This window comes from Equus asinus, chromosome 22 (genome assembly GCF_041296235.1).
Source record: "Equus asinus isolate D_3611 breed Donkey chromosome 22, EquAss-T2T_v2, whole genome shotgun sequence".
Classification (NCBI taxonomy): domain Eukaryota; kingdom Metazoa; phylum Chordata; class Mammalia; order Perissodactyla; family Equidae; genus Equus; species Equus asinus.
Window position 1 is genome coordinate 57,158,311 of NC_091811.1, and position 72,089 is coordinate 57,230,399.

Below are 72,089 nucleotides of genomic sequence, written 5' to 3' on the forward strand. Positions count from 1 at the left end.
TTTCTGACCTTTCAGAGCTATGAGCACGTTTACTATATCTACTTGACTCATGTTTGTTTGATAAAAATGCAACTAAGTGAATAAAGAAAGAGTCCCTGGTGACCCAAGCACAGAGTCACTAATGAATCTTCCGAGTAATAAAATTTGAGGTAAAAAAAGTACGCCAACTGTGGATTCTTTGGAGATAGTGTCCTTGGAGACAAGAGGACGCAGCAGATAAAGCCCAGTGGGACAACAGAAGAATCTGGTCATAAAAGACGAGTTTTTTTGATCAACTGCACCCATTGCCCACCCCCACCACCTGCCTCTGGCAGCCACCAACTTGTTTTCTGTATCGGCGAGTGTATGTTTTGTTTGTTTGTTTTACATTCCACATATAAATGAGACCATATAGAATTTGTCTTTCACTTGTCTGACATTTCACTCAGCATAATGCCCTCAAGGCCCATCCATGTTGTCACAAATGGCAGGATTTCCTTCTTTTAATGGTTGAGTAATAATTCATTGTACATATTCACCATATTTTCTTTCTCCGCTCATCCACCGATGCATACTTAGGTTGTTTCCGTGTCTTGGCTATTGTAAATAATGCTGCAGTGAATATGCTGGCACATATACCTTTTCAAGTTAGTGTTTTTATTTTCTTCAGATAAATACCGAGAGGTGGAATTGCTGGATCATATGGCAATTCTATTTTTAATGTTTTGAGGGAGCTCCATAGTGTTTTCCATGGTAGATGCACCAGTTTACATTCCCACCAACAGTGCACAAGTGTTACCCTTTCTCCAAATCCTTGCCAACATTTGCTATCTCGTCTTTTCAACAATAGCCGTTATAACAGATGTGAGATGATATCTCAGTGTGGTTTTGATTGGCACTTCCCTGATGACAGTGATGTTGAGCACCTTTGCACGTGCCTCTTGGCCATTTGTGTGTCTTCTTTGGTAAAATGTTGATTCAGGTGTTCCATCCATTTTTCAACTGATTGATTTTTCACTTTTGAGTTGTATGAGTTCTTTATATATTTTGGATATTAACCTTTTTTAGAGATGTGATTGGCAAATATTTTCTCCCATTCAGCAAGTTGTCTTTTCATCTAGTTGATGGTTTCCTTTCCTGTGCAGAAGCTTTTTAGTTTGATGTAGTCCTACTAGTTTTTTCTTTTTCTTTTTTTTTTTTTTTTTTTGCTTCTGTTGCCTTTGGTTTTGTTGCCAAGTCCAAAAAATCATCACTAAGACTGATATCAAGGAGCTTAGAGCCCTTTTTCTTCCAAGAGTTTTATGGTTTCAGTCTTACATTCAAGTCTTTACTTAATTTGAATTAATTTTGGTGTGTGGTGGAAGGTGGTGGGCCAGTTTCGTTCTTTTGCATATGGCTGTCCAGTTTTCCCAACTTTGATAGAGACTGTTCTTTCCCCATTGTATATTCTTGTTCCCTTCATCTTAAATTAATTGACCGTATTTGTGGGTTTATTTCTGGGCTCTCTATTCTGTTCCATTGAGCTACATGTCTGTTTTTTATGCCAATATCATAACGTTTTGATTACTATAGCTTTGTAATACAGTTGAAATCAGAAAGTATGATGCCTCCAGCTTTGTTCTTCTTTCTCAAGATTTCTTTGGTTATCCAGGGTCTTTTGTAGTTCCGTGTCAATTTTAGGGTAGTTTATTCTATTTCTTTGGAAAGTGTCATTGGACTTTGGTAGAGATTGCACTGAACATGTAGCCTGCTTTGGGCAGTACGGACATTTTCACAACATTCAGTCCTCCAGTCTGTGAGCGTGAAACGGCTTTCCTTTCATTAATGTCTTCTTCAATTTCTTGCACTAATGTCTTTCAGTTTTCAGGGTACAGGTCTTTTACCTAGTTGGATAAATTTATTCCTAGGTATTTTATTCTTTTTGATGAAATTTCAAATTGAGATTGTTTTCTTAATTTCTGTTTCTGATAGTTCATAATTAGTGTATATCAAGGTAAGTGATTTTTGTATATTGATTTTGTATTCTGCAACTTTACCAAATTAATTTATTAGTTCTAACATTTTTTGTTGGAGTCTTTAGGGTTTTCTATATAAAATATTTATTTTGTCATCTGCAAATAGAGACAGTTGAATTCTTTCTTTTTCATTTGAAAGCATTTTATTTCTTTTTTTTTTTCTTTTTTTTTTTGCCTAATTGCTCTGCCTAGAACTTCCGATACGTTGTTGAATAAGAGTGGTGAGAGTGGGCATCCTTGTCTTATTCCTGAGCTTAGAGGAAAAGCTTTCAGCTTTTTAACATTGAGGATGATGTTAACTGTGGGCTTATCATATAAGGCATTTATTATTTATGTTGAGGTATATTCCCTCTATACCCACTTTGTTGAGAGTTTTCTTTTTATCATAAATGGATGTTGAATTTTGTCAAATGCTTTTCTGCATCTATTGAGATTATCGCATGAATTTTATCCTTCATTTTGTTAACATGGTGTATCATGTTGATTGACACGGAGATGTCGAACCATTCTGGCAGCACTGGAATAGATCCCACTTGACCAGTTTTTGTTTTCTATTTTTTAAAGTTTGCACTAATTGCACAAATCATAAGTATAAATCTCAGTCAACTTACTTGTGAATACACTGGTATAATTACCATCGAAAAGAAGATATAGAATATGTTCACCATTTCAAAAGCTTCCCTTATTCCTCTTTTATAAGTGCCACCCTCCACAGAGATAACCACTATTTTTACTTCTATCACTAATGGTTACTTTTACCTTTTCTGTAACTTTGTGTAAACCAAATCCTACAATATATACTACCTTGTGTCTGGATTATTTGCTCCAATATAATGTCTTTAAGATTCGTCCATGACATTTTGTTCTTTTTAATTTCTGCATAGCTTTCCATTGCTTAAGTCTATTGTTTTCATTCATTTTAATGATGTCGGTATATTCATTGTTTCTATTTCCTTTTGGCTATTGATAATGTTAAATATATTGTTGTACTTGAGGTTTTGTGAATATAGACACATTGGCTTTCATCTTGAAATAAACATAGGAGTGTAATTTTTGGGTCTTATGATGGTATATTTTTAACATACATAAGCATGGCCAAAAAGTTTACTAAAGTGTTTGAACCAACTTACCCTCCTATCAACGGTTTATCAGAAAGGTAAAGTTGCTTTACTTCCTCACCAAACTGGGATTATCATTAAAAACAAAAATGCCATTCTGTTGAGTGGTAATTGGTTCTCACTGTTGCTTTAATTCACCTTCCTTGATGAGTAACGATGCTGAGAACCTCTGCATATGCTTACTGCTCGGTTGGATATCCACTTTGGGAACTGCTTGTGCCTTTTTATGTTGGATTTCTTTTCTTTTTCCTTATTAAATTCTTAATGAATTGTGGAATTTGTTTATATCTTCTGAATACATCATGTCGCTGTAGATTACCTATTCACATTTTTAAAGAAATTATTATTTGTAATAAGCTAATTTTAAGGAAGTACATTGTGTCAATGCTTTTCTTCTATCATAATGCAGTTTTGTTCTAAAGAATATATATATTTTTTAACTCCAAGAGCATTAAAATATTCTTAAGAAATATTCTAGAAGTTTTATTGCTTTTTAGTCTTCACATTTAGCTCTAATATTCATCTCAATTGTTGTGCATTGTATGAGATAACAGTCAAAGGTCATTTTTTTCTATAAAAATAGGTAGATGTTCCAGCACCATACTTTACCCACCCATGTACACTTTTGGTGTAAATGAAATGATTATATAGGAATTAATTTATTGGTGGACTCTATTCCATTCTATTGGTCCATTTGTCTATCTCTCTATACTATCACACCATTTTTTTGCCATAAGTTTATATCAATTTTTGAAGTCTTACACTATAAGTAATTTTACTTTCTTCTCCTTTCTTAATATTTTCTTGGTTATTCCATTCCTCTGAATTTTTATGCAAATTTTAGGATGAGCTTTTCAAGCTGCACTACAATATATACTGTCTAGGAATTTATTGAATCAATAGTTCAACTTTGGAAGATTGGTATTTTAACAACATCATATCTTTCAGTCTTACACACGAGATGCCCATTTATTTAGGTCACTTTGATTTCTCAGTTTTGTACTTTTTCATGTAGAAGTTTCATAAATATTTTTTTGAAATTATTCTTATGCATCTATATTTTTATGATATTCCAAATGGTATTCTATGTAGCCCTCATTTAAATAACCCCACTCCTCAGGTGCATATTTTATGGATTCTCAGTTAAATGACGAGGATGTCCAGAAATCTCTCTTCACTCTGACTGTTCAGAACTCCTATGTCTCCTAATCTCATGATACGTATACATTTTCTTGATGGTGAGCAAGGAGATTCCAAAATTAAAGATAGAAAGGCAAATAAACCACAGCCCAGGTCTTTTTCTTAAACAACTTTAAATCTTTGGCGTGGAAAAAATGTACACATCACCTACAAAAATATGTGACTGGGCTTATGACAGTGGTATAGTCTATAGTACCTGGATCATATCTCGGAGGTACTAAATAAATTTTGAAACGTGAGTTCTTGAATAGAGTTGGACTTTTGGGTTTCTCCATTGTTTTTTGATCACTTTACTCAGGGTCCAATCGGTATTGAGACCAATAGTTTGGGGAATGTAATGCCAATATTTAGGAATTTCAGTGGCTAGAGGATTGATAGAGATCAAAGTATCAAACTCCCAGTTATGTGGGAAAAATACAGAGCAGATCATTGCAGTGGCGAGTCTATTCTAATATGAAACAACCGAACTCAAATAAGTGATTTATTGGACAACTAATTTAAAGGTTTCCAATGACTCTCAATGGTTTCCATGAGGCTAAGAGTTAACTAGGGGTTACAGTGAAATTTTTTCCATGGATCAGTCTTGAATAATTAAAGAAGTACTTCAATGTCATCCAGTCTCCTATAGTTTCCTTGTAAATTATGTGCCATCAGAATCACAGAATTCAAAACTTAGCTTGATTTTTTAGAATGTCTACATTTCTGAAGGGCTTCTTTGCCAGCATGAACAGCTCTTTTGCCCATTTAGGTCCTGTTGCATTTGTGACCAGACTTTATTAACCCAATGACATTTTTATGTACCGTATAACATTGCTGCTTTCAGATTTATTAAACATTTTTGTCAGGGGTATGATTGCGTTGTCTCTGAAAATGGTTTCTGTGAAAGATGCAGGGGACACACTTCAGCGTTGGTCACATCAGGGTGCCCGCGCCAAGAAATAGAACTGAATCCAATCTGGATGTCTTTACATGACTACTTTGGCAGAAACGTTTTTTATTTCTTTTTCTTGATGTATTAGTTTTCCTATTGCTGCTGAAACAAATGACCACAAACTTCATGGGTTGAAACAACTCAGATATATTGTTTTACAGTTCTGGAGGTCAGAAGTCTAAAACCAAGTTGTGGGGAGGGGTGCATTTCTTCTGGAGAATTAAGAGAGAAACTGTTTCTTTGTGTTTTTCAGCTTCTAGAGGCTGCATGCATTCTTTGGCTCCTGGTGCTTTTCTTGTATCATCCCAACTTCTTGTGTCCATTGTCACCTCTCTTCCTACTAATTTGATTCTTCTGCTTCTTTGTGATGACATTGGGCCCCCTTGGATGATACAGGACAGTCTTATTTTAAGATTCTTAACTTCATCATATCTACTAAGTCCCTTTTGCCACGTGCTTTAGATATTAATCTAGCACATGCTTTTCACTACTTAGCAAATCACGTATTGTGATTTATAAAGATTGTATTTTTCCTTTTTATCTTTTGACTATAATTTTGCTGTTGTTCTTTATTGCCATATTCTTTTCCAAAGAGATTGTATTAATTTACAGTGCCATCAGGAATGAATCATAATCTCATTTCAAAATTGACAATTATTATAATAAAAAGCTATCATTTTGCTATTCTAGTAGATATAAAATGCTAATTTAAAGTTGCTTTCACCTGCATTTCTTTGATTACTCTCAAGGATAACACTTTTTTCATGCATTTGTTTAATAACTGCATTTTCTCTTGAGTAGAAAAGATATTTTTCTTTTGTTTCCAGCTTTCTTGAGATACTGACATAAAATATTGTTTATATAAAATGTTTTAAGTCACATGTATTCAAAAATATAGTATCTCTTTATTTTGTGTCCCTTTTTTTTCTTTTGTTAAGAAATGCCTTAACTATGGCATTGCACGCTTCGTTATATGAAACACTGTGTGTTTGTGTGTGTGTATGTCATCTGTGTATCTATCAAGATAGATAATATTTAGATCTTTAATTCATTTGAGATTTGTTATGCGTATGTTTGAAAAATACGTCTAATTTCCTTGCAAAAGAGGAAGTTACAATAACAACATTCATCACATAATCATTTTCACAATGAAATTAAATTCTATCTTTGTAATTAAATATATTAGGTTATTTACAGAGATCTACTTTTGAATGTCTTTAGTTTTGTACTTTAATTATCCCTAGGCCAATACACATTTTAAATTTATTTTAATGCCTCTTATTTTTACATTTGTGGAGGATTAGTGAGTTTTAATGCTTCCAAGTGAGTCTAGAAGTAATTTGTCATTAATAGCATAAATGTTGGAATTCTAATGAGATTTTCATTGAATTGTATATGTCAGTTTTGGTGAATTATTATATTTTTTATGTAAATCTTCGCATCCAAGAGTAAGATCTCTTTTTAACTGTATTCTTCAGATCTTATTTTATATCTTTAAATTGATTGTATCTCTTTCTTCATTTGGAAAACCATGCTTTACTTCTTAATGGCATCCCTTTGTTATCATTATGACTAAAATTGCTCTCATTTTTTAATTTTCAGATGTTAATTTCTGTATAAAAATAGGCCATTGATGTTTAAAAATATATTTTTTATTTATCCAACTTAAATTCTCTTTTAAATTCTATTCTTTTTGTATCAGTTTCTTGTATTTATGCCTTTTTCAGTAATGTTCGGAGAAGAGTATATACCTCTTTATGGGAAATTAAAACAACATTAATCCAAAGACATGACTTCTTCTATTGCTACTAAGAAAAAAAGTGCAGCCGATTAAATTATGATGACAATAAATGCTAAGGTGTCATACATTATAAAAGACATTTTACTTTCAGAGTTAACAGTGTTTGAAACAAGCATATTCAAATTGCTACAAGTTAAATTTGTATATCTTCTGTCTCGTATTTATAATGATTATTTTATTACCGTCTTATGACTTTCCGAGATCATCCAAAACAGTGTTGAATAACAAGGAGGAAACTAGATGTTTATATTTGGTTCTTGGTTTTGATTTATAGTCTATTGGTATTTCATTCTTTAAAATAATTTTCATTTTTTAATAAATAGTTGGATTATTCTTTTACCATATTCCCAATTTGCTTGGAATTTTATTAAAAAATTTTCAGCATCTAACTATTCTTATGAAATCTACTTTTAAAAATTGATTGATATAATAAATAATGTGGAGAGATTTTACTGAGATATAGCTTTTCTTATACTACTAAACTCCTCTTGGTCATAATCTACTTTTCTTTTACTGTGTTACTAGCTGTACTTACATATATTTTACATATGAAATATCTATTCATATATTTAAATGAAATCATGACTTTTTCCCCATGGTTTGGAATGGTTTAATGTACAATGAAATTATTTGTGATATTTATAAAGTTAATGCAAATTTTTTTAAAACAATTTACTCCTCTTTCCATTTTATAGGCAGAAATTTATTTACTTTCTTAATAAATTATATGGATATTGCTATATTCAAATTTGTAATTTCTTAGTTCATATTTTACTAAGAACTTTTGATTGCATCCAATTTTTCTATCTTTTGTTGTAAAATTGAATGCAGCATATATTTATATCTATTTGACTCTCTTATGTATTGATATTTATATCTTGTTTCTAATTTTTAATCTTGAATATATTACTTTCTCTCTTTTTTTCCCCACATTTGGGTATGTAAGGTTATTTTTCCCTAAGTTTTACAGAGAATCAGCTTCTGAATTGACCTTAAATTTTACTTATTGCTTTTGCTTTTTATCTTAAGCTTTCATTATTCACTCTACTCTGTTTTAGTGTGCAGTTCTTCTAATTGTTTAAGATGAGCCATTGTTAAGATGGCTCCTACATTTTCAATCTACTTAAAAATATTTTAATGACAAAGATGTTTGAGCACACGGATTTCTCTCACCGCATTAAACACACAAATGTGCTTTATGTATACAAATTTTATAAATATCTGTGCTTTACATATATAGATTTTTACTATGTTATTTCTTGCTAGACATATTGTAGTTTCAGCCTCAAAATTTTAATTTATTATGCATACTTAATCTTTAGGTATTTATTTTTAATTTGATGGCTGGTTTGTAGGCTTTGAAAACTAGCTGTATGAGTCTAGAATCAGGGTTTTAAATTACATTAGGGGGTCTGTTTCTGTTCTGTTCTTTTTTTAAAAAACTGATAAAGAAAAATACCCAAACTTATCATCTGAATTCGTGGGTGGGCGGATTGTTTTTTAATTCTCCTTTTCATTGACCGTGCATCAATATGGTAATCTTAGTTTCATACCGTTGAGCCATTTCTAAATTTTTCATCATGCGGCTATTGAAATCTCATATTCTGTCTCCAAGGGATATTTAAATTCATTCTGCTTGGATACATTTTGAAATATCTTTATTCATTATCTCCCAATCTATGTCACACTTTGCCAGTTTATAGGCTTACGCTGTTGGATTTTCAATATCCTCTTTATCTCTGCCACCTAAGGAGTTCACTTGTTTGCTCTAAGACAAGCTAAACATCGAAAATAATAGTTATTAAACTGAATTGACAATTTTCTGGGTGTTTGCATTGATATTGTTTTTATAGTATTTTAATATACCATATTTGCCTAATTCTGGAATTACAAGATAGTCTTACAAAAACTTGTGCTTTTTATTACAACATTGCACCTTAACTTTTAACTCAAATTTTATTATGATTACATCCATGTGCATGGAATTATTAAATAGATTTGGAATAGAGGAGTTGAATTATAATAGTACTCCATCAATAAAGAAAAAGTAGTTGTAAAATGTTAATAAAACTGGAAGAGAGATTATTAGGACACAAATATGACTAGAATTTTACTGGAGAAATTGAGGGGATATTTATCCTTTTATTATGATTAATCAACTACTTTTTTCTCTTACTTCTTTTTATTTTTGAGGAAGATTAGCCCTGAGTTAACTACTCATAAAAAGAGGAGGACTGGCCCTGAGCTAACATCCATGCCCATCTTACTCTACTTTATACGTGGGACGCCTACCACAGCATGGCGTGCCAAGCGGTGCCATGTCTGCACCCGGGATCTGAACTGGCAAACCCCGGGCCACTGATAAGTGGAACGTGGGAACTTTGCTGCGCCACCGGGCCGGCCCTCTCTTACTTTTTTAAGAAGAAGATAATCCTTTTGACTGAGTCATTCAAGGCTTTCTTCACTTGCTTGTTTCTTAGGGTATAAATAAATGGGTTCAACATAGGTGAAATAGAAGAAACGAGCTGGGAAACTCCTTTATTAAGAGACACTTCTTCATTTGCTGAAGGTTTGATATAGATAAAGATGCAGCTGCCATAGGTGATGGAAACCACAATCATGTGGGAAGAACAGGTAGAAAAGGCTTTTTTCCTTTGCTGAGCAGAAGAAAATCTTAGAATTGTCGTGATGATATAAACGTAGGAGAGAACAACACACACAAGGGTCATGATAAAAGTCAACACAGCGCACACTAAAATCATTCGCTCTATGAACCATGTGTCTGAACGTGAGATCTTTAACAGAGGAGTGGCATCGCAGAAAAAATGGTCAATGACCTTAGAGCCACAGAATTCCAGATTGAGGCCAAGGCTAAGCGGAGGAATTATGATTAACAAACCAGCCATCCAACAGCTGATGATAAGCCTATTGCAGACTCTGTTATTCATGATCGTCACATAATGCAAGGGTTTGCAGATGGCCACATAGCGGTCAAAGGACATAGCGGCTAGAAGAAAAAATTCTGTTATCCCAAAAAGGTAAGTAAAAAATATTTGAACAACACAAGCATCATAGGTAATGATTTTGTCACCAGTTGATATGTTGTACAAAACTCTGGGAATACAAGCAGTTGTGAATGAGATTTCTAAGAAAGAGAAGTTTTGAAGAAAAAAGTACATGGCTGTTCTAAGATGGCAATCTATGAACGTGAGGGAGATAACGATCAGGTTCCCAGCTACACTTAACACGTAGGTAAAAAATAGAAAGATGAAAATTAGAACTTTCATTTGAGGGTCGTCAGTCGGTCCCAACAGGATGAATGTTGATATTGTCTGGTTTCTCATCATGGATTCCTGCTTTCTGCCCGATCCGCATGAAAAATTCAGACACTTGAATAGAGTGTAGTGAAGCCAAAATTAGCACTCAGCAGTGGCTTGTTTATGTAATATGTTTATTTGTGGCTATAAGTAGTAACTACATTTTCATCCTTGCCTTATCTTCCAATCAGATAGTTTCATCTTTGTTCTCAATCCTTTGGCTTAGTATATCTATCTATGAGTTGTGGAAGCTAGTGGTCAAATACTTTGTAATACTGAGATAATTTTCCAAGCTTATTTCTCAACTTTCATCAATTAGTTGCAAAGACACTAACTTATTGTTTTTAGCCTGCAGTCAGTGCCTCCAGGGCCTTGAAATTCCCTGTTACCAAATAATTAGGGAATTCCCCCTGCAGACCAGGATCCTTTTATGTGATTTTACTTTTTACTGTCTTTGCTTAAAACACTCTTCCTACTGATGTGGAGACAAGATCAACTTTCACAAAAAGATTTATGGGTTCCCCAATAGAGCCTCAGGGTTTGCAGACAGCATCACAGAGAAGGAAATTGTTTTGGCTTTATTCTTTGCTTGAGGGCTGAAAGCTTCCCTCAGATTAAGGACCACACAGAGCACAACCACAGTAGACGAATTTGGGAGGCTGTGAAGAAGACTTCTACAGCTCAATTGACTTCTCCTTCTCCTACAGCCATGGGCACATAGGGCATCACTGTGATACTGAGCTCAGCCTTCCACATTCCAGTCAGCCTTCAGTGTTCTAGAAATAACATGGTTTCTTTTTCAATCATTAGTACAGTTCATCCGTGAAGCTCAGTTTCTCCCAGATGTTACAAATCAGAGACTGAGAAAGTAACAGCCCCTAGAATGACTGATCCCTTTCTGTTTCTTCTAACATTCTAATGAGCCGATATGTATAACAAAGGAAGGAGTGTCAAATGAGCTGATAAATCATCAGACTATTTGCCCTTGTTTTATGTGAGAGTGATGATCATATTTGTGTGTGTGTGTGCTCATTTTTGTCGTTGTTATGATTGAAGATGAGGCAGGAGTTTATTGTTCCATTATCTCTCACGCTGTACTACAACAACTGATGAATAAAAATCAACCTGTCCATGATTTTTATCTATTCAAGGATAATGAATTTTTAAAATGACATATAATAGATAACTTTTTATTCCATAACAAAATGTCACAATTCACACTAACAGCTCTTATTTGATAACGACAGATATAATACATTTTTTACATAGGAAGTTATGACCATTTCTTACAAAGGTCACCGAAAATAAAAACGTTATTGTACTTACTTTTTTGCCAATCAATCAGAACTTCAGGTGGCTTTTTAACAGCATTAGTTCTTAAAGCTAAAATTTGTGCCTATCTGTTCTCTATTGCTCCCAACTTCACTCTATATTTATGTGTAGTTTGGAAATGCAAAGATCTTTCTGTTATTTATTGCCAGAATTGTTCCTCACAGAGGACGCTAGTTATTATAAACAAAAAGAGTATTTTCTCGTGCTGCCTGTACCCGAAAATAAAAAGCTGTTCCTAGAGTTGAGAACTGTCAAGAATTCTCTTAGGTTTTGGAAATCTTGATATTCTGACTTTTCTGGGCAGAGAGGTTTACATTAACAAGGCTGGTGTTTGTTTTATTTAGCAAACTTGTAACTTAATGAACAAGCTAAAGGGTCCTTGGAGACTCAGGTTCAAAGACATTACTATGGAAGCTTTTGTGTCATAATCTTGGCAAAAAGCCTAAAACATGCAGCTCTAAGGACGCATCCTCAGAGGAAAGAAGATGGGATAGCTTCGAGACTGGAGCACAAGAAACAACAGTCACATAATGCCCTACTCTAAATAATTTTGATTTACATTTATATCATGCAAATCCCTTTGAAGATCAAAGAGCCCCTATTTTCTCTTGTATTTCACTATATTATGAATACATTAAATTAATTTAAAAATTACTCAAAACGTATTTGATATAATCCAGAGATAACTAATGTCAACACTTTGAAATAAATGCTTTCAGATTATAAATCAGCAAATTAATCTAAATATTATATATACGACATTTATAAATATGTGAACAATAATCATAAGGTGTATAATTGGCTGAATAGATTGTAAAGATCTATTTAAATCAAAAACATATTGGAGAATATATTTTCATCTCAATTTTAATTAAATTTACTTCCATTATATTTTATTACTAAATATTAGATTAAAAAAACGAGGTCTCTGTATAAATTTATAACTTTGTATTTTTACTATTATTAAAATGAATATAGGAATATAACTAATCAACTCAAATATTATATATTCTTTTATTTTTATAATTTTTACGAAAGATTATTATTTCAGAAAATTTTTTTTTGTACCATAGCCAGCATATTCTAGACGAGAAATTTCTTCCTCAAAAATACACACAAACCAGATGGTTAACACCTGCAAATGAAATACAATACCTGAAATGAGAAATTTTTCGGATGATATTAATAGCAGTATAGATAATACAGAATAAATGAATTTTTAGAGATAGGAACAAAAGTTAGATAAAGTGAAGCAGAGAGAGAAAGATACTGAGAATAGAAGTAGATCGAAAACCTGTAGTGGGCTGGCCCGGTGGCACAGTGGTTAAGTTCACACATTCCAATTCTCCGAGGCTAGGGGTTCACCGGTTCCAATCCCTGGTGCAGACAGGGCACCACTTGGCAAAAAGCCATGCTGTGGTAGGCCTCTGATGTATAAAGTAGAGGAAGATTAGCATGGATGTTCGCTCAGGGCCAGTCTTCCTCAGCAAAAGAGGAGGATTGGCAGTAGTTAGCTCAGGGCTAATCTTTCTCAAAAAAAAAAAAACCTGTAGGAGAAGTGATCTAACACGTGTAATTGGAGATGAGAAGAAAGAGACTGCAAGGGCTGAGGTGGGGTGACAGAAAAATATTTGAAGAAATCAAAAATTGCCAAAAATTTACAAATTTGATGACAACAAGAAAGATCAATAATCACTAAGAAGGATAAACAAAAAGGAAACCAGATCAAGGATCACAGTAATCAAATTTATCAGAAAGAGTGATAATTAAAAATTCTAAAAAGCAGCTACAGGGGCAGATATAAAAAGGATCACAGATTCCTCTTCAGAAATGATGCAAGCCAGAAGACAGAGAAAATCACCTTTACAGATGAGATTTACTGAAAAGGGAGCCAGGCTGCAAGTTAATCCAGTTCTGAGTTAAATGTGTTGCTGATGGAGAGTACTCTGGCACAACCTTATCCAATTTAGGGAACGATAATGATAGTCTCTGCTATGTGCCGGAAACTTTTCAAAGCTCTTCTTTGGCATTATCTTAGATCTTTACAGCTCTATGCTGCAGCTGTAATTGTTATCCCCCCTTTGCAGATCAAGAAATCAAATTACTGTGTTTGTGCAACTTAATGCCATGCAACTAGAAAGTGGTGAAGTCATGATTGAAATCAAGGCATCCTCACTCCAGCGACTGTGCTAGTTTTCATAGTTGCATGATTGTATTTGCAAGGTCCTGAATGAGCATCCCGTTAGGCACAAAGAACAAAACAGGCGGCAGAGCTAAGGAGACACTGTGACCTCCGCTGTCTTCCTGAATGCAGGAGGAGCAATTCAGTTTACGGGGACAAAGCAGAATACCTCTGCTAAAATTCCACTTCACAACACTGAAGCTGACGTATTACTCTATGACTAGGTAGGTTTTTCTTTTTCTTCACAACTCATAGCATAGGATATCTGTTATTAATTGCTGCCATAAAACCTCAATAGTATTCTTTGGAAAGATAATTATTCTGTCTGAAAGGTAGTCTATTCTGTTTCTAGGTTTAAGCAAGCAGTAAACTTGGAAAGTATCCACACTATTGTATATTGTCATAAACAAAACAAAACAAACCGACATTTAGTAAGGAGAGACTTTATGCAAAAGGATTATTGCAAAGTGATAGGAGGGTGAACTGCAATAGAGGAATTAGTGCAATAAAGAGAATATTGTGACCACAAGACATGCAAGCATTTCAAGGGTTAGGCAGCAAGGGCCTTTCTTTTAGAGAGAGAAATAAACAGGTGAAAGAAGAACAGGCAGTGGTGAAATGGGAAGAAAGGTGTCTACCTAACTATGCGTAGACTTGGGAAATGGCCAAGGCACTGGCAGTTATGCTGAGATCTGAAGGTTGAATAGGTTTTACAAAGACCAGCTAAAGAATGAAAGGAAAAACATTTCCAGAATGAGTAAGGATCTAGACATAAAAGATCAGAGAGTCAAAGTCTTCCACATGACTGGACACAGAGGACTAGGGAGAGAAATATGAAAAGTCGTGAAGAATATAATAACTGAGAGTGGGAATATTTTTCCTTGAGAACTAACACTGAGGCTCATACCTTTTTGTTCTTTCACACTTTACACAACTAATTTCTGATCAATGTAAAACTGGACTTTTCCATACATTTTACTAGTTGAATTTTACTGGAATCTCTTCTCACCCGTGTGCATAATATAGCTCATTTTTAATTGGTGCTTCAATATATGTTTTAGCGTCTGGCTGCTATTTCCTAAGAGGGGCTGTTTTATTTCCATCTTTCTTATAAATTCCCATTCAAGGTATTATCTCCATTTCTCTAACGATAGTCTTCCCCTTTGATAATAAAGGACATTTATTGTTGCATGGACTACACTTTTCAGAATTTTAGAAAGTATTTTTGTAATAATTTCTTGGGAATGGTCCTGATAGTTATGTGGATGGGAAGATCTATCTTATCTATCATCTATCTATCGATCTATCTATCTATCTATCATCATTGTCATCATCTATTATCGATCTCTCTCTGTCTCACATTCATACACAGCTGAGTTGTTTGCTAAATGGGTGATGGTGATTTGGGGGTATAATCTGGTTTGTTTTACAATACAATCTCTTAATAAGAGATGGCACCCTATCCTGTTTGCTTTCCAAGGAGGGGAAAGAAATGAACTAGTTAGAATCTGTTTTAGCTGCAAGACTAAAAACATTTTTTAGACACTTAATCTGACTTTCATGATGACTACAAAGATATGAAATAGTTCAGAAAGTTAATCCAGTGTTTCCCTAACTATTTGTGGCAAAGGACTGTTAGAATTTTTTCCCTAACTTGTTGTAGATGGATACTTTTTTTAATGCAATAGAGATGAATTATTTAAAAAGAAAAAAAAGACATAAAATATATGTTAAAATTTTTTATTATATTCAAAAAAATTAACTTTGTCATATTGCTCTTACGGTATATAAAAGCTTATTTTTGATTTTTATGCTTATTGTGCTTCAAAAATATTTTGCTGTCCTACACTAACCAGTACACCAAACTTTCCTGATAACTTGAGTCCACAATTTCAACATTTTCCTTTTTCTTTGAGAAAAATGCAATTCTTTTGATTGAATCATTGAATGTTTGTTTCACTTGCTTGTTCCTCAGGGTCCGTATAAATAGGTATAGCATTGGAGCAATGGAAGTTGTGAGTACTGACACACCCTTATTAATGTCCACTTCTTCTTCTTTTTTTCTATTGATGAGGAAAATTTGCTCTGAGCTAACATCTGTGCCAATCTTCCTCTGTGTTGTATGTTGGTTGCCACCACAGCATGGCTTGACAAGTGGTGTAGGTCTGCACCTGGGATCCAAAACTGCAAACCTGAGCTACCAAAGTGGAGCATACTGGACTCAACCAGTAGGCCACAGGGCCAGCCCCCTGTCCATTTTGTCTTTTGCTAAAGGTTTAATGTAAATGAAGATGGAGCTTCTGTAGGTGATGGATACAAAATACGTGTGGAAAGAACAGGTGGACAGAGCCTTTTTCCTGTGCTGAGCAAAGGGAAATTGTAGGAATGTCTTGAGGATGTATGTAGGAAAGAACTACACAGACAAGAGTCATGATGAAGCTCATCACACAGCACAGGCTATAACCATCTGCTCTATGAACCACACGGCTGAGAAAGAGATCTTGAGATGCATCACAGAGAAAATGATTGATGACATTTGAGTCACAGAATTCCAGATTTAAGCCGAGGCTAAGTGGAAGATTATGATTAAAAAACCTCCAGCCCAACAAAAAGTGCAAACTTTCTGCAGACTCTGCTGCTCAGGATGGTCACGTAATGCAAGGGTTAACAAATGGCCATGTAGTGATAATGGGACATGAAGGCCAGAAGAAAAAAATCTGTTGTACCAAAGAGATGACAAAAAATAACTGACTAATGCAAACATTATGAGTAATGGTCTTATCTCCAGTAGACATGCTATAAAAGAATCTTGGAATACAAACTGTAGTGAATGACATCTCCAAGAAGGAAAAATTTTGGAGGCAAAAGTACATGAAAGATTTAAGTTGAGAATTCACCCAGGTGAAGGAGGTGATTGTCAGATTTCCAGTTCCATTCAACATATAGATGATAAGCAGAAAGATAAATAACAAAACTTGAAGTCATGAGTCATTTGTCAATCCCAGAAGGATGAATGTTGTTAGTCTTGTGTGGTTTCTCATCACAGGCTCCTGACTTCCCAATCTGTTTATACGGTTGAGATTGAAAATGGAAAAAAAAGTGGCATTAAAAATCATTTTAACAATGGACATTAGCAAAAATATTTAATTGATGGCATTCAGATAGATTTTATCCTTGAAATTTAACAATAAATTGTGAATACGTGACTATCCTCAGTTCTAAAAGAAGTGTATTACATGCTTGATTGAGGGAAAGTTTTCTCAAAATTGTTATTGCTATACTAGAGTCCTTATTTTTATAGCTTTTTCAGCTTTCTCAAATTTCTTTTTTCAATTGATTTTGTATCATGAATATACTTGTTTAATTCCATTTTAGCCCCAGGAGTAAAAGAGACCATTAATGTAGGTGATTTCACAGGTAGTCTGGTAACACTTGTCTTCCCATAACTCTTCAATACTTACAAGTCTAATTAAAAAGCATTATCACCAATTTCACATCTTTGCTTGAAGTGCTAGATTTTTATTAAGTGAAAGTAGGGAAGTTGAGAATTTTGGCAAACTGTATATGCTTTTGCGATGAACTTGGTAAAACGTGGCACTGCTGTGTCTAAAGAGAATTGTTAATAAAAAGGAAAAGAGATTCTTATAAACACCATCCCCTCTTCCCATCCACCGACAATCTCTAAGTTTCTAAGATGAATCTAATTTCCACTTTTGCTCATTCTGGACTAGAGCACAGTATTTTGACGCACTAACATAATTAATATACCTCCTGGGAACTTGGTAAAAATTCAATGGCTCAGTCTCTACCCTGCTTTGTGAGCCTTGGCTTTTGGGTACTTTCTCTCTCTAGGAGATTCTGAAACATATCAAAGTTTCAGAATGACTCAACTACAGTGATTAAGGTATACATACCACAATAATATATAACGACTACTGCTTATTATTGCATTATGATTTGGTAAAGTTGAAATACTGCCAATTGCCTTAGTATCTAGGTGGTTGTCATTAATGCCAACGAGAGGATTCTGACTCTTGGCAACCCTGTGTACAGCAGAGCAGAACCCTGCCTGGTCTTTTTGCACCATCCTCTCACCTTCTGGGGCTGTATCAGACAATGCTCTGCTGCTCTTCATAGGGTTTTCCTGGCCAATTTTTTCCGAAGTGGTTGGACAGGTCCTTCTTCCTCGTCTGTCTGATTATGGAAGCTCCACTGAAACCTGTCCACCATGGGTGACCTTTCTGGTTTTTGAAATCCCAGTGGCAAAGCTTTCAGCATCACAGAAGCATGCAGCCACCACAGCATGACAACTGACTGATGGGTGGTGTGGTTACCTGACTGGGAAATGAACGAGGGCCATGGTGGCAGTGAGAGTGCTGAATTGCAACCACTGAACCACCAGGGCTGGCTTAAGAAAGGTGTCTCTAATACAATTACTGAATGAACACAAGCGAAATATTTTAGTTGGTTTAACAATGGAACTGGTAAGATGTAAACTGCTTCAAAGAAGTATTCGTGCGATAAAGATTTTATATTCCAAAGATTGCTGAAATAACTTTTCTAGTAGATACCAAACTGGTTAATGCCCTATAGAACTATGACATTGTAATCTTTGTATGATCTTTTCTACAGGACAAAAATCTACAAGTTAATGTGTAACCTCACAGTGTTTGAACACTAAGCAAAGGGTAAAAAGCAAAGTCAAAGGCAAGTGCATTTTCCTGTGTAATTAAATACTTCCTAGGTGAACTTGTTAAACAATGACATTGTAAGAACAGGCAGTCATTCTCCTGCTTTATTTCAAGATTTGAATTTTTTCCTCAATATTTCATTTCAGTATGTCATTTAATTTTTCTAGCTTCTCTACTCCCTATCTTTCTCTATAGTAGAGACTATACTGTGCACAAAATTATGATGCAAATCTATATTTATTAACATGGAAAACATTAACATTTTTTGCCTGGTAACTGACTATGTATATTACTCTGTATACAAATGTATATACTGTATACAAATATGAAACAATTTTTTATCTTTTGGTCAGACGTTGTTATCTAAGAGTGGAAGAGTTGCCGGATGTATGTCTTTTCATCAGGTAAGTGTTTGACAATTGGAATGGGTCTCATAAAGTTGTTGTATCTTATTGTCTCCAAGGATAGAGTTCCCACTGACACCTCTATTAGGTTTTGCCGAAATTCAGGTCATCTCAGATTCATTAGTCATGTTTGAACTTTGGTCACGAAAGACCCTTAATTTATTCACACAGATGGCCCCTGCGCATCTATAAGAGACCAAGATAATAAAACATTCATCTTACTCCATTGTACCAAAACCTATCTTTGCCTAGAGATATCAGAGACAATCTTTTTATGAATCTCTAAAAATCACCTTACATTTCTCAGACATTTAAAATAAATGTGTTTTTATTTCAGTATAGAGATACAAGAAATTTTTTCCGAGATTTAAAGTGGACTAGGATCTCCAAAGGGTGTCTGTGTGTGGTAATAACCGGTGAAAACTCTGATAGCACTGTCTGTTCCCAACAGTGCTGGGGGAACGTGTAAGGCTCCATGTGAGGGGCATTTATGAATGTATGGACTCCACTGGTACTTTCGGTTTCATCGTGGCACTATCAGGACTGCATATTCAACTAAGGCCATTGCGTTTTCCTTACAAGTAAGTTTGGTTTTCTTTGGTAATTATAGTTTCTTTCTTCAACATTCTATTTCCTTAGTCTGAGTAAAATATCAGACTTATATTATATGTTTAAAAATAAGACGGCAATCATCAATTTGGATATTTCAGGAAAAGAAAATAGTTATTTATGATGTTATTTTGTTCTATAAAAGAGAAATATGAAACGATTAGAGTCATTAGGAATATTTATTACATGCATCAGTAAAGACACGTGTCAGTTCCTGTTCACTCTTTATCTTCAGCGGCTAGATTAGGACCAATCATATAATTGGTTCTCAAAAAGTATGTCTTCAATGAATTCTAGAGTACTCATTGGAACAGAATAATCTGAGGGACGCCCAGAAGTAATCTGCTCAGACAAGGTAACTTTCACAAATTAATGTTTATTTATACCAAGATATAATTGTATCATCCTTCATTAGAATGCCAAATTAACTGCAATATTGTCATTAGGGAACAGTGCGTTAACTAAATGCACACATTTCTGGAAACATACTAAATAGAAAATACACCAGAATTCAATTACTTTATTAGAAACTTCATTAGAACATGTCACAGAAGATAAGTCCTGATGATTAGGAAGGGGGAGTGTTTTAGAACCTGGGGCACTGCTTTGAGTTAGGATGCCCAGTGAAGTCCTGAGGCTTAAGAATTTTCTGTTTGATTCAGAGGGTCAGTTTCTATGGGATTCTGTCTAAAAAGGTGCCTGATTGCCAGATAATTACTGCTCCTCCTGAGCTTGGATTATGCTTCTTTCTTGTAATGGTACCTATAAACCATAGACATTTTTCTATAAAGAGAAGATCAGTGCTGTCAGTTGTTACCATGTTGATGGGAAAAAAAAAATTGTACCTAAATTAGCTAGAAACTAGGAAAACCAATATTTAAGGGTTTTTTTGTGGGTATAATATACAGCAAATAGGTAAAAACCATTTTTATAACAAACTAATGATATTTTCAGTGGAAGATTCTTTTTTACCTCAGGGTGGAGGAAAATCAGAAGACGTGGATTCTTTATTATTTACAAACAGAAATATCGTCCCATGTCATTAATTCATAATTATGGTTGAGAAAGGTGGAACGCTGATTGCTTTATCTCCAAAACTGTACAGTCCCTGAACTCCAGCCTTAAAACTCACTAACAGACATTGAAAATTCACATTCATCAAAATTCACCTGCTTCGTAGGGAATGCAGCAAAGAAAAGCTGCTAATCGCAGTGGCTGTTGCTTAGTGCCCGGAAGCGTTAGCATAAGTGTTAGACTGATTTATGGGGCAAATGGAGGAAGAGGAAAATAAAAGAGAGAAAGAATTAAGGATAGAGGTTTTAACTTACTATCCAACAAAGACTGTGTGGATTATCCAATTAATCCTCCTAATAATTCCATGAACCAGACGTTATTGAGGAAACTGACAAAAATGAACCCAGGCAGTCTGACTCCAGAAACTGTAAAAAGCACAGGAAACTGTAAAAAGAAGTCTAGTACTTCTTACTAGACATCAGTACACACGAAAGCAATACATTTGAGGTCATGTCTACATTAACATTAAAGGTAGTCTCAAAAATGTAGAGCGGGTTTATATTAGGTTCAAATAGAAAAAAAAAAACAAAAACAAAAAGAAAACTTCTTCCTAAATGTCATTTCATATATGAAATCCACTCTTTCATTATTTCCACAAACGTCTATGGAGAGTTGGTCTCTTCTGCCATGTTACTATAGTTCTTCATGGTGTCTGATGAGTTGATCCTCTGTTGGCACATTTGTGGTAGTAACCACCTTTCTTATTTGGGGACAGCTTTGATTACTTTGGTTCTAAGCTGCTTCTGGTTGTATTGGAGAGCCTGCACTTTCCATCTTCCACTGCTCTGCTAGAGGCGTCGTCAGTGCCCTCCTTGTGCAGCCTGTGCCTCTGAGGTTGCTGGTGCATTGCTGCTTATGATGTGTCTGCAGTCTCAGGTGTCGCCACTGGGGTCACCAGGCTGTGAGCACTTCTGCTGCTTCTGGGGTCCCCTGGGTCTCATGTTCCTCCACTGGCTCTCCGTGGGCTCTCCATGGACTCAGATGCTGCTGCCCCATGCAACACCCGTGCTGCTGCTCCCACGTTGTCTAGGGGTGCTGGTTGCACCACCGCCAGGGATGCTGGGTTCAGGGGTGTGGCAATAGCTGCCAGGGGCCCAGGGATCCAGGGTCTTACGTGCAGCACCCTGCTGTTGGTGGAGCTGATGCTAAGGGTGCTGCCACTGGGGGCTAGGTCATCAGTTCTGCTATGTTCCTGAAGCCTTTGGTTGCAGGTTCCACCTGTCATTGCTTGGGAGTAGCAGAAGCTAGCCAGGGAGAGGTTGTTCTTGCTGCTCTCTCCTGCAGCCTCTGGTGTTGGGCACTAGCAGGTGTGTCTTGAAAATTTAGGTCAGAGTGCCCTGCCTCAGAAGGGAAAACCTGAGTTTTGTACGCTATCCCCACTGTTGGAAACACCTGGACACTGCTGGGGGAGGGAAAAGGGTACTTGCACTGGACCCACTGTAAGAGATACAGGGAGCAAGCTGCACCTGTTTTTTCTGCTCCTGCTGCATCTGCTCTCAATCACACAGGCTGCATCGCCCTCTGTTTCCTCTCTGGGCCCTGGATCCCTGGATTGCTGCTGCCCAAGACGGGGTGGGGGCTGCTCCCCTAATTCCACTGCTTCCCTGGAGTCCAGTTCACCCACTTTCAGATGTACACATGCATGGATCTCTTACGCATCTTTTTGTGCTGTTTAGGGAATCATCTGCCGCTCAGTGGATGTCTGATTGGTTGTAACTTAGAGGGGAGAGACAAAGGGAATAACTCACTCTGCCATGATGCTGATCTCACTTTCCTGATGGCTTTTTTAACCCTTTTCCTTCTTAAACCTAGAATTTCTAGGTCTTACTTGGAGAGAACATAACCTTGGAATGAAGTTAACTCTAATTTGACATCTATTTTAAGAGAGATTGGTGACATATTACTGAATTCACTCTCTATTCCATCCCAATTTGTACTGCTAAATTTCCATTATGAAATATTAGTCTTTTGTGTTTTAAATATTTTTAAATATTTTATTTTTAAATATTTTAAATATTTTGTGTTTTAAATATTAGTCTTTTGTGTTATTTCTCTATATTCATAGTGTAATCATTTATTGGTAGATAATGCATTGTACACTTCCCCATTAAAATACTCTACCATTTTATAATTAAATATTCTTTGTTTTTATTACTATTGTTGAAGATTATTTTACACATTGTGTTCTAAATGATACTTTTAAGAATTGTACCCTGTTTTAAGGATTTCCTTGAAATCACATTGCCATTACATTAGAAAGACTATGTCGTATACTGGAATGGATCTACAACTTGGAGGTAAATGCTACTTGATGCAAATGATATTTTTCAGCAACTACCAGCAATACATAGCTCTGCTAGATGTCTTCAAACATATTTTGTAAGAAAACACATGCAAATAAACAAAACACCTTTAAAAATATTAAAGAAGTTTGCCTATGGAAGACTAAGGAGTGGGAATGGGAAATTGAAATAGAGAAAAATAAAAAAGCAAAATAAGTTAATGGGAATACCTGATGATAATTATAATATAACAAGGACCAAGAGAAATGACTAACAACCCTCTACACATGAGAAGGAAATGGGAGTCATTAAACTTCAATTGTGCCAACCCTCAAGAAATTTACCTAGGAGGGTTGTTTTGAGAATTAGCAAACATATTTCATATGGAATAATTTTTTACTCTCAGTATGTGCTTATTATTGCTATAATGAAGAAAAAACTTCAAAAGCTATTTTAAGATTAAAACAAAAACTTTGCAGAGCACTTCATATTGCCAAGTTTTTCTCATCAGGGACTTGATTCCATTTTAAAACTCTAAGATTGAAAATAATAAAATAAAGGTTTTTGGAATATCTGGAGCTCTCTCTGATTTTAAAGGGTTGATATTCTGAATCCTATGGATAGAGAAGTTTTTACATTAACAAGTTTAACAGCTATTTTATTTGCCAAAGCTAAAGTGAAATGAATAAACAAAAAGGACCTAGGTGACCCAATTTAAAAAAAGTCACTGGTGAATCTTCTGCCTAATGAACGTGGCAGAAATCCTGAAACATGGAGCAGCGAGGACAGTGTCCTCAGAGAAACGATGATACAAGCATAGCATCCAATACAGGCCATCTTACGGCATTAAAAATCAGGTGGTAGAGGACATGTGTATCTGTCCTGCATTTGTGCCACACCTCCTGTGGCTGATAGAAGTTCACCTAGTTTTATTCCTTATCATAGATTGATTAAAAGAGATAAAAATTTCAGGCAATCAGAAGAAAATATATGAATAATCACAAATTTAGTGATAAGCACTTTCACTATGTCTGTACCTGATCTGTCCAACTTTTCCTATGCACGAATATCAACATTTTACGTATACAACATGATGTAAAAATTTCTTACATAATTTTTGTAACTTTTGTCACATAAACATTTAACATGAAATTATCTTCAAATAACTAGCTGTAGTTGCGGGTCATCATTTTTGATAACTTTGCAATATGTCACATTTCAGGATTCTATCAGTTTTTCATGCCACTCCTAAATCTTGAAAATTTGGTTGAATTGAATAAATGGGTGCATATAAGTAAATTGTATGGTTGTATAAGTTATTTTTTAGAAATTTAGTTTCTTCCAGCAAATCATTCTTCTATGGATATTTTTGCAAACTTAACAGTTTTAGAATGTTAGAAATAAAGTGTATTCACATTTCAAGGCTTTTATGTATTATCAAAATTCTCTCCAAAAGGTCACACTGATTTACATATGCAATCTTAATTTATGAGAGTGTTCCTGTGTCAACACTCAAACATTGTGTATTATTATAATTATCAAGTCAATAAATACTTCTATTCTCATATATGTAGGAAATATTTTCTTCTTTAATTATCATTGGCCTTTAAATGTATAAAATTTTTAAAAATTATGATATTTCCTATTACCCCTTGAAGAACTGTCATTGTAGTTTTAGTCATTTTATAATTTGTACTTAAAAACATCTTCTAGGGGCCAACTCAGTGGCTCAGTGGTTAAATTCCCACGTTCTGCTTCAGTGGCCTCTGGTTCACTGGTACGGATTCCCGGTGAGGACCTCCACACTGCTTGTCAAGCCATGCTGTGGCAGGCGTCCCACATACAAAGTAGAGGAAGAAGGCACAGATGTTGGCTCAAGGCCAGTCTTCCTCAGCAAAAAGAGGAGGATTGGTGGCAGATGTTAGCTGAGGGCTAATCTTCTTCTTCAAAAAAAATAAACATCTTCTATTACATTTTTCAAAGTATTTTCATTCCCTCCAACAGAAAAAGAAGCTTGCTTCTACTCTTATTTTACTAAGAGTTTTCTTGATAGTAAATTTTAAATTTTATCAAATATTCCATATTCATTGTGATAATCAAATGAATTTTCTATTTTAATAGTTTTGTTTTATTATTTAAATTTGTTTTATTTTGATATTTTTATTATTAACAAAAATGTAAATTATATTTTAATTTATTATTAATCAACCACTAAAATTACAAAACAAAGGGTTATAGTTAATAACTCATCAAAGAAGATGTGATAGATGGAATAATATCCTCCCCCATCCCCCCCACCCCAAACGATGCCCATGTTCTAATCTCCAAATCTGTGACTATATTATCTTAAGTGTGAAAGGAAGATTAAGGTTACAGAGGACATTAAGGTGGCTAGTCATCTGCCTCTAAAATGGAGAAGTTATCCTGGATTATCTAGGTGGGCCCAAAGCAATCACAAGAATCCTTAAATGGAAGAGAGAGGCATAAGAGGAGAGTCAGAAGAATATTTGACCATGCAAAAATGTTCAGAGAAGTACAATGTTGCTGACTTTGAAGATGGAAGAAAGGATCCATTAGTTAAATGATGTGGGCCGTCTCTAGAAGCAGAAGAATCAAGGAAATGAATTTTCCCCTAGACCATCCAAAAAGGAACACCTTTATTTTCAACCCAGTGAGTCTCATGTTGGACTTCTAACCTAAAGAAGGGTTAGATAATGAATTTTTGTTGTTTCAAGCCACTAATTGTGTTCTTTCTTATAGCTGTAGTAGGAAGCTAATATAGGAGATAAAATCAAAATATAAAAATTCACTTAATTCAAAGGTGCACATAAAAAAGAAAAAAGGAAGCAAGTTACAGATAGTACAAATATAAAACAATTAGCAAGATGTTAGATTTAAACTGGGACAAGTAAAAATTCCTTTAAATGTAAATTGTCTAAAACCTTAGTTAAAATGCAGAAAGTATCCCGTTGAATAAACAAGCAAAACCCAACTGCATGTTAGGTACAATAAATATTTATTAAATATAAAAAGACAATAAGATAAAGCTAAAATGATAGAAATGAATGAAACGTGCTAAAACTAATAAAAAGAAATCTAGAGTGGCTATATTAATGCTAGACAGACTGAATTTTAGAGTAAAGTTTACCCAAATAAAGAAGCTCATTTCATAGCGATTAAAGAGTTCAGTTTACTCAAATGGCACAGAAATGCTCACACTTTTTGCTCTCAATAACAGAGTTTTGAAGTGCATGAAGCAAAAACTGATAAAAAGCAAGGAGAAATAGACACACAACTATATTAGGGTATTTCAATACTCCTCTTTCTCAGTAATTAGCAGAACAAATAAACAGAAAATCAGTAAGAACATGGAAGATGAACAAAACTATCAACTAATGACTTATCAATAGCACAGCTAGGCAGAAGATCAACAAGGAAATGGAAAACTTGCAAAACTGTAAACCACTGAAACCTAACAGACATCTACAGAACATTCTGCCCAACAATAGCAGAATACGCATTCTTTTCGAGTGCACAGTGCACATTTGTCAAGATAAACTATATTCTGAGCCATAAAACAAGTCTAATACATGTAAAGCCATTCAAATCCCACAAAGTGTGCCCTCTGACAGCACAGGAATTATATTATAAATCAAAGGAGAAATCTCTGGGAAACCCCCAAATATATAGAAAGTAACACTTAAAACTAACTCATGTTTCAAAAATAAGTCTTGGGGAAATTATAAAGAAGATGGCTTCCCTGGTGAATTATACTAACCATTTAAAGAATTAATGCCAATGCTTTTCAAACTCTTCCAAAAACTTGAAGAGAAGGGAACACTTCCAGGTTCATTTTATTAGGTCAGTATTACCCTGTTTTCCAAGCTAGATATGCTACTTAAAGTAGACAAAACTACAGGCCAGTATTTCTGATGAACATAGATGCAAAAATCCTCAATAAAATACTAGCATGCCAAATTCAACAGCACGTTAAAAAGATCATACATAGTGACCAAGAGGGATTTACCCCTGGGGTGCAAGAATGGTTCAACATATGAAAATCTATATACGTGATACACCACATTAACAGAACAAACGATGCAGATCACATGATTATGCATGTGATGCAGGAAATGCATTCAACAAATTCAAACCCTTTCATGATTAAAATCACTTCTCAAAGTGGCTATAAAAGGAAGCTACTTGACATAATAAATGTAATGTATGTAAATCTCAGAGCTAACATTATCCTCAATGATATAAAACAGAAAGCTTTTCCTCTAAGATCAGGAACAAGACAAAGACACTTATTCTTGCCACTTCTATTCAAAAGATTATTGGAAGTCCTAGCAGGAGCAGTTAGACAAGAGAAAGAAATAAAAAGCACCTAAATAGGAAAGGAAGAAGTAAAAATTATCTCTGTTTTCAGATGACTTCATCTTATATGTAGGAAACATGAAATACTCCACAAAAAAGCTGTTAGAACTAATCAACAAATTCATTAAAGTTGCAGGATAAAAATTAATGTATAAAAGCCAGTTACATCTCTATACACTAATAATGAACCATCTGAAATGGAAATTAAGAAAATGGTTCCATTTACAATATCATCAATAAGAATAAAGTATAAAGATAAACTTGATTGAGGAAGCAGAAAATAGTTGTACACTGAAAATCGTAGAAACCAATGGAAGAAATGAAAGAAGGTGTAAATAATTGGAAAGGCATCCTCTTTTCATGGATTGGAAGACATACCAACAAAATACCCATCCTACCCAAAGTGATCTATAGATCCATTGCAATCCCCATCAAAACCTCAATGTCATTTTTTATAGAAATAGAAAAAAATTCCCAAAATTCATATGGAACCAATTCAAAAGACCCCAAATAGCCAAAGTAATCTTGAGAAAGAATAACAAATCTGGAAGCATCACACTTACTGATTTCAAAACACATTATAAAGCTACAGTAATCAAAACAGTATGGTACTGATATAAAGACAAACACATAGACCAATGGAATAGAATAGAGAGCCCAGAAATAAATTCACACATATATGGTCAACTGATGTTTGACAGGCATGCTAATAACAATGGGGAAAGAATAATCTCTTCCACAAATATTGAGAAGAATGAGATATTATCTCACACTATATACAAAATCAAGGCAAAATGAATTAAAGACTTAGGGATAAGACTTGAAACCACAAAATTCCCACAGGTTTCTTGACGTTGGTCTTAGCAATGATATCTTGGATATAACAATAAAAGTATAGGCAGCAAAAACAAAAATAGATAAGTGGGACTGCATCAAACTAAAAAGCTTCTGCACGGTAGAGGAAACCACAAACAAAATGAAAAGGCAATATATGGAATGGAAGAAAGTATTTGCAAACCATATGTCTGATAAGCAATTAATACCCAAAATGTATAAGGAATTCCTACAACTCAATAACAGTAAGAGGAAATAACCTGATTACAAAATGAGCAAAGGACTTCTATATACATTTCTCCAAAGTGGAGATACTGATAGCCAACAGGTGTATAAAAAGATACTCAACATCACTAACCATCAGGGAAATACATGTCAAAACCACAATGAGATATCACTTCACTTCTGTTAGGATGGCTAGTATCAAAAAACAAAAGATAACAAGCATTGTCAAGGATGTGGAAAAATTAGAACCACTATATACTGTGTTTGGAAATGTAAAATAGTGAAGCCACTATGGTAAACAGTATGGAGTTTCCACAAAAAAATTAAAAATAGAACTATCCTATGACCCAGCAATCCTATGTCTGGGTATATGCTCAAAAGGATTGAAATCAGTGTTTCAAAAAGATATTTGCACCCCATGTTCTCTGCAGTATTATTCATCATAGTCAAGATATAGAAACAAAAGTCCATCGACAGATGAAGGGATGAAAAAATGTGGCATAAACATTCGATGGAGTATTATTCAGCCTTAAAAATGAATGAAATCCTGTCATATGATACGACATGAGGACACCATGGTAAGTGTAATAAGCCAGACACAAACGCTGCACGATTCTGCTCATATGAAGTATCTAAAACAATCGACCTTACAGAAGTAGAGGGTGGAATAGGGGTTGCCAGAGTTTTTGAAGAGGGGAAGTGGAGAGGTTTCTGGACCAAGCTACAACAATATTCTCTCCTTTGTATACACAACTTGGTGGACTTCATATTTTTTAATGCAGAAACTTCATGATAATCTTCCTTTGCCTGGCAAATTGGGGACAATTGGCTCAAGGCATGAATGAATTTGTTTTGTTATCGGATGAATATTCAATTTTCAAATAGTCTGAGTTTGAGAATTCCTGCTAAAAACGTTTCCTTTTTTTTCTAGTAGGATTAAGTGTCTCATTTTCCGAGGAGCAGGGATGGAAAAGGTAGAAGTCTGACACCGAGGAGCAGCCCAGAAACCAGCCCTCAGCTGACATCCCTCTTTGAAGGGGCTTCATGTTTTATTCCAGAGTATCGTTCTCCTTCATTCTTGGTAGGTTAATTTTCAGTGAGTGTTGTCCTGACAACCAGCAAAACACTCATACCCATTGGCTTTATTTCTTCAGTCCAATTTTTAACTCTTTCTACTCTGAATTCCATTTCCAAGGTTCATTTGCCTCTTTCTTATTACCAGAGGACTAGCTTTTCTTTATTCAATTACATATTTTAAACATTGTACATTTTTGCAAGATAATGAATACAATGTGTTATTTCTATAAGTAATTTCCATTTCTAGCATCATAAATTATCATATCATATAAAGATATTTTTTATTTTGAGTAAATAAATTTGCCCATTTATAAAAATATCAATATATATGTGTTAAAGATTTTCTTGGTCTAAACATTGGGTGTTTCAAATAAAATATGTTTTCTTGAGATGTTCCTTGAGGTAATTTTGATGATTATGTGTGCAGTCCTGGAGTGGCAGTACCATTTCCCATAGGAACGATAGATGTGTTTCAGTAACATGAAACAGAATTGAACACTGCCTCCAACACTGACTACCATTACTTAGTATTCCCACATCTCAACTTGCCAACCTATGAAACAAAGATTGAAAGCCAGCTTCAGTGCTTTTGGAAGCTTACCCATTTAAAAAAGTACAATTATACAATTATGTATATTATAGAGAGAGAGATAATAATATTGTAGCAATAGGTAAAGTTAGTCTAAATCAATCTCTCAGTAAACTACAACTTTTGTTAACTTGTCCATATCTTAAAATATAAATGAAATGTAGCAGGGTGGTTAAATCTTGATTTAAAGTCCCTTAAAAATGTAGAGTATATTCTACCCATGTGATTTTTTATGATTGTTTTTTCCTATCAGAAATTAGCATTTTTCTTCAATAAATAATTATTCTCCTTCTTTTTCAGGGTTTGTGAGGCTTTTGGATTCAGTATATTTGAAGGTAATGTATTCAGTATCATTTATTTCCTAGGTTTTATAATACACTCAAGTGTACATAAAAATAAAGTTTTTGCCTTCATGGCAGATTTTAGATAAAGAATCTAACAAACTTTTAGTCTAATTGGTGATACAGGAAAGACAGCTTACGTTAAAACAGCAGGCAGAATAGACAATTTCCCCAGACTTGCTTTGTATGTTTGTGTGAGCAGGAAAGGAAAAAAGAGCCTTAAGTGGAAACGGCATGTAAATTAAAATCTAAATGAGAAAAAGAAGTGGAATGGAAGAATGAGGGAAAGAGCACTTTTTTATAGAGTCAACAGCAAGTGCCAAATCTTCGAGACACCGGGAGAGAGTCCAAAGGATGCGATGTGGCCTGCAGTGCAGAACACTCACCAGGATGAACATTTATTTAGTAGTTTTATGAAATCTTTTGAAAAAACTGATGGACATTTCATGGTCATCTAATCTCTAAGCCATTATTTCATACTATGAAAAAAATTAACGATTACTTTAGTTATAACTTTTCACTTGGACTTCCTTTTCAATTATTTTATATCCATGCATATTGCTGGTTTGGTTTCCTTGATATTTTTAAAAACTCTGCTTCCATAACACAAAAACTTTATTCCTTATTTTAACAATATTTTCAGTTTGGGTATTTACGTTCTACTTTAGCTACTGAATATTTTTGACAACCTTAACTTCTTTAAATCCTCAACTGAAATGAACATTTTGACTTGTACTTATAATTTCATATCCTAGAAAAGAGCTTTTCCTTACATTTATTTAAGAAATTATTTATTCTGTATAATCTATAAATCTTTTCATTTTTAAATTTCAGCATTTTATGTGTGTGTGTGTGTGTGTGTGTCTTTATGAATAAACTCCAGGATCCTAGATATCAAATTCTGCTATCATTTAAAGCACATTTTTTTGGACATGTACTTATTTTTGATTTCTTTACTCTTCAATTATATCATGTTACTTCTTGCTAAAGATGCGCTTTTTTAAATCTTTTAGAAATATAGGATTATTAGTGAGCTAAGTAATTTTAAGGATAGTATTAATTTTTAAAAAATCTATGCGTGGAACTTGACTGCCAAGCAACAGGCACTCAATAAATTTTAATTTAATTAATTAAAATTTTCAGCAGCATTTAGATTGGAAGATGGGAAGAGCACTTTAAATCAATTATTTTCTTGCAAGTCTAAGAAAATACAAGGTAAGCTATTTATTTCCTGTTTGATTTGTGTTTGTTTTATTTTTCTTCATTTCGATTTTGTTTGCTAGATGGACGTAACATCAGGTTTACATTTACCAGAAAATTCTTATCATGTTTTCTGATTGGGATCTGACCGTGCAAGTGGTTTGTTTGAAGGAGGACTAAAGGAGTGAACTCACGTGCTGGAGGGGCTCATTCTGGGCACAATAAATAGATGTTTCAGACACGTAACCTGAATAGAGATCAGATCAAGAAGAGACAAACGGATGTAATGATTTATGCTTAGCTTAATATTTTATTTCTGGACATGAACATTCTCAAATTCTTTGAGACAAGTGCAATTTTTTTGAGGGAATTACTGAAGGCTTGTCTCACTTGTTTGTTTCTCAGAGTGTATATGAATGGGTTCAACATAGGAGCAATGGATGTGATTAGCACTGTCACACCCTTATTAATGACCGCTGATTCCTTTGCTGAAGGTTTGATATAGATGAAGATACAGCTTCCGTAGGTGATGGAAACCACAATCATGTGAGAAGAACAGGTGGAAAAAGCCCTTTTCTTTTGCAGTGCAGAGGGGAATCTTAGAATGGTCTTGATGATGAAAATGTAAGACACAATAACACACACAAGGGTCACAATGAAGGTTAGCACAGCACAGACAACAACCAACTGCTCTATCAGCCACGTGTCTGAGCATGAAATCTTCAAGATAGGAAATGAATCACATAAATAATGATCGATGACATTGGAGTCACAGAATTTCAAATTTAGGAACAGAATAAGTGGGGGGATTATGATCAATAAGCCAGACATCCAACAGCAGAGAACAAGCCTCCTGCAGACTCTGCTGCTCATGATGGTCAGGTAATGAAGGGGCTTACAGATGGCCACATAGCGGTCATAGGACATGGTGGCCAAGAGAAAAAATTCTGTTACTCCAAAGACATCAATGAAAAACACTTGAATAATACAAATATTATATTTAATTGTCCTGTCGCCTGTTGCTATGTTGTACAAATACCTAGGGATACAAGCCGATGTAAATGCGGTTTCTAAAAAGGCAAAATTCTGTAGAAAAAAGTACATGGGTGTTTTAAGGTGGCAGTCCACTAAAGTGAGTGACATGATGGTCAAGTTTCCAGTTATACTTACCATGTAGCTGAGGAATAGAAACATAAAAATTGGAATCTGAAGTCGAGGGTCATCCGTCAATCCCAACAAGATGAAGGTTGTTATTGTCTGGTTTTTCATCACTGACTACTGAAATTTATTCAATTTCATGTAAAATTTAGAGATATCTTATTTGAATAGAAGGCTATCAAAACCAGATAGCGGTAAACAGTGACTACCAGAGACAGCAAACTGATTCACATGTAGATTCTTCTATAAATTACTAATTAATATTGCCAATATTCTGGTGGGCTTGGCTACTCATTTATTTTCTTTTATTGTTTTGGCAATTTTGTGATAGATTTTTAAACGTATTCTAAAAAACTGTTCTACCATCCCAATTTCCTCTTTGATTTCAGTTTCAATCTATATCCAAGACCGGATTTTCTCATATGATTAGACTTGACCCACAATGTGCATGCTTTAACAAAATTATGATTTCTTCTTACCTCCAAAGTTTCTTCCTTATTTCAAAGGTGAATATTTAAGTGCAATAATTTGTTTCATGTCTTTTCTTGAAGATTTGCTCATGATAAAATGTAAATATGTCACAGCTGATCTGGGCTCCATCAGACTTTGTTGATTCAGCTGCAGCTTACATTTTACATTTTGCCGCTATGACCAAGCACTTGTTTATGTTGTTTTGTTTTGTGTTTTAACAGGCAACTTCCACGTTGTTGGATCACTCCTCAGACTCTCCTATGTTTCTCTGAATGTGGGTAATTCACACTCAGTGTCCACTGGATGCAGAAAACGGAGTATTTTAGAGCACAATTTATTTGCTACAAGTGAAGAAATGTTTGGCCCAAAGATATACAGCTGGAAAGAACCACGTATTACTTTTATGCTTTCTGCTGGTTTGGATAAGCATGGAAAACACTCTACCACCTTGTTATCACTATCACTAAGTACAAAATCAAATTTAAAGTACTAAATATACTCTCCACACACCTGTCCTTACTCTCTCCCTCAGTCTTAGCCATAGTGACAGCACAGTGTTAAGAGCAGACCTTCTGTAGCAAGATGTCCATTGTTCAACACCTCGCTTTCTTGCCTACATCCGTATGATCTTAGGCAAGTTTCCCCATCTCTCAGGTCTTCCATTCTTTAATCTATAAATGGAGAGAAAAATGGCATCTACCATATACAGTTAAAATGATTAGAAGAAGTAAAACATTTATGATAAAATCCAAAGCATGGCATGCATTTCACATATGTCAGCTATTATTCTCTGGATTTCTACAGATAAGTCATGTGTTGTGAACTCAAAACCATTAAATCTCAAGTGGGATTTACACTCTGTGTAACCCCGATCTTTCTCTTTATACTCCATGTTCCTTACAACAAAAAGAATAAATTATATTTATTGAGAATTTACCATGTGATAGGCCTTGTAGTAAGCACTTCACATGGATTATCTGTCTGAAAAAAACATCCCCCCTCCTGTCACGCTCATTCCACACTCCGTCTTTAACCCCGGTCTCCCGAACTACCCGGTACAGCTATCAATTGTAATTTTCACTTTGAGCGTCACTTCTACTGGAAAGTCTTCTAAAACTCAATTGTCTGTGTTAACTGGTCCTCATTTGTGCTCCCGTAACAGATAACTGTTACTTCTGTCTCAGCACCTCCTCTAAGAAAGTAAATTTGTTGAAATCAAGGACTGTTGCCTTTTTCACTCGGATAGCTGCCAAAAGTAACAAAATCCTATATTCATAGTCAATGGTAAGACATATCATTGTGTAAATACATTATCTCTTCTTCATTTGCCTACACATTCAAACCTATCTTCTGTCCTATTTGAGTTTCATCTTGAAAGTGCTTTGTCACTGATTGTAATTGTTTAAATTTTATATGTCCTTGTATTTAACATTGAGGATTTTTTTTTTTTTATTTTTTTGCATTTGAAACAGCAGTTTTGCTAGTGGATAAAGTCATGCCTACCAGGAAACTATCACCCTCTTTGCTTTCATTATTACCTTTGACGCTGGCCAAACTGTTAACTGGCATCTCTTCCTTGCTTTAGCTGTCAGGCAGATAAACAGCTGTATGTTTCTTGGTGGCTACTTTTGTTTCTGAGGAATCTGTCAGTAAGGTATTCAAATTGGAGGTCAAGGAATTTGCACATCTGAATACTTAATTTTTCACGTTATTCATCTTAAAGTAGATTACAAAATTTTTAAACTCTATAAGATAATGTATTTAATTTAGTTCCAATCCAGTGTATTGGTATAGCTTCAATTTTTAACTCTTTATTCTTGTAAATTCTTATTATTTCAAAATTTCACCTGTATTGAAATAGCTTTATGAATGCACCGCAAGTTTTAAATCAATTTCCAGCACACTTTCATATATCTCTTTGTTTTCTACAATTGTTAAAGTGTCTGCAAAACCATCTTTTATAACCATTATTCCCGTGATTTCTAACAAGTCCTGGAAATGAAATTTCAAGGAAAAAGGAGATATTCATTTCAAACTTCTGTATACATTTACCAATGTATCATTTACAATCTGCATATCACATTTTCTTTCAACTCACTGTGTGACTGTGTAATTGTATCCACACTGAAATTATTACAATATATCACGTGTCTTTTTTCAAGATTATTGACACTTTTATTTTGTATAGGTTTTGGTGCCATTGGGTCTTAACTCACATAATTTATACCCCGGAATATTCATCGGTTCAGTCTATATTTAATGCTTTCATCCTTGTCTTCTGCAGATAAATATTTTTCCCCTAAATTTTCCATTTACTTCTCTTCAATGAATATTTTCATAATATTTTTTAAACCAGTTTGGCTTAATAACTGTTCTATAGTTTTTCCTTAGTTATCACACTTTGTTTTACTAACATGTTCAAATAGTTTTTTAGTTCTGAACTAGTATCTCCAGAGTGTGACTGTCTTCTATACAGATGAACAGAAAGCAATTTGCTTTTCAATTTCTTAGCAAAACTCAATTAACTTGTTATAAGATTTGTTCCTTTACAATATTCACTGTCTTCAGAGATTAGGGCAGGATTATCTCTCATTGTATGACCATTTGGTACAGCTAAACCTAAAGGTTGCTGTCACCATCATTGGAAAGGAAAGACAACAGTGATTTTTTGAAGAACTTTGACATCCTAGGAACTGTGGGGGCACACCATAATAACCACGACAGATAATTTAATTAAAGGGAAGGATACTCTTTTCAGTCTTCCTACCCTCCTTAACTCATTACTCCTCAACCCAGTGGGTCCTGGGCTATCCACGGTAATGTGCTCTTTCCTGCACCCTATGGGTGGTAGCCCTTGTTCCAAAGTATTCTTCACTTATTCCATTCATTAATAATCCTCGTTTTTAAGAGAGAAAATTTAAGAAAATAGCTTGCATCTTTCAGAGATTTTTGTATTTTAAAAAAGAGCAAAGATAACTAATCTTGTCAATATTATTACATAAATTGTCATCTGGGGTGATTTTAAAGTAGAGATACTTTTTTTTCTTTTTAAAGGCAAAAGTGAGGGTGTGGCAGAGATAACTTCACACTGCACATAAATCAACACTACCTTTATGCAAACTATAAAAAGTAGCATTCAAAAAATACAACTCAGAAAGTTCTGTGGATCTTTATATAATAATTCAAATATTAACCACATTGATTTTGGTAAATCATGTCAAACTTGCCTCCCAGAGAAAAATGACATATAGATTTACCGAAGATGAAAGTGAATGAAATGGCCGCTGTACTTACTCTTCTGAGAGCTAACAAGAGCTTCACCTGATTCTTGAACAAGAGTCCTAACGGCTGATTTGATGAAGAGGATCTGCTAGGAAAGGTTTGTGTGGGATCTACTTGGTTCTCAGCTTATGATTCCACTTACCCTGACTGGTGCTCTGGGAGGGCCTACAACTCCGAGTTGTTTCATCTCCAACACAACGAGAAGATTTTCAAACCAAGAACTTTGGTCCTCTTAATGCCTAGGAAATATTTTCTTGCTCTCTTTGTTGAAAGTAAAATATTGTTCAACTATTTCTTCCTCTTGCATTAAAATCGTTGATATGACTTCTCTGGATAGAGTAAGAGGCTTTTACACTATTAAGATTTATAGTTTATTTATTTGCTAAACCTCAAACTAAATAATAAATAACTGGATCCTTGGTGACCCAAACTCAAATGTTAATGAGTCTCCTTTGTAACGACATTGGGCAAAAATCCTGAAAGACATAGCTGTGGGGACAGTGCCCTTAGAGACACAAAGATGCAACATTAGCAACAGGCACAGGTCAAGATATAACAGTAAAAAACAGGCGGTCAAGAAGTAGTATGCCTTTCCTGCATTTCTTCCCTACCATCTATGGAAACTGAAAGATCACAGTTCTACCACCAGCTACTTTTTCTCAATCATTAAAAAAGATAACAAAACAGGAAAATGTTAGAAAACTCAAATAAAGTGATAATTCTTTTTAATATTCTAACGAAGTATAGGAATATTTAAAAATTAAAAATACTATTTCCATCTCCCCTTTTCAGCACTTCCTATGGTGTGGTCATATATGGATTCATGTAAAGATAGCTTTCTTTTAATTCGTGTAAAGATAAGTTTTCTTTTCACGATAAACTTAATTATGGATGCAATTATCTATAGTTTTCACATCACAATTCTTATACTTTCTTTCACAATAAACACTGGTTTGGGTGTTCTCTGCTGCTTTTCATTTTCCATATTATTTGCGTGGATTAATCCTGTGCACTTTTTTTAAATTGTAGTACACACTCTACTAATTTCTCGAGATGTGGGTTCTAAATGTACGTTTTCTTTCACTTTAGATATTAGACGGAGGGAGAAAGAGAGAAAGAGAACAAATAACACATAGGTCAAATAAGAAAGCAAACATCAAGAGGGTAGATTTAAACACATTATAGCAGTGATTACAGGGGAAAATCTATTAAAAGTTGTAAGACTAAAGAGAAACAAAAACCCAATTATGTGCTTTTTTTATAAGACACTCATAATAACAATTTTCTGTTTATAAGAGACATTTTATATAAGTACACGAAATGATTAAAAGGGTGAGAATTTTGGAAAGAAATATGCTGCAAACACTAATGAAAAGAAAGCTTTATTAATCATACTATTGTCAGACAAAGCCATCCTTAAGCATGAAATGGTACTAAAAATTAAGAGGGACATTTCCAATGGCAAAAGGGTCAATGTAATAAAGAGCTGCAAGAATTATAAATTGTAAGGATCTTATAATATAGCTTCCAAGCATACAAAACCAAAATTCACCAAAGTGTAAGAAGAAATAAACATTCTTGGAGGTTTGAACACAATTTTTTCAGTAATGACAAGAGAAGAAAATAAAAAATCAGTCAGGATTGAGATGATGGGAATAATTTGACACTACAGATGTGCTAGAACACTAATCCCAGCGATTGCTGAATATACATTCTTTTCAAGGACACATGCGACATTTGCTAAAAGAGTCCTTATGCAAGGCAATAACAAAACTCTCAACAATTTCAAGGAATTGAAATATTACAAAATATAGTTTCTGATTCCAGTGGAATCAAAGGAATCAAACTGCAAATCAACAGCAGAAGGACAAACAAAAATGAAGTAGCATGCTTCTAAATCACTAGAGTCAAAAATAATCACAATGTAAATTAGAATATATTTTGAACTTAATTATGATAAAATACGACATATCAAAACTTGTCAACATAGGGGTCTGCCCAGTGTTGTAAATGGTTAGGTTAATGCTCACTTTGTTGGCAGCCCAGGGTTCAGAGGTTCGGATGCCAGGCATGGAACTATACACTGCTCATCAAGCCATGCTGTGGCCTCGCCCCACATATAAAATAGGGAAAGATTGGCATGGATATCAGCTCACACACACACAGAGTCAGTATAGCTAAAGCATTATTTAGAGGGCAATATTTTAAACACACACTTTAGGGAATCTGATGTATTGAAAAATCAGTGAACTAAGTGTTCATTTTAAGACACTACAAGAAGAACAAAATAAAATAAAATAAATAGAAGCAAGAAAATAAAAATAAAAGCAGAAATTAGTTAGAAAATAAGTATAAAATATAATAAGCACAACCACAAAATAATTTTTTATAAAAGGTTAAATTGACAAGCCTCTTGCAAGTATATTCAAGAAGAAAGGAAAGAGAAAAAAGGAAGTTATCCAAAGTGACGATGAAAAACAAGAACATCACTCTAGACTCAACAAATATTAAAAGAATAGTAAGAGTATACCATAAAGAGTATTAGGCCAGTAAAATAAACAGTTTCCATAAAATAAAGATATCAATTTATGTTTAAAACACAAGTAAAAAACTGAGGCAAAAAGAAAAAGAAAATATGAATATTTCAATGTAAGTCTAAATCATTGAATACATAATTAATAACATTTTCACACAAAGATTCAGTGTCGAATGCCTTCACTAGTAAATTTTCCCAAGCATTTAAAGAAAAAATAATATAAATTTTACATAAAGTAATCCAAAGAGGAGTAAAAGGAATAATTCTCAACTTGTTTATGAGGGCCGTATAACTTTCATGCCAAAATTGAAAAGAATCTTCAAGAAGTTAAATTACAGGCTGATTTATGCCATAATAAACATAAAAATCCTTAAATACGAATTATCAAGTTCAATGGAGTGATACACATAAAAGGATACGTATAATCATAAAGTGAGGTTTGTTACAGAAATTCCAGGTTGATACAACCATTGAAAATCAACCCATGTAATCCACCACATTAGCAGAATAAAGGGAAGAAAATACAATCATCTCAATTACGCAGAAAAATAGCATTTGATAAAATGCAATTCCTACTCATTAAAACTTCTCAGTAAACTTGGAATAGAAACAAAGTTTATTGTCTGATGAACGGAATGTTGAAAACATCATACATTATTTTAAATATTGAAAATTTTTCTGTTGAATTTAGGTAAGTAACAGGATGTCCACTCCCACCATTTCTACTTACCATTGTATTGAAGAGGCCAAAATAGAACAATAAAGAAAAGATAAATAAATATAATAATCTGCCATTATTTACATATTATTTGATTGCATCTTGACATTTTTAAAAGACATCATGAGTAAATCATTAGAATTAATTACTAAATTTAATAATTAGTAATTACTAAATTTGGAAAGTTTTCTAAACGAAGTCACTACACAAAAACAATTGTACCTCTACATACTAGCAGCAATTTTATAAAAACGAAATGTAAGAAATCCATATAAAATAGCAATATATTATCAAATACTTAGGAATGAATCACCAAAATACTAAGTAATGTCTGTCAATAGTGCAAGGCCTCTACACACTTAAAACTCTGAAATATTTTTTAAAGTAACTAAGGAAGACACAAATGGGAGTGGGCTATACCATCTTTTAATGGATTAGAATTCTCAACATCATAAAGACATTAATTTTCCCCAAAGAGGCCTCTAAGTTCAATGCAATCTTAAAATAGCTGGAGAATGTTTTACTTGTTTGCAGAAATGGCCAAGGTTTCTAGAGTTTTATGAAAAAACAAAGCACTGAGAAGAGCAAAGCAAACTTGAGGAAGTAGAACAAAGTTTTTGAATTACACTGCTCAACATGAAAACATTATAAAGCTACTATAAACAAAACAGCATTGTATTGATTCAAAGGTAAACATATCAATGGAACTCAGTGATGAAACCTGAAAAAGATTCACTTGTGTAGCAACAGTTGATTGTGACAAGGTTGCCACTGAATGCAAGGAGCAAAGGGCAATCTTTTCAATAAATATGCTGGGTTATTTGAATTTTCACACGAAAGACATGAACATTGATCCCTGTCTCGAATCATAGGAAAAGTCAAGTTCAAGGCCATTAACCTTAATTTTTAAGATCTGTGAGTGAAACTTATAGAACATAATGCCTACTTTCTCGATGGTGAGTGAAGCGAAGCTTTCTGAAATACAAAACAAAGAGCCCCTATCAGCAACGGAAGGTAAATGAGGAACGGGACTTCATTAAGATTAGGAATTTTTGTTTTTCAAAGTCATCATGACAATATGAAAAGGTAAGACACAGGTAGAGGATAAATAACTTTAATACATACCCAAGATAAATGACTGATACATAGAAAATTCAGAAAACTCCTAAAATTAAATTTTAAAAAGAAAGGAATCTCATAAAAAAGGACAAATTATTTGAATGAGCACTTCACAAAATAGGATGTTTGATATCTAAAAAGCACATAAAAAGATTTCAACATTAGTCATAATATGGCTGAAATTAATAGGTTTGGCAAAGTTACATGTTGGCAAGAACATGGAGTGATTATAACCCTTATACTTTGCTCATAGAAGAATAAATTGACCCACCGTTTTCAAAAATTATTTGACATTGTTGTCAACTAAGTAATCATGGCCACCATATAGCCTATTGATTCCACTTCTAACTCGATATTCTAAAAATATGAATGCCTATGTCTGCTCAAAACATCTACAAGAATATTCTTAGCAATTTTATTTATAATAGTCATATATGGGAAACAACCCAAATATTCATTAATAGGAAATGATTAAATTAACTGTGCTATATTTATAGAACTGACCACAACTTACAAATTAAAAGAATAAACTATGGCTAACATAATAACGTGGGCAACTATCACAGACATATTGTTGAGCAAATGAAACCAGACCCAAAATAGTACCTTCTGTGTATTTCTATTCATATGATGGCCATGAATAGACAAAACTAATCTTTGGCATTATAAATCCACAAGTCATGTCAAAGTCTGAGAATGACTCAACTACATTAAGCTACACATATCGGAATAATATAACTACTATTGCTTACTATAACATTATGACTTGGTAAAGTTGAAATTCTGCCAATTACCTCACTATCTAGGTGGCGGTTCTCAGTGCCTTTGAGAGGATTTTGACTCCTCGTGACCCTGTGGACAGCAGAGTGGAACCCTGTAAAGATTTTTGCCTCATCCTCTCATCTTCTGGCACTGTATCAGACAATGCTCTGTCTACAAGTCACAGCACTTTCATGGCCAATTTTTTCAGCCATGAGTGACCAGGTCCTTCTTCCTAGTCTGTCTTAGTTTAGAAGGTCTGCTGAAACTTGTCCCTGATGGGTGACCCTGCTGGCATTTGAAATATGGGTGGCATAGCTTTCAGCATCACGGCAACTGGCAGTCACCACAGTCTGACAACCCACAGATAGGGGGTGTGGTTCCCTGACCAGGAAGTGAAACCAGGCCTTGGCGGTGAGAATGCTGAATCTTAACCACTGACCACCAAGGCTGGTTTAAGAAGCTTGACTCTTTCACATTTACTGAATGAACACAAGCAAAATGTTTTAGCCAACTTAACCTCGGAACTTGTAGGATGGTAAAGCTGCTTCAAAAAAGTATTCATGGATAGAGATTTCATACTCCAAAGACTGCTGAAATAGTTTTTCTAAAAGATACTGAACTGGTTAATGTCCGACAGAGCTTTAACATTGTAATCTTTGTATGATCTTTTCTATGGAACAAAAATCTACACGTTAATGTACAACCTCGCAGTGTTTGAACACTAAGCAAACAGTGAAAAGAAAAGTCAAAGGCAAGTGCATTTTCCTCTGTAGTCAAATACTTCTTGGGTGAACTCGTTAAGCAATGACGTTGCTAGAACGGGTAGTCATTCTGCTTTATTCCAAGATTTGAAAATTTTTTTCTCAATATTTCACTTGTGCAGTTTTTTCTAGCCTCTATACTCTCTATATTTTCCCTATAGTATAGACTATACTGTGGAGCAAAATTGTGATGCAAATCTATAGCTATTAACATAAAAATTATTGACACTTTATTGACTGGTAACTGACTACATATATTACTTTCATATATATTTATATGCAGATATAAAACAATTTTTTGTCTTTTGGTCACACTGTTATTTAAGAGTTGAAGAGTTGCTGGAATTTTGTCTTTTCATCTGACAATTATAATTCACTTGGAATGTGTCTCATAAAATTGTTGCATCTTATTGTTTCCAAGGAAACGGTTCCCAATGACCCCTCTGTTAGGTTTTGCCAAAATTCAGTTCACCTTAGATTCTTTAGTCATGACTGAACTTTGATCAAGAAGATCCTGTATTTATTCACACAGATGGCCCCTGCGCATGCATAAGAGACCAAGACAATAAAACATTCATCTTACTCCATTGTGCCAAAACCTATCTTTGCCCAGAGATATCGGAAATCATCTCTACCTGAATCTTCTAGAAATCACGTTACATTTAACATACACTTAAATAGATGTGTTTTTATTTCAGTATAGAGATTCAAGAAATTATTTCATGGATTTAAAGTGGAATAGGGTCTCCAAAGGGTGTGAGCTGTGGTAAGAGCTGGTGAAAGCTCTGACAGCACTGTCTATTCCCAACAGTGCTGTGGGAACATGTAAGGCTACACGAGAGGGGCATTTATGAATGTATGGACACCACTCATATTTTCAGTGTCATCGTGGGACTATCAGGATTGCATATTGAACAAAAGCCATTGCATTTTCCTTAAGAGTAAGTAAGTTTTTGTTTGGTAATTACAGTTTCTTTCTTCATTCAACATTCTATTTCCTTGGTCTGAGTAACATATCAGACTTACATGTTTAAAAATAAGATGGCAATAATCAATTTGGATATTTCAGGAAGAGAAAATAGGTATTTCTGATGTTATTTTGTTCTAGAAAATTGAAAAGTAAAGGGATTAGAGTCATTAGGAATATTTATTACATGTATCAGTAAAGACACGTGTCAGTCCCTGTTCACTCTTTTTATCTTCTGTGGCTAGATTAGGACCAATCATATAATAAGTTCTCAAAAAGTATGTCTTCAATGAATTCATGGACACTCATTGGAAGAGAATAATTTGAGGGACAATCAGAAGTGATCTGCTCCACAAGGTAACTTTCCCAAATCAATATTTATTTATACCAAGATATAACTGTATCATCCTTCATTAGAGTGACAAGTTGACTGTAATGTTGTCATTAGGGAACAGGGAGTTAATTAAATGTAAATATTCCTGGAAATACACTAAATGGAAAGTACACCTGAATTCAATTACTTTATTAGAACATTCGTTAGAACATATCACAGAAGATAAGTCCCAGTGACTAGGAAGGGGGAGTGTTTTAGAACCTGGGGCACTGCTTTGAGTTAAGATGCCCAGTGAAGTCCTGAGGGCTTAAGAATTTTCTCAGTTTGTTTCAGAGGGTCATTTCCATTAGATTCTATCTAAAATGGTGCCTGATAACCAGATAATTATTGTTCCTCCTGAGCTTGGATTATGCTTCTTTCTTGTAATGGTACCTATAAACCACAGATATTTTTCCCACATACAGAAGACAGGTGGTGTCAGTTGTTATTGGCTGGGTGGAAAAAAATGTACCTAAATTAACTAGACACTAGGAAAACACACATTTAAGGTTTTTTTGTTTGTGTAATTTACAGCAAATAGGTAAAAACCATTCATATAACAAACTAATGATATTTTCAGTGGGAGATCTTTTTTGCCTTAGCATGGAGGAAAATCAGAGGACTTAGATTCTTTGTTTATAAACAGAAATATCTTCCCATGTCATCCATTCATAATGATTGTTGAGAAAGAACTGTGGAAAACATATTGCCTTACATCCAAAATTGTAGAGTCTCTGAACTCCAGCCTTAATACTCACTAACAGACATTGAACATTCATGGTCATCAAAATTCACCTGCTTCATAGAGAATGCAAGAAAGAAAAGTCAGTCAGCACAGTGGCTATTGCTCATAGCACAAATGCATTAGCGTAAGTTTTAGAGTAACTTATGGGACAAATAGAAGAAGATGAGGTGGACGAGGAAAATAAAGGAGAGAGAATTAGGGAGAGAGGTTTTAGCTTACTATCTGCCAAGGACTCTGTGTGAGTTATCTCAATTAATCCTCAAAATAATTCCATGAACCAGGTGTTGTTGAGCAAACTGACTAAAATGAACGCAGTCAGTCTCATTCCAGAAACTGTAGAAAGCACAAGAAGTACGCTTCTTAGTAGACATCCACCTACAGGAAGGCAATACATTTGGGGTCATATCATTTCATATATGTCAGTTCATATATGTCAGTTCATACATGAAACCCACTCTTTCATTGTTTCCACAAACTTCTAAGGAGAGTTGTCACTGTCTTTCTGCTCTGAAGTGTCACTGTAGTTCTTCATGGTGTTTGATGAATTGATCCTCTGCTGGTGCGTTTGTGGCAGTTACCATCTTTCTTATTTGAGTACAGCTGTGCCTCTGAGCCACTTCTGGTTGTATTTGAAAGCCTGCTCTTTCCACTCTCCACTGCCTCTGCTAAAGGCATCGTCAGTGCCCCCCTTGTGCAGCTTATGCCTCTGAGGTTGCTGGTGCCTTGCTGCTTAGGATGTCCCTCTAGTCTCAGGTGTCACCACCACGGTCACCAGGCTGTGAGCGCTTCTGCTGCTTCTGGGGTCCCCTGGGTCTCATGGCTGGCTCTCCGTGGGCTCTCATGGGCTTGGATGCTGCTGCCCTGTGCACGACCTGTGCTGGTGCTCCCATGTTGTCTGGGGATGCTGGCTGCACTACTGCCAGGGCTGCTGGGTTCATGGGTGTTGCTGTCACTGCCAGGGGCTCAAGGTCCTGGGGATGTGTGTGCAGCCCCCATTGCTAGTGGATCTGGTGTCAGGGTTGCTGCCACTAGGGGCTGGGTCACTCACTAGTTCTGTGGTTCCTGAAGCCCCTAGCTACAGGTTCCACCTGCCACCACTGGGAGGAAGCAAAGGCTAAGCTGGGAGAGGTTGTTGTCGCTGCTCCCTCCTGCAGCCTCTGGTGTCTGGAGTTAGCAGATGTGTTTTGAAACGTAGGTTAGGGTGAAATGCAGGAACTGAGCTGGGAAAACCCAAGTTTTGTACACTATCCCCACTGTTGGAAAGACTTGGCCACTTCCAGCGGAGGGGAGTTGCATGTGCTGGATCTGCTGGGTGACCAAAAGGGAGCAAGTCGCACCTAGAATTCCTAGGGAATTACCAGGAAAGAACATAACCTTGGAATGAATGCCCATATTTCTTTAAATCATTTTTGAGTTAATTTCAATTTGGCATCAATTTTAAGAGAGATTGGGGATGTACTGCTGAATTTACTCCTTTCCCTCACAATTTGTATACTAAATTTCTGTTATGAATTATTCTTTTCTGTTTTAAAACTTCACGGTTATTTCTATATATTCATAGTGCAATTATTTATTGCTAGCTAATGCATTGTATATTTCCCATTAAATATATTTCCCATTGTATATTTCCCTACCATTTTCATAATTAAGGTGTCTTTGTCAATACAATTATTTATTACTATTGCTGAAGACTACTTTATGTGTTAGTGTTTTAATGTATACTTTTTTAAGGTTTTCCTTGAAGTCACATTGCTGTTACACTGGAGAGACTGTGTCGTATACTGGCATGGACATACACGTTGGAGGAAATGCTACTGGGTGCAAATAATATTTTTTAGCAATTACCAGTAACACATAGCTTTGCTAGATGTATTCAAACACATTTTGTAAGAAAACACATGCAAATCAAAAAAAAAAACTTCTGAAAATACTAAAGATGCCTGGGAAGACTGAGGAATGGCAATGGGAAATGGATATAAAAGAAAAAAATTAAAAAGCAAAATAAGTGACTGGGAATACCTAATGACAATTGAAACATAGCAAAGGCTGAGAGAAATGCCGATCAACCCGCTACACATGAGAAGGAAATAGGAGTCATTAAATTCCAATTTTGCCACTCAAAACATTTACCTGGGAAGGTTGTTTTGAGAATTAGGAAATTTATTTCACGTGGAATAATTTTTCACTTTTATTTTTTTCAATTATTTTTTAATTGAGTTCATAATAGTTTACATCAATGTGAGATTTCAGTTGTACACTATTTCTTGACTGTCACCACATAACTGCTCCCATTCACCCCCTGTGCCCACCCCTCACCCCCTTCCCCTGGTCACCACTGAACTGTTTTCTTTGTCCATGTATTTGTTTATATTCCACATATGAGTGAAATCATCTGGTGTTTGACTTTCTCAGACTGGCTTATTTCGCTTAGCATAATTCCCTCTAGGGCCTTCGATGTTATTGCAAATGGGATGAATTTGTCTTTTTTTCTGGCTGAGTAGTATTCCATTGTAAATATATACCACATCTTCTTTATCCAGTCATTGGTAGATGGGCACATGGGTTGCTTCCATGTCTTGGCTATTGTGAATAGTGCTGCAATGAACACAGGGGTGCATACGTTACTTTGGACTGTTGATTTTAAATTGTTTGGGTAGATACACAGTAGTGGGATAGCTGGGTCATATTGTAGTTCTATTTTTAGTTTTTTGAGGAATCTCCATACTGTTTTCCATAGTGGCTGTACCAGTTTGCATTCCCACCAGCAGTGTATGAGGATTCCCTTTGCTCCACATCTTCTCCAGCATTTGTTATTTTTAGTCTTAGTGATTATAGCCATTTTAACAGGCGTAAGGTGGTCTCTTAGTGTAGTTTTGATTTGCATTTCCCTGATGATTAGTGATGTTGAACATCTTTTCATGTGTTTATTGGCCATCTGTATATCTTCTTTGGGAAAATGTCTGTTCATCTCCTCTGCCCATTTTTTGATCGGGTTGTTTGTTTTTTTATTGTTCAGTTGTGTGAATTCCTTATATATTATGGAGATTACCCCTTGTCAGATATATGATTTGCAAATATTTCCTCCCAATTGGTGGGTTGTCTCTTTGTTTTGATTCTAGTTTCTTTCGCCTGGCAGCAGCTCTTTAGTCTGATGAATTCCCACTTGTTTATTTTTTCTTTCGTTTTCCTTGTCTGAGAGGACATGGTATTTGAAAAGATCCTTTCTAGTTCGATGCCAAAGAGTGTACTACCAATATTACCTTCCAGGAGTTTCATAGTTTCAGGACATATCTTCAAGTCTTCCACCCATGTTGAGTTTATTTTTGTGGATGGCGTGAGATGGTGGTCTATCTTCCTTCTTTTGCATGTGGCTGTCCAGTTTTCTCAACACCATTTATTGAGGAGACTATCTTTCCTCCACTGTATGTTCTTGGCACCTTTGTCGAAGGTTAGCTGTCCATAGATGTGTGGTTTTATTTCTGGGCTTTCAGTTCTGTTCCATTGATCTGTGTGCCTGTTTTGGGACCAGTACCATGCCGTTTTGATCACTATGGCTTTGTAGTACATTTTGAAGTCAGGGAGTGTGATATCTCCAGCTTTGTTCTTTTTTCTCAGGAATCCTTTGGCTATTTGGGGTCTTTTCTTGCTCCATAAAAATTTACCTGGGAGGGCTGTTTTGAGAATTAGGAAATTTATTTCACATGGAATAATTTTTTACTTTTAGTATATGGTTGTCATTGTTATAATGAATGAAAAATTTCAAAGAGCATTTTAAAATTAAGACAAAATTTTGCTGAGCACTTCAGTGACTTCAGAGTCAAATGCCTTTTTAATTTCACCTAAATTACACCTACCATATTTCTTGCTATATGATTCTGATTCAAAGTTACAGTTATCATAGACAATTCCTCTCTAAAAGGTTATTCTTTATTGTTTTATATGGATTTAGTCAACTAATATTTATTAAAAATTAATTTTAAAAGCAATACTAGTCACCATTGACTTTCCTGGGATCCATATGCATACTAAAGACAAAATACTATACAAGAGCCAAAATAGGCAGAGAATTATAAAATATAGGGGAATCATAGTGTCTGTGGAAGACGGATAGCAAAAATGGCTGTCTCTCTCTCTCTATCCACACACTTCGCAATGTGTTTCTCCAGCTCTTTCCACAAATAAGTGATTCTATTTCTCTCCCTTGAATCTTGGCTGGTCTTGTGACTTGCTTGGCTAATAGAATGTGGTAGAATGGATATTGTGCCTAGGCCTCTATAGGTCTTCCTTGCTTCCACTCTCTCCCCTGGAGCCCTATGATCTTACCATGTGAACAAGTGTTGGCTAGAGAGTAAAAACACTATCTGGAAATGAACTCCATCATCTTATTAAAGAGTCATTCAGCTTCTAAATTTGTGAATGAAGCCCTACTAGACAGCAAGACCGAGACATCCCTAATGACAATCCTATGAACAAACCCAGCCAAGGTCAGTTGATGTCTGTTTAAATTAGCAGAAGCACTCATTTGACCCATAAAACAGATTAATAGGAGAAAAAAACATTTAATTTTGTATGTATGAGAACCTCAAAGATATGAGGCCTCCCACCAGTCAGGCACTTGAGGCTTATATGCTCTCCTGAGCTAAGGAGAAGGGGGTAGGGATCTGGGACTTCAAAGGGCAGGAAAACAATTCACAGGACAATGGGAAGAGCAAATGTTTGGTAAACAAATGTTTGCCATGCCCTGCAGATAAGTCTTTCTGATGTAAAAAGTTATATCTGGTAATAGCTCCCTTCCTGGTACAGGCCCCCATCTAAATTCTTTTAGGCATTTAAGGGGGAGGTAAAAATCCCTTCTTGGGTCTGTTGGGCCTTGATTGTCTACAACTCAAAACAATCCACATGCCAAAAAGGCACATTTTGGGGCAGCCTGCCCTGAACTCCATCAGCATCTATGGTGAGAAATGTGAAAGATGGTAAAGAACAAAATAATCAAATGTAGAAAATCTTTCTTACAAAATATTAGTGAAGTTCATACCTTGTGTTCTTTCAATATTGAAGATAAACTTTTAGGAACCAATTATGACTTCACATTGGATTCCTTTTCTCTAACCCACGGCTTCTATGTATTTTGCTGGTTTCCTCTTCTTGATATCTAGAACTTCAGTTTGCTGAGAATTGTTGGCTCTTTTTGGCTTAATTTAGCATTAATTAGGACTTGCATTGTATGATGTATTTCAGCACTAGTCTTGCTTTGCCATCGTGAAGATGGTTTTATTGTCTCAGCCAACTTTATCAGATCACCGCCATCTGGGTGATGAATTCACCTGGAGGCTGTGCTCTTTCACTTTGGAGAGAAGCCAGCAAATCTAAACTTGAAAATTGAAATTTCTTTTCCAAGCTAGACGTGGATGTCCACATGTCTGAACTTATATATTTTCCTCTTCAGTGTTAAAATCCGTTATCTTGTGCTCAAACTAACTCATTATTATTTTTGAAATTATCTTATTCCTGCTCAGGAAGAGTAATGATATATATGCTTTTTTCCTGATGCATTTGGGATCTGTGCATTGCAAAAAAAGCAATGGATAATATTATTCCATTATTTTCCTGTTAATTCAATAATTTAATTTTTTTCACATAACTTTTAATAGTTCTTTCATTAATCGCAGGCAAGTTTAAGTTTAGGTAAAACAATCCTTTCCTGGAAATCTGATTTCATGATCTCTTGATGTGAGATGTTACCTTGGAGAAAGTTTATTTTCAATGAAAGTTGAAATGACTCAACTTGTTTATTTCAACAAACATTGAAATGATGAATTGGTCCTAGAGTCAATAATAAGAGCAAGTTAATACAAACAGACTGTGGACAAGCGTACTATAATTAAGAATTTAAGGCTATGAGCTTAAGGCCCACTGCTCTTTTCTGATATACTTAATGCTGTTTCAACACTCCTGTGCTTCTTTGAGATCAATGCCATTCTTTTGACTAAGTCTGTGAAAGCTTGTTTCACTTACTTATCCCTCAGGGTAGAAATAAATGGGTATAACATGGGGGCAACTGAAGTAGTAAGCATTGACATACACTTATTAATTGCCACTTCATCCTTTGCTGAAAGCCTGATATAGATGGTAGAAACCACTGCTGGTGATAGAAACCACAATCATGTGAGAAGAGCAGGTAGAAAAGACCTTCCACTTTTGCTGGGCAAAAGGGAACTTCATGATGGTCTTGATGATGCATATATAGGACATAACTCACAGAGAAGTGCCATGATAGTGGTAAACACAGCAAGGGCAACGGCCATGCGTTCTATGAACCATCTGTCTGAACAAGAGATCTTCAGCATAGAAGAAGCATCACAGAGAAAATGATCAGTAACATTATAGTCATGGAATTCCAGGTTTAAGCCCAGGCAAAGTGGTGGGAATGTGACCAAAATACCTCGTATCCAACAGCAGATATCGAGTCATCCATAGACTGTTCATGATAGTTGCATAATGGAAGGGTTTGCAGATGGCCACATAGCAATCAGAGGACGTGACGGCCAGGAGAAAAAACTCTGTCACTCCAAGGAAGTTGATAAGCTGTATAAGAATCTGGGAAGGTAGACCATAGTGAACAAGGTTTCTCAAAAGGAGAAGTTTTTGAGGAAAAAGTACATGACAGTTTTAAGGTGAGAATCTATTAAAGTAAGTGTAATGATGGTCAGGTTCCCAGTTACACTCAATGTGTAGGTGACAAACAGAAATATAAAAATCAGAACCTACATTTGATGATCATCTGACAGTCCTAGAGGTATGAATATAGATAATGCTGTACAATTACTCATCACTCACTTGTAGCTCTTCTCAAACTCCTCACAAACTCAAGTGAAACCGAACTGAGAAAACTTGTGTGAAATCATATGGCCGTGGCCATTGGGTAAAAAAATCTAATCATTGCAATAAATAATCATTTTCTTCTTTGACTCTATAATGACCCATCAAAACTCTGCTATTCCCAGCTCTCTTGACGTGCATCATGTCTCCTCAAGATAATGTTTTCCTTAAGTATTAGTTTAACAGTTTAACAGTCCATATTTTTATATCCTCTTACATGTTCACTCAACTCTGTTTTTCAATTTATCTAAAACCTGTCATTTATTCTCTGAAATGGATTTAGCTTTAGAATTAGAAAAGATCGTCTGTGTGACACAAGTTTATGGATATTATAATGTCCTTTCACTCCCAATAATTCTTCACTACTCACAAGTTGAATGAACTCACAAGTTGCTTGAAGTGTCGGTTCCCCTTAAATGCAAATAAATCGCTAATGGGTGTGACAACTTACACAGAACCTATAGGCCGTGTATGCAGTATTTGAATGTTTGCTTCCAGGGCAATGACCGAAGAGGTTATTTCATTTCATTTCATTTCATTTCATTTTCGGTATCAGAGTTGTCATCCCAATAGCAGCCATTGCTTTCCAGATCTGCTAGCTCTGTTTCTACATCAATACCCGACTTCCACTCCATTTTCACTCTGACATAGAACACAGTGTTTGAAAAGTACTATATAAGCAAGTGACATACTATAATGTTGGGGTAAAGGAATTATTGGCTATAAGTGAAAAAATTTGAAGAATATTACTTTAGTTGTTTATACTTTCAAGGTGATCAAAGATAAAGGAAGACAAGATGAAATACAGGTTGGAGGAGACAAAGGAGACATGGCAATTTCATGTCATACAGGAACTTCAACTGGGTCCCAGAACAGAAAAATGACGTGAGCGGAAAACTGGGAAAAATTCAAATAAAGTTTGTACTTAATTTAATTTAATTTAATTTTAATGCTTTTCTATGAATCCGTCGCTCTTTTAAGACCCACAAGCCCGCTCTCCCATCTTTGCCCCTGAGGACTCTCAGATGGCAGCGAGATGTACTGAGGCCCTGGGCAGAAGCTTGAGCGCGGCCGCCCCCGCCAAGCGTTCGGGACTCGCTGTGGCGGAGCCGGGCGGCCTCGGACCGGGACCAGGACAGGAGCCGAGCCCTGTGCGGCCCGAATCCGCCAGCCCCCCAGCACCTGCTCCCCCGCGTCCTCTCAAGGAACAGAATGGTCAGGGCCTGTGGCGGCGGGGCGCAGAGAAACAGTGGCGGCGGCGGCATCCTCATTGCCTGTCCCAGCCCAGCCGCACCCCAGAGAGGGTGCCTTCAACCCTGTGTTTTAGTTAATAGTATTTGTAAACAATAGTAACTCTTTAGTTTTAATAATTGCATTATGATTATGTGGGATAGTAACATTAGGGGGAGCTGGCGAAGGGTATCTGGAAACTGCACTGTTTTTCAACTCTTAGTATAACATTATTTTATAATTTAAAAATTACCAAAAAAAAAAAGAACACTCCTAAAACTAAAAAAGCAAACAGCAATTGCTAAGCACTTTCTACGTGCCAGGCAGTATGTTGTGGCAAGTTTTCACATGGATTATTTGTCTGGTATATACTCTCCTCCAATCATCTGTGCTGCTTCAACCATTTTTTGTGCTGTAAATTTCATTATCTTTATAAGGGTGAAGCATATCATTTGAAATTAATGTTTACAGCTAAATTTATGAACTAATTTTAATTAGCAATAGCTGAATTGCATAGATTCTATCTATACCTAAAAAACAAAAATATAACATCTGCTAACAAGACCTGAAAAGCTTTTGAGTTTTTGACCACCGAGAATACACTCGTGCTGATGACGTCAGTATTTAGAAAGGAATGTAATGTGTGAATTGCTGCCACCAAGGGCAGGCATTCATACTGTCCACAAACCAGAACAACATATCTACAAATTTGAGTGGAGTCTGTTTCCTGATACAACTCACTCCATTACCAGCTTCCCACCCCTGTCCTTACCTTCACTAGGCGGATATGGATACGGTTTTCAAGTTTTGGCTTAGTGCCACTTCCTGTGAAAAAGTGTCTTGAAACTTCTGTATCTATATGCCTCTTTTTTTGCCCTCTGCCACACTGTTCTTCTCTCTGTTATCACTAAGCGTGTGGATATAGTTTTATTGAGATTGGACCATGTGTTGTTAGTGAGATTCCACAACTAGCCCTGTTCACAGTTTATCAAGTGCTCGATAAATATGTTTACTGTAAAATTAATAAATTTTATATTTACTCTTCTGACTCAGAACAAGCAGTCTGTTTTCCCATTTAGTGAAATGTATGTTCTCTTTTATGGTACATTCTTTAATATATATGTAATCTCAGATGGGGTTCCACAAATTTTTTTCTACAAAGGGTCAATTAGATTCTTTTTATTTTTGTTGAAATGTAATTGATATAAAGATGGACATATTTAATGTATACACCACATATAATCTCTGTTGCACATTCTCCTTATTTTTTTTATGAGCTCTTTAAGATGTAAAAATCATTCTTTGCTCTCTGTCCATACAAAACAAGGCTGCAGGTCAGTTATAGCCCTAGACTGAGAAAAAAAAAAGTAAATTACTTGAAATTCTTTGGGTCATTAAGTATTATTTATTTAGTCCTCTCTTTGGTCTGATTACTTACATAATAGCTAACTCAAATAATTCCTATAATCAGTCACTGTCTGGATACCACGTTATTTTCCTAAATGCTGAATTAAAGGCATTTGCTTAGAGGCCTCAATTAGATGGTTACTTGAAGTGTCACTTGGCTGCTTTAACAAGTTTCCTTCCTAATAATTAGGAAGGGTAGACATCAGCTCCCACTTTGTACCTAGTTCATGGTTTAGCCTAAAGAGTTTATAGAAAAGCAAAATAAGGGAAGAACAGATCACAGTTTGCCTAAAAGTTAGCCTCCCCACCCGAGTGTCAGGTTGCAGATCATAAAGGGACAACACAGCGTTTCCAATGGTGGTGTAAAAAGGAATTGTATCTGCAGCCCAGAGACGTCCCCTCAGTTCTCCTCACCACAACGCAGATATCTCGCTCCCTCTCAGGCACCTCATTCAGCCTGCATGTACTGAGAACAGTATCTTTTCTCCCAAAAATACCACTATTTCTTCCAGTCGTTAATATTCCACATTCTTAAGAACACTGTCATGGAATTAGTTGGCTTTGATATTAAGATACAGAGATTAAAAATTGAGTTTGCGTTAAAATGGGAAAGACTATTTCAGGGCGAGGTCACTAAGTGATAAAACATCAGCAAATAAGTCACTCAATGGAGACAAAATTTACATGTTTTATACACAATTTTTGTTTAAAATGAAGGTGAGATTGTGGCAGAGGACACCTGGGAGTGTCCCTCCTCCAAATTCCACTACATTTACATAACTTTTATTGTATTAATGCACAAAAACAGATTGTCAGTGACTAGTGTGTCATTCATATTGAAAAGCCACACTTCATAAATGGTTGTTGAAAACTTTCATAAAATATTAAAATAAAAGATCATATCAGGTATTTTGTTATAGACACTTTCCTCAGAGAAAAGCATCACTCTAGAGTTCAAAAACGGAACAGAAAATCATAAAAACAGACTTTGGAAATAGAGAGGGAAAAAGACAGAACTGGGAAAATGTCCTCAGAGAGGCACATATGAATCAGATGAGCATCAGAAGTAGGCCAGGTATGCGATGGTAAGTATCAGATTGCAAGGCAAAAGGCAACCTTCTTTTCTTTTGTTTCAACAACATGTCAGGCAGTTATAAGATAATAAAGACAATTTTTTGGATGTATTAAACCTGTAATATTTGTAATTAATGCTTAGTGTAACTATAACTATTCAGATAATAAGAAAGAAAAAAAAGTCCTTTAACAAAAGAAAAGGCAATGTGATAACTACTGTTGATGCTTTTCAGCAGAACCACCTAGATTTTTGTAATTCTTTTGTTTTTATATTTTATGGGCCTTCATATTTCTATATTATTTATGATTTTATTCTACATCATTTTGAAAATTTTGAATATGTATTTTACACTTGTTTGTATATGTATTTTATATTATGTTCATATTTTTATTTTGTTTTATATTTCACACTTTTAAATGCTTTCTCTCGGCTTTGATTTTAGTGTGTCTCTGTGTAATTTTCTTTGAATATCATTTTAATGGGTTTACTGAGGTTCTTGAATGTGTAAATTTGCTTCTTCCCTAGTATGGGGGAAGTTTCCAGCCATAAATTACTCAAATATTTTTTCTACCTCATTCTCTCTTTCTCTTGTTCTGGGATTCAAACTACACAGAGTAGACTTTAACTTTGTACCATAGGTCCCAGACTCTCTGTAAATTAAAAAAAAATTCTGTTTCTCCCTTTTGTAAGGATTGCACAATTTCTATTGTTCTAATTTCAAAATCACTGCCTTTTTCTTTTGTAATCTCTATTCTGTAATTAAGTCCAAACTGTGACTTTTTTCATAAACATATTGTATTTTTCATTTCTAACATTTTGCTTTCAATATTGTCTATTTTCTATGCCTCTTCTGAGAACTCTCAACTTTTCCTTATCTTCCTTGATCTCATAAAGCACAGGTATATAGACTGATTTAAAATCCTTGGGTAATTCTACCAATAGCTGAGTGAGCTTGGACTTGGCACCAAGTGATTCTCATTTCATAAGTGGTTGTCTTTTGGAATGGGTCACATTTCACCAGTTCTTTGTATATAAGGTAATTTGGGATTGTATCCTGCACACTCTGAATATTACCCTGCTTGAACTTTGGATTCTGTTATATACTCCTGGAAAATGTGAATGAATTTGTTTGAACCCTGTTAGACTCAAACTACAAGCTCAGTCTTGTCTTCCGTAGTGTTGGCTCAAATCTCAGTTCAGTATTTTAAGCCTTTGCTAAAACTGTTTTTTAATTTTAACCATGGGTATCTGTTTCATGGTTCAGCCTGAAATACGTGGAGGCTCATATGCATAATTAAGGTCTTCTGTGAGAGTAGATTACGTTAACTTAACTTGATTGCATCTGTAGGAACTTATTGCCAATAAGCTCGCTTTCTGAGATGTTGGTGGTTAGAAATTCAACTGATCTTTTTCAGAGGACACAATTCAATACACAAAAGGTACATGCACTTATAGGATTATTATAACTTCTTAATGAATTGAACTTTTACTCATTATATAGTCTTACTTTATCCTTGGTATTTTTCTTTGCTCTGCAGTATGCGTTGTTCAATATTAATACAGACACTCCAGCTTTCTTTTGATTACTGTTTGCATGATAAGTCCTTTTCTATCCTTTTACTTTTAACTACCTGTCATATTATATTTGAAGTGAGTTTGGGTAGGTAGTATATTTTATATTTATTTATTTTTATATGCATGTGTATTTTTTTGCCTGATTTATTAGGAATAATTGACAAATAAACTTCATATTTTTAAAGTGCACAACATGATGATTTAATAGATGTATATATTGTGAAATGATTACCGCAATCAAGTTAATTAACACATCCATCACTTCATATAGTTAATTTTTTTTATTTTTGTCATGAGAATGCTTAAGACATGCTCGGCCAATTTCAAGTATACAATTCAGTATTGTTAACCATTGTCACCATACTGTACATTAAATCCTCATAAGTTATTCATTTTATAGCTGAAAATTTGTATCCTTTGACCAACATCTCCCCATTATCCCTACTCCTCAGCCCATTGCAGCCACCATTCTACTCTCTGTTTCTATGAATATGACATGTTTTTTTTTGTTTAGATTTCACATACAAGTGATACCATACAGTATTTGTCTTTCTTTGTCTGGTTTATTTCATTTGGCATTATACCCTCAAGGTTCATCCCTGTTGAGATATATATTTATATATAATATTTATATGTCACATTGTATATACCCTCTGAGATATATATTTATATATAATATTTATATGTCACATTGTATATACCCTCAAGGTTCATCCCTGTTGAGATATATATTTATATATAATATTTATATGTCACATTGTATATACCCTCTGAGATATATATTTATATATAATATTTATATGTCACATTGTATATACCCTCAAGGTTCATCCCTGTTGAGATATATATTTACATATAATATTTATATGTCACATTGTATATAAATTCCACTTAATATATATTTTTGTCAATTCATCCATCTACAGGCACATAAGTTGTTTCCATATCTTGCCTATTGTGCATAATGCTGCAATGAATGTGAGCGCAGACATCTCTTTGAGATGCTGATTTCATTTCCTTTGGGTCTATTTTTATTTTAATTTTCTGAGGAACCTCCATAATGTTTTCCACAATGTCTGTACCAATTTACTTTCCCACCAACAGTGTACAAGGGTTCCCTTTTCTCCACATACTTGCCAGCATTTGTTATCTGTTGTATTTTTGATAATAGCCATCCTAACAGGTGTGAGGTGATATCTTATGGTGGTTTTTATTTGCATTTCCTTGATGATTAGTGACTTTGAGTATGTTTCCATGTACCTGTTGGCCATGTCTCTATCTTCTTTGGAAAAATATCTTTAAGCCCATTTTTTAAAAGGTTTTTAGCGATTTTTTCTATTGATTTGTATCAGTTAGTTATATATTTTAGATATTAAGCCATTGTCGAACATATGGTTTGCAAATATTTTCTCTCATTCTGCAGGTTTCCTTTCCAGTTTGTTGATTGCTTCTTTGGCTGTGTAGAATCTTTTTAGTTCGATGGTGTCCCTTGTTTATTTTTGCTTTTGTTGCCTATGCTATTCATGTTCTAACCAAAGATTCACTGCGAAAACCAATGTCAAGGAGCTTTTTCTTCTAGGAGTTTCAGGTCTTACATTTAATTTGTTTCTCTTTATCTTTTGTTTATTTACTATAGATTTTCACTTTGCTTACCATGAGGCTTACATAACACTTCTTATGGTTATCAAGTCTGTTTTAAACTGAAAACAACTAACTTCAATCCCACACAAATGCTCTGTACTCTTTCTTGCCTCCCTCAATTTTATGTTTTTGATGTCACAATTTGCATCTTTTATATGTGTATTCATTAACAAAATATTGTAGCATTAGTTATTTTGAATACTTCTGTTTTTTAACCTTTATGCTAAAGTTAAAAGGACACACCCACCACCATTACAGTATTAGAACATTGTGAATATGACTATATATTTACCTTTACCAGTGAATTTTAATACTTTCATATGTTTACATCTTACTAATCAACATCCTTTTATTTCAGCTTGAAGAATTCTCTTTAACGTCTTTTTTTTTTTTAAAGATTGGCACCTGGGCTAACAACTGTTGCCAATCTTCCTTTTTTTCTTTCTTTTTTTAAGGATTGGCACCTGGGCTAACAACTGTTGCCAATCTTTTTTTTTCCTGCTTTATCTCCCCAAACCTCCCCTGTACACAGTTGCATATCTTAGTTGCATGTCTTTCTAGTTGTGGGATGTGGGACGCCGCCTCAACGTGGCCTGACGAGCGGTGCCATGTCCGCGCCCAGGATCTGAACCCTGGGCTGCCCCAGGGGAGCGCATGAACTTAACCACTCGGCCACGGAGCCGGCCCGCTCTTTAACATGTCTTGCAAGGCAGGTCTAGTAGTAATGAACTCTCTCAGCTTACTTTTTTCTAAGAAATTCTTTCTCCTTAATTTCTAAAAGACAAATTTGCCAGGAAAATTATTTTTTGTTGGCAACTTTTTAATTTCAGTACTTTCAGTGTATTATTCCACTCTCTCCTGACCTGCAAGGTCTCTGCTAAGAAATCTGTTTTAGCTTTATTGGGGTTCCCTTTTATGTGACAACTTTTTCTCTTGCTGCTTTCAAAATTCTCTTTGTTTTTCCTTTTGAGGGTCTGATTAAAATGCATCTTGGTGAAGACCTCTTTGGGTGAATTTGGATGCTTTTGATTTTCATGTACCTGGATGTCTATATCTCTCCCCAGATTTGGGCAGTTTTCAGCCATTATTTCTTTAAATATGCTTTCTGTTCCTTTCTCTCTCTTCTTCTCTGGGATTCCCAGATTGTGTATATTGACAATCTTGATATCCCATAAGTCTTAGTGCCTTTCTTCACTCGTTTTCATTCTCATTGTTTTTCTCCTCTGACTGGGTAATTTCAAGAGAGTCATCTTCTAGGTCACAGATTCTCTCTTCTGCTATATTGAGACTGCCTTTGAAACTCTCCTTTGTATTTTTCATTTCTTTCATTGTATTCATCTCCAGATTATCTGTTTGTATTTTTATGATTTCTGTGTCTTTGGTGAATTTCTCATTTTGTTCATGTATTGTTTTCCTGAGTTCATTGAGTTGTCTATCTGTGTTCTCTGGAATGTCACTGAGCTTCTTTAAAATAATTATTTTGAATTCTTCTTTGAGTAACACATCGATCCCCATAGATTTGGTGTCAGTTATTGTAAAATTATTGTGTTCCTTTGATGGTGCTATATTTCTTTACTTTGTTATGTTTCCAGTGGTTTTGCATTGATGTCTATAAATTTGTGGGAGCGGCTATCCCTTGAAGTCTTTTCAAACTGGCTTTGGTGGGGAAAGACGGGTGCAACATCTCCGCGTCCAGAGTGGGATTGGATGCAGAGTAGCAGCAGCCTGGTCACAGCTTCAGCTTAGGCTTCAGGGTGTGAGATGCAGAGCAGTGACAGCCTGATTCTGGTGATGGTGGGTCAAAGCTGTGACCTAGGAACCAGTAGCAGAAGGGAAGACATGACCTGGTAAAATCCCTTTGTGAAGGGATTATTTAATGACTGACCTCCAGAGAAACATACTAAGCAAAGAAACTTTATCAGAGAGATTTTTTTAGTAAGGTTATCTCATCTATCTAGGTTGCTTATTGTTAATAAACATGGAATTTATGGACTTAAGAGTTATGGCTTGCTGGAAAAAGCCTTGTAGGCTATGTCGCTAGTGCATTAAAATAAAAAGCATGTTTATAACTGAAATGGCTCTTTCTTTTCTAACAATGTTCCATATGCCTCACTTAAGCCTCTCAGGTCAACTCTGAATCATAGCACACCCCATGTAGGAGGAGAAGGACATTTTATGAAAAGCTGTACCTGTCAGTCTTGGGTCTTGCCGAGAGAAGAATGCTTGACCTGTGACTTGCTGTCACCAGTAGCTTTGGAAACATTGGTCCAGGTTTCTAATTCATGCTGAGTCTGACTTTAATGATGCAACATTTCTGGTACCTAAGATGGTTGCTGTGAGCAAAATGGTTCTTTAGACCCATGAATCATAATGGTTAATGCAGTGTTGCCAATAAATTAAAGAGTGAGAGAGCGAGAGAAAGGATGGAAAAACATCAAAAGGATTTGATGCCTGGACGGCTACCAAACAATCCTTAGTATGAAGTGATGAAAATCTTTAGAAAATAGGGTAGTCTTACCCCCTTACTCCTTTAGGAGTCTTACCAATGAAACTCAGAGTAAATTGACAGAAGCCCAGAGGAGCTACACAAGTGCAAAGACAGAGAATACAATGCATAATGGCCACTAGCAAAATATTCTAATCCCTCATCTGAAGGCAGAAGTTTGAGTAATTGGAGAAAAAGGAGAAAGACTTTCCATTGCTGAAAAGCCTTCACATGTTCACATGGTGGCCTGGGAAGATATTCAATCACTCTTAAATTAACTCAGGTAAGATAACTGATTAACCCGAATAACAATACAAGTAGCCAGAAGCAACGATCAGATGACCAACGATTCCAAAGTTATTCTTTTAAAGACCTAGAATATTTTATGGAGAAAGAAAATCAAAAGCTTAATGAATCTTTACTAGCACAGATTTTTGGAATCAACAAAAAGGGAGCACTTTATTAATTATAGGTACTACTAAAGAGAAGGAATTATCTAGATTAATGATCCAAGTGACCACAAAGGATTGTAAGCAGACACTGCCAGATATGATACTGATGGTCTTATTGTAGTGGGTAAAGGCAGAGGTCACACAGGATCACCCTAAGGAGGATAATTCCTCCATTCTCTCCTTGACTCACAACTGAAATATTCCTTTTGATGTGGGAGTATTACAAATGCAGACAACCTTAGACAGAACCTATAATCCAAGAAAGACGAACCTAAGCTAATATTGTTAATTCAAACCATGGCAGGTGCTGTAATAGATGAGGTTCCCAATCTTGGGCACCTTTTATCAATTTATTCTCAGAAAGTTAAAAAATCATTCAAGAATCTGTACTTGAGTGCTATCTCAGTTATCTCCTGGGATAAAAATATCCATGATGAAAAAAAAAGATTCCGTCAAAGGGGAGAAGTGAAAAGACAGGATTGGAAGTAACTGCATATATTGAATAAAAGCTGTTTCCATATCTTGCCTATTGTGCATAATACTGCAATGAATGTTGAATGCAATGAATAAAGATCAGCTGTTAGGATGTCAGTGAAGAATTAATAGTGAAATATCAATTATAGAGTGTGAGAAAGCCACTTTAGCTCCACACGCATATCTTAAAATGTTCATTTAGATTTATTCAATTTATCCTAGCCTGCAAGAATTCAAAGGCAGTGACGATTGTGATTTAGAATGGCAAATTTTTGTTCAGGGGGCTAAATTACTCCCTCACTTAAGCTCACGAGATCTGAAAGAGATTGACTGAGGGACCAACATCTACTTGTACAAACCCTTGAGGGTATCTTGAATATATTTCTCCTGATAAAGTTACATACTTTACTTCTACTAATGTACATAAAGAGTCAAGAAAAATAAAATGTTGCATAGACATATAATATTCTATAACGCTCTCTACGCAGGGGACTCATCAAAAATTGGAAAGGGCGATTTAACCACTGGTTATTCAAAAGAAGTGGCTGGCAAATGTTGAAACCCTGGAATTTTATTTAAATAATTGCCTGCTCACAGTGAATATGAGAGACAGTAATACAGGCCCTTCACTGGAAAGGTTTATAGGACCAGGAGATGTGATAGAGGGGTAGGTGGTATTGCTACTTTACAACTTTGTATGTGTGTTGTTTTTTTTTTAAAGATTGGCACCTGAACTAATATCTGTTGCCAATCCTCTTTTTTTTTTCTGCTTTTTCTCCCCAAATCCCCCCAGTTCATAGTTGTAAATATTTTAGTTGTGAGTACTTCTAGTTGTGGCATGTGGACGCTGCCTCAGCTTGGCTTGAGGAGCGGTGCCATGTCTGCGCCCAGGATCCAAACCAGCAAAATCCCGGGCCGCAGACACGGAGTGTGTGAACTTAACCACCCAGCCATGGGCCAGGCCTGCCAGTGTTCTTTTTTCCTTCTTCTTCTCCCCAAATCCCCCCAGTACATAGCTGTATATTCTGCTTGTAGGTGCTTCTGTTTGTGCTATGTGGGATGCCACCTCGGTATGGCCTGCTGAGTCATGCCATGTCTGCGCCCAGAATCTGAGCCAGCAAAACCCTGGACTGCTGAAGCGGAGTGTGCAAGCTTAAGCACTTGGCCAGTGGGCCAGCCCCGTATGTGTTGTTTTTAACACTATTTTTCCTCATGTGGTTGTGCTGGGCCAGAGTTGAATGTATGGATGTCTGAGGAGAAGGAGGCCAATAGTCAACACATGATATCCATATTATTAAATTTAACATATGCACTTCTAACGATACTTTATGGTGGGTCATGATTTCACCTGTGTAGCCAAATTACAGCTAAGTGTGAATGTAGTCCCCTTACTAAGTGGCAGGGATAGCTCCATGATACTTTACCTATCAAATCTTGTGACAATTGCCTGGACATGGAGCTGAAGAGAAGCATTACCAAGCGTGCTGTGATTGCCTGTCCTTTGGGTGAAGACTATAGGTGAAATGGAAAACCAAGTTCATTCATCATCAACGTGAAGCTTACAAAGTCATTTAAACATGAGCATCTGGCTGGTAGGTGGGGAAAAGAGATGGTGGATCACATATAGATATTTTGATAGGCCAGGTCTAGGAGTGCCGCACTTCACTTCCACACCCATTCTGTTAGCTATGACATAGGCTACATAGTGACACCTAACAATGTAGAAATATGGCAGAAAAATGTAGTCTACTATGTTTCCAAGAATAACAAACAACATGTTTGGTGAACAGCAATTTCTGCCAGATAGTAAGAGTAAACATCCTCAGGTTTAGTTTTAATGGAGTACAAAAATGGACTAGTCAGAGTTCAGGTTTTGTGCCTATTTCTTCTTCCTTTTAATTGGATTTATTGACCCCATTTTCTTTTACATCTTCGAGAGAAATACAATTTTTTTAATTGAGTCATGAAAAGCTTGCTTCACTTGCTTGTTTCTCAGTGTGTAAATAAAAGGATTCAACATCGGTGAAATAGAAGTGAGAAGGAGTGAAATCCCTTTATTAATAGCTACCTCATCCTTGGCTGAAGGTTTGACATAAATGAAGATGCAACTACCATAAGTCAAGGAAACAACAATCATGTGAGAAGAACAAGTGGAAAAGGCCTTTTTCCTTTGCTGGGCAGAGGGAAACCTTAGAATAGTCCTGATTATCAAAATGTAGGAAAGAACCACACACACGAGAGTGCTGATGAAGGTCAGCACAGCACAGGCCATAACCATCTGTTCTATCAGCCATGTGTCTGAGCACGCGATCTTCAGGATAGGAGATGCATCACAGTAAAAATGATCAATGACATTCGAATCACAGAATTCCAGGTCCAAACCCAGACTAATTGGTGGGAGAATGATCATCAGTGCTGCTACCCAACAGAAGAGGATGAAGTTCTTGCAGACTCTGCTGTTCATGATGGTCATGTAATGCAGTGGTTTGCAGATGGCCACATAGCGATCATAGGACATGACGGCTAGGAGAAAAAACTCTGTTACTCCAAAGAGGTCTGTAAACAACAGCTGACCGGCACAGGCATTATAGGTAATGGACTTGTCCCCAGATGATATGCTGTACAAGAACCTGGGAATGCAAGCAGTTGTGAATAAAATTTCTAAGAAGGATAAATTTTGAAGGAAAATATACATAGGTGTTTTAAGATGAGAATCAATCAGAGTGAGGGTGATGATGGTTAGGTTTCCAGATACGCTCAACATGTAGGAAAGAAATAGAAAGATAAAAAGCAAAGTTTTCAGTTGAGTGTCATCTGTCAGTCCCAGCAAGATGAAGGTTGTTAGTGTGGTTTGGTTTTTCATCCTGGATGACTATCTCTTGCTCACTCTGCTTGAAACAATAAGGAAGACTTATATGAGGAGCTCTAGAGTCCTGGCCATCTTCCATCCTCAGGAGAAGTGAATCTGAGAGAGAGTCCTCTACAGCTGGTTAGTGGAGAAGCAAGCTCATAATACATGACAATGTTTGATCACCTCTTTGTGTCACACAAACCGACTATTCATATTTAAATCACATATTGCATCCTGCTGCTTCCAGTAAATATAATTTAGCCATAATTGGTGTCATTTCAACGTATTATAAACATTTTGAAAACGAATGTTCTCTTTGAATAAGTTGTTTTTGGATCGACCATTCTATCTTCCCCCAACTTCCTATCTCCAGACATCTTTCTAGAAAGGAAGTCCCTAAAAAATACTAACAATAGTCTTTGTTAAGAAAATCCTAGCATTAAAGTTTATGTGTGTATTACTTGTTAAACTCACAATGAATACCTATCACATAGCTTATCCTGTTTCAGCTTATCCAGTCCAGCTTCTCTGAGGTGTGTTTAGGAAATTTTTACTGGATATATTTTCTTAAAGATTCATTTAAATGTGTTATAGTCCAAACTTTTTGAGATCTTCTCCATAGAAATTTATTTCAAATGTATGTATTTTATATTTGCAGTATTTATCTTTGGCTATATTTTCCTCCTACTATTAGAATACAGAATCTATGTTATATATTTTCAGGCTCCCTAGGATGTGCTTGTACTAAAAAGAATTTCTCCCAACTTGCAAGCAGAAGTCTGAAACTATCATCTGATTAATTAATTTCCTTTTAGATTCCTTTGACAGTGAAAACCTTGCACACTCTAACTGGCTTCTACAGTTTCATATTCTCTAGATCTTGAGAGCTCTTTCCCCATCCAAGGGTTCTCATTAAGAGCAGATTTTTGATATTAAAATCCTAAACTGAGTTCACATTATTTCTTTCTAAACACATTTGACAATGACATATTTCCACTCCTTGTATGTATTGTATAGTAATGAGTTAGATTCAAAATTTATTACTGAGAAGTTAGGGAATATTTAGAGTATGTTTAAGAGCAGAAGAGCCATACCTCTGATTTTTTTGTTTTTGGTCACCCTTGTTTTAGTTTGAAATACACTCAATCACTTCAGTGTAATTGACATTTAGCAACATCAGGTTTAAGAAGGTTTAGCCATTTCTTAAATATGCTTTTGCATTTTCACTTAAATTTCACTTACTTGATAATTATCTCCGATGTCTTATTAACCATTTATACATCAACTCATCTGATTTTTGCACCATTTAAACTACTCTGGCCAAGGTCACCTCTAGCCTCCCTCTTGTTTCAATCATTAAACACAATTGAGTCCACATTTAACTGTAATTCTCTGCTGCATGTAAGACTAAACTGCTAATTTATGAAAGTCTTTACAGCTTAGTTTCCAGTACCTCACATTTTCCTGAATTTCTTCCTACCATTTTGTCTATTCTTTTCCATTTTCCCTCCTGGCTCCTTTTTCTTTTCTAATCTCTATGGATTTTGTTGCACCTGAAATCTCTTCTAGGCAATTGTTTTTTCACTCTGCTCTCTCTCTAGGAGATTATCAGAAATAAGATGACGTCAAATAGGCTGATGATTCCCAAATTTATGTCTGCAGGGAAAATACATCTTACAGTATTCTGACTTCAACATTCAACTTATTCTAGGACATCTAGATCACACTTAGAGAATTGGAAACCAGACTTTTCCTTTTTCCTTTCTGAGTGTCCTTGAGCAATTTGCTTAATTGCTTTAGCTTGTGCTTTGTGTGTGTGTGCAAAATTCAGATAAAAATCATACGCATGTCTTAGGGTTATGCTGATAAATTTAGATAAAATATCTATAGCTGCATCTGGAATATGGTGAACACTCATTACTATTTACTATACTGAGCATTCTTTTTTTTCTTTAAAGTTTTTTTAATAGCTTACAGCAAAGTTTCTTCTTTTTTTTTTTTTTTTTTTGCAGGGTGGGATTTTCCCTAAGCTAATATTTGTTGCCAATCTTCCTCTTTGTTTTTTCCTCCCCAGAGGAATAGTTGTATATCCTAGTTGTAAGTCATTCTAGTTGTTCTGTGTGAGCTGCCGCCACAGCGTGACAACTGACAGATGGTGGTGTGGTTCCATGACCCGAAAGTGAATCTCAGCCACCGAAGTGGTGAGCGCTGAACTTTAACCACTAGGCCATCAAGGCTGGCTCACTTTTTTAATTTTTATATAAGCCGATTGGTAAAAGTTAACTGATTTCTTGAGACTGCCTTTAATGTTGCGGGCATAACTCTCACTCTTGCTTTCCTGTGGACTGAGGGGCAGTAGGAGGAAGTGTCCTTCCTGTGCTTTTCACACAGTCTCTGGAATAAGACTGCAGTGTCCTCATTTCCCCTTTCCTTTTTACCCTCAGTTTCCTCCATAATATCTAGTTCCCGGAATTGTTGTATTGATTGGGATAATGCATGCGGAGTGCCTGGCAGGTAATAAGTTGTAGTCGCTGCCCCTACTCTTTCTCTTCTTCATTTTCTTCTTCTTCCTCCACTTCCTTTTGCTCTATTACTTATGCTAATGTATTAGGGAACTAATCAATGGCCACTATAGCTATTGTATTTTCTTTCCTCCATTCTGTCTAAAACTTGTGAATTTTGGTGGCTCTGATAACCTGTTCAATGTTCTATAAAGAAATACTAAGGGCAGAGTTTAGAGACTCTGCAGTTTGGGATAGAAGGCAATAGATATCTACATTTCTTTCTCAACTATTATTAAGTAATTAATTACATGGGCAACTATTTCCTTTTGTAAATAAAGAGTCTACATCTTTTGTTTTCCCTCTGTTCCAAGGAAGAAAGGGATTTGCTATGGAAAAACTAATTAGTTTGCTATATGAATGGGTTCATTTATTTCTAGCAATCTCCAGATTGCTTAAGAAACTTCCAGGTGTGTTAAGGCCTGGTGAATTGAGGTATGTTGTTTCTAGCAAAACAGCAACAAATAGCAGCATCAGACTACTATAGATAGGAAATTACCTATGGTTTATAGGCATCTCTGTAGAAAAGGAACACTAATTTAGCTCAGGGGGAGAAATAATTAACTGATAAGTAGGTATCTTTCAAATAGGACCATACTGGAATTGACATATCTAAACTAAACTGAGACAGTTCTGAAGGTCTCAGGGCTTCACTGTGGCATCCTAACTCAGAGCATTGTCCCAGGTTTCAAAACCCTTCTGTCTTTCTAATCACCAATACTTCTCTTCTGTGATACTAGATATTAAGTGAATGTTCTGGTAAACCACTTTAATTCAGTTGTATTTTCTATTTAGTGTATTTAAAGGAATATTTACTTTTATAATGAGTCTTTGATCACTAATGACAACATTGCTGATAATTTGGCATTCTAATGAAGGATATTATAGTTACATCTTGGTATAAATATGTATAGATTGGTAAGAGTAACATTATGGGGCAGGTCACTTCTGTTTGTCCCTCCTGCTTCTATGAGTACTTGAAACGTATTTATTGAGAACCTACAATATGACTGGTACCGTTATAGAGACTGAGGATAAAAGGAATAAACAGGTACTGACCCATCTCTGCTGATGTATGTAATAAATATTTCCCATGAGTTCAATCCCTTCACATTTCATTTCTCTAAAATAAAATAACATTAGAAATAACTGCTTTCTTTTCCAGAGATATCCAAATTAATGTATTGTCTCTCTGATTTTTAAATAGATAAGTCTGATATTTTTCTGAGACCAAGGACTGGAATGTTGAATGAAGAAAGAAACTGAAATTACCAGATGAGAATATACTTACTCTCATGGAAGGTTATCGTGGCTTCAGTTTACTGTGGAATCCTGATAGTCCCAAAGATGACACTGAAAGCATAAGTGGAGTTGAATATGTGCACAGATGACCCTCTTGTGAAGACATCGCATCCACAGACAATTTTCTACAGCAGACAGTAGTCTCTGAGCTGCCTACAGACTCTCATTAAAGATTCTATTCCACTTTAAACCTAGGAAACAATTTCTTATATTTGAAAGCTGAAATAAAAAGTCATTTATTTTAAATGTCTGAGAAACGTACAGTGATTTTTAGAAGACTTTGGAAGAGATGACTTCTGATACCTCTGAGTAAAGATAGATTTTACACAGTGAAGTAAGATGAATGGTTTATTATCTCAGACTCCTATGGATGTGCAGGAGCCCTATGTGTGGATAAATAAAAGGTTCTTTATGACCAAAGTTCAAACACGACTAATGAGTCTAATATGCAGTGAATTTTGGCAAAATACCTAACAGAGGCAGCAGTGGGAGTCGTGTCCTTGGAGATGAGAAGATGCAACAATTTTACTAGACACATTCCAAGTGCAAAACAATAATTGTCTGATGAAAAGATGTTTCTGGCTACTCTTCAACCCATAGATAACAAAATGTTAACAGAAGACAACAAAATTGCTCTATGTCTGTGTTTTCAGTGGAAAAATATTTAAATATACTTGAAAGTGGTATACATACATCAATTTCTAAGCCAATAACTGAAATACTTTTCCACAGTAAAAATGTTTGCATTATAATTTTTCTGCATTCTACTTTTTTATGGATAAACCATTATTTAATAAAACTTCCCATATTGAACTATTATAAAATTATATTAAATATTTAATATAAATTTAATAATTTATTAATATATATAATATTAGATATAACATATATAGTTTAATATATACTGTACAGTATAATTATATAATTTAATTATATAAATTAAATAATTTAACATAAATATAATATATTTAATATAAACAGGTTAAAGCCTGGGTTGGTATCTTCTAAGTTGGATTAATTCCTTCAAGGACTTAAAAGATCTAAGAGTCTAATTTGCCCACTTTTGAAGATTCCAAAGTGAATGAAACCAATGAATTTCTGATCTCACTCTTGTTTATCTTTATTTTAGCATCCAAAAAGTTACTGAAACAAAATCCCCAGTCTTTGTAGTAGTTATCCCAGAAAATATTAATTTTCCAGAAATATTCATTGTTTTTAATATCCCTGTATGTTTAAACCCTGCAAGACACCTTTATTGTTGTTTTATACAGACAATGTGCATTTAACTTTCTAATTTATTTTCTTATTCTCTGTTCTTCATTACTCATGACATCTTCAGGAATACACGTCATTATTTTTCTTAACTATGAAGAGAACTTTATTATTTTTTCTGTTAGTGTAGGAATGCTGGTGAAGAAGTCACTTAGTTTTGTTTTTTCTAGAAATTTCTGTTTCACTTCTAATAATATATTGATATATAACACATTTGTAATAAGAGCATGAAATTAAATTTTATTGGTTAGTTAATTTTACAAATATATGCAACTACATAACCATCACCCAGATCAAGGTACAGAATATTACCAGCAATTAAGACAGTCAAGATTAAATGAAAAGTAGTCACTCTTCTAGCTTTTGGTATTATATAGTACTCTGGGTTGTTTCTGAATTTCATCTTAAAGAAATAATGGGCTATGTATTTGTATCTGTATTCTTTTGTGCAATAATTTTGGTGTTTGTAACATCCAAAACTTTGTGGCATGTAGCAATAGTTTGCTCTTTTTCAACATTGTATAACATCTCAGTGTATTAATCTGACAAAATTTATTCATGCTACCATTAATGTACACTGATGTTGGCATTTCCTGCTTATCTCCATTAGCACTGGTAAGAATATCTTGTATGTAATTTTTGTTTACATATGCATGCATTTCTGGTGGTAATATACCTAAGACTTTAAATGCTGGTCATCCAGTATATTTTCCAAAGTTGGTGTACCCATTTTCACTTCTGTGAGCGGTGTGTGAGAATTCCAGTTTCTCCACATCTCATTTGGACTCTGTGCCAATGCATGTATGTGTACCTGTACTCATATCTCATTTTTAGATGCTTAATTGCCATTTAGATATTCTTGTATGTGAAGTACCTATTGAGGTTATTTTGCTCATTTACTTTGTCTTTTAAATCAGTATTATTGAGATATAATTTTTACAAAATAAAATGTATCAATTTTGTGTGTGAAGTTTGACGTATTTTGAAAAATATATCCACCCAATTACTCACCACCCCATAAGACATGGAACATCTCTATCATCCCAAAACAGTCCATCGTGATGCTCTGAAGTCAATACACTCACTACGCTCTTATTCATGCACTGACCTGCTTTCTGTCACTTTAGATTTATTTTTCCTGTTCTAGAATTTTAAATTTATGGGATACAGCATCTGTTATTTTGTATCTGACATCTCTCACTAAGCAATTAATGTTTTTGAAATTTTCCATTTTATTTTTTCTAGTAGTTTATTCCTTTTTGTCTTTGGGTAGTTTTCAATTTATGAATATACCAACCTATTTTCTCCATTCATTTTTTGATGGACATTTAGGATGTTTACAGTTTTGAGCTATATGAATAAAGCTGCTAAAAGCATTCCTGTATATCATTTTGGGGATATATATTTTCAGTTTTCTTAGGTAAATAACTGGGACAGCGATTGCTAAGACAAATGATAAATATGTTTAACTTTATATGAAACTGTTTTCCTAAGTGGTCGTATCATTTCACCCGCCCACCAGCAATGTATGGTACTTCCAGTAGCTCCCCTTTCCTTGTCATGACTTACATTCTCAGCTTATATTCTAATTGAAGCCATTCTCAGGAGTATGTGACTCATTTTAATTATAATTTGAATTTCCTGATGAGTAATGATATTGAACTTCTTTCCATGTACCTCTTGGCTATTCATATTTCTTCCATTATGAAGTGTCTAGTAAATTTTTTTGACCATTTCTCATTGGTTATTTTTCTTGTTAGGCTGTAAGCTTTGCCGGTATAGTCATGTGTCACTTAATGATGAGGATACGTTCTTGTGCCCCATCTTTTGCTACCAACATCTTTGTTAGTTATTGCTGCATAACAAAACAAACTTTGTAACTTAAAATAATACACATTTATTTTCTCATTTTTTGTGGGTCACGATTCCAGTCACAGGTTAACTGGGTGTTTTACTTCAGAGTCTCTCATAAGACTGCATTCAAGTTGTTTGATAGGACTAGAATCTCATTTGAAGGACTGAACAGCAAAAGGTCCATTTCCAAGCACATTGTGAATGGGCTCATCAGTACTAACTTTCACTCAATAAGATTTCTTTGGCTAAAGAGAATACTGAAGGCCCACTCTACCAAAAGCAGAGATCTTCAGTAAACCTCTCATATAGCACCATTCCTGGGGTGGCTAGCCAGCCATCTCATGGGGGTATGATTATATTGGACCACTTCCATGATGGAAGGGGAAACACTTTTTCTCTCTCTAGACAGTAATTCTGGGTATAGATTTTTCTTCTTTCCTATGATGTTTTTTCCAAAACTATTATCCATGATCTTAATGAATACCTTATTCAAAACCATGGTATTGCATACAACATTCCTTCTGATAAGGAAACTCATTTTACAGCAAATAAAGTACAACA

At 35.2% G+C, this 72,089-nt stretch overlaps 3 protein-coding genes across 3 annotated transcripts; all 3 read right to left on the bottom strand.

Annotated features, from left to right (window-relative positions):
* Positions 1 to 9,452: 9,452 nt before the first annotated feature.
* Positions 9,453 to 10,391, bottom strand: LOC106822845 (olfactory receptor 6C2-like). The gene has a single exon (XM_014828206.3). The coding sequence runs from the start codon at positions 10,389 to 10,391 to the stop codon at positions 9,453 to 9,455; it is 939 nt and encodes a 312-aa protein (XP_014683692.3).
* Positions 10,392 to 31,875: 21,484 nt separating this feature from the next.
* Positions 31,876 to 32,847, bottom strand: LOC106822805 (olfactory receptor 6C2-like). Its single transcript, XM_014828180.2, has one exon. It carries the CDS (start codon positions 32,845 to 32,847, stop codon positions 31,876 to 31,878), a length of 972 nt encoding a protein of 323 aa, XP_014683666.2.
* Positions 32,848 to 63,612: 30,765 nt separating this feature from the next.
* LOC106822810 (olfactory receptor 6C2-like) lies at positions 63,613 to 64,551 on the bottom strand. Its single transcript, XM_014828183.1, has one exon. The coding sequence runs from the start codon at positions 64,549 to 64,551 to the stop codon at positions 63,613 to 63,615; it is 939 nt and encodes a 312-aa protein (XP_014683669.1).
* Between the last annotated feature and the right edge of the window lie 7,538 nt (positions 64,552 to 72,089).

Coding starts and splice junctions, on each gene's coding strand:
- LOC106822845 (XM_014828206.3), bottom strand. CDS start 10,391: ATGATGAGAAACCAGACAATATCAACATTCATCCTGTTGGGACCGACT.
- LOC106822805 (XM_014828180.2), bottom strand. CDS start 32,847: ATGAAAAACCAGACAATAACAACCTTCATCTTGTTGGGATTGACGGAT.
- LOC106822810 (XM_014828183.1), bottom strand. CDS start 64,551: ATGAAAAACCAAACCACACTAACAACCTTCATCTTGCTGGGACTGACA.